At 40.9% G+C, this 72,089-nt stretch overlaps 5 protein-coding genes and 1 long non-coding RNA gene across 6 annotated transcripts; all 6 read right to left on the bottom strand.

The window, feature by feature from the left end:
* Positions 1–8,484: 8,484 nt before the first annotated feature.
* Positions 8,485–9,936, bottom strand: LOC145394084 (uncharacterized). The gene is made up of 3 exons (XM_080268051.1): positions 9,766–9,936; positions 8,781–9,561; positions 8,485–8,672 (listed from the first exon to the last, which is right to left on the bottom strand). Exons 1-3 carry the CDS (start codon positions 9,934–9,936, stop codon positions 8,488–8,490), a joined length of 1,137 nt encoding a protein of 378 aa, XP_080124177.1. The 3' UTR covers positions 8,485–8,487.
* Positions 9,937–11,194: 1,258 nt separating this feature from the next.
* On the bottom strand, positions 11,195–19,428 carry LOC145394008 (uncharacterized). Its single transcript, XM_080267979.1, has 2 exons — positions 18,292–19,428; positions 11,195–11,329 (listed from the first exon to the last, which is right to left on the bottom strand). Exons 1-2 carry the CDS (start codon positions 19,426–19,428, stop codon positions 11,195–11,197), a joined length of 1,272 nt encoding a protein of 423 aa, XP_080124105.1.
* Positions 19,429–28,620: 9,192 nt separating this feature from the next.
* On the bottom strand, positions 28,621–29,808 carry LOC145394007 (uncharacterized). Its single transcript, XM_080267977.1, has one exon. The coding sequence runs from the start codon at positions 29,806–29,808 to the stop codon at positions 28,621–28,623; it is 1,188 nt and encodes a 395-aa protein (XP_080124103.1).
* Positions 29,809–34,729: 4,921 nt separating this feature from the next.
* LOC145394083 (uncharacterized) lies at positions 34,730–70,424 on the bottom strand. Its single transcript, XR_013896316.1, has 3 exons — positions 70,211–70,424; positions 69,987–70,048; positions 34,730–35,987 (listed from the first exon to the last, which is right to left on the bottom strand). It is a non-coding gene; the product is annotated as an uncharacterized LOC145394083 (long non-coding RNA).
* Positions 37,139–38,317, bottom strand: LOC145394117 (uncharacterized). Its single transcript, XM_080268096.1, has 2 exons — positions 38,153–38,317; positions 37,139–38,104 (listed from the first exon to the last, which is right to left on the bottom strand). The coding sequence occupies exons 1-2, from the start codon at positions 38,315–38,317 to the stop codon at positions 37,139–37,141; spliced, it is 1,131 nt and encodes a 376-aa protein (XP_080124222.1).
* LOC145394116 (uncharacterized) lies at positions 48,563–49,777 on the bottom strand. The gene has a single exon (XM_080268095.1). The coding sequence runs from the start codon at positions 49,775–49,777 to the stop codon at positions 48,563–48,565; it is 1,215 nt and encodes a 404-aa protein (XP_080124221.1).
* Positions 70,425–72,089: the final 1,665 nt, after the last annotated feature.

Below are 72,089 nucleotides of genomic sequence, written 5' to 3'. Positions count from 1 at the left end.
CCGCTTATCCTGAGGCAGCAACGAATACTCAGGATACCCACACATTTAATACCCTCCTGTGGCTTCTCCCTAGCACAGTCAGGGAGCACTTCTCTATCTATGATCCCTCAGGGGACATGGATCAGGACCTGCAACTCGTCCGACGTCTCCTCGCCGCCCGTCCCATAACACCTGCAGTCACGAGGTCGTGACTTTTTCAACATGGAGGGTGGTAAAATGCCCGCCGCCGGACCCCCCACCCCACCACCGGGCCACCACCACACCACCACCCCAGGAGGACACAACGGGGGGGCTAGTGACCCAGGTCAAGAGGGTCACCCGTCCACTACTGACCTGAGCCCCTCTTCCCCGCAACTGCCCCGACACCAGGTGACCGAAGAACAACAACGACCTTGCAGGCGGGACAACCATCGTCTTCCACACACACCACAAAGCCAGCCAGGAGTCAGGACGTGTGTGCTGGGCAATCCCCAGGTCCTCTCCTCCCCACTTACTGTTATTAAACCAGCCCATACCCCACTGACCGGGCTAATGGATGGCCCGGCCTGCACTACAGGTGCAGGGAATCTTTAAACAAACAAACAAACAAACAAACCATCGTCAGGAGGGGGTGGGACTGAACACGGTTCAGTCCCAAGTAACGTCTTGGCGGCGGCTATAGTTATACCCTCAAGGGCAGGAGGCCCAAGGCTATGGCCTACAGTGAGCACCAGGGTGTCAGTGCCCTTAGCCACTTCCAGGGCAGGAGGCCCTAACGTGAGCACCAGGGCGTCAGTGCCCTCAGCCACTTCAAGGGCAGGAGGCCCCTAACGTGAGCACCAGGGCGTCAGTACCCTCAGCCACTTCAAGGGCAGGAGGCCCTAATGTGAGCACCGGGGCATCAGTGCCCTTAGCCACTTCCAAGGCAGGAGGCCCTAATGTGTGCACTGGGGTGTCAGTGTCCTTAGCCACTTCCAGGGCAGAAGGCCCTAATGTGAGCACCAGGGCGTTAGTGCCTTTAGCCACTCCAAGGGCAGGAGGCCCTAGCAGACGGCTAGAAGTGGGTCCCAGGGCAAGAAGACCTGGAGCCACGGCTGTAATAGACCCAGGGGAGAGAGTCGCCTCTGTGCTTCCCTCCCTGTATATAGGAGAGGACACGGTTTCTGTTGACATTCTACCTATCTCGTTCCCCTGTGGGAACTGTTCGTCACCACCCGGGAGTGTTGCCCCAGAGGTGTCGCCAGAGTGGTGGCAAAGTCCGAGACCGGACCTGCCTCCCACGCCTGGGAAATCTCTGTCTTTTACAGACACCAGACGGAGATGAGGCCGCAGTCCAACCCTGACGGCGCGTCCTCCAGCAGACGATCGCACCCCCAGGAGCCCCAGGCGAGACTAGCAGACTACAGGCGAGGGCGACCCTGACTCCCTCACTCCGCGGAGCCACAGACGCCAGGCCCGCCTCCTCCAGCTGTTTGGCCCCAGTCCCAAGGGCCACCTCTCAGGTCGAGGCCCCCAGACAGGAGGGCCTCCCTGCACCCCACCGACGAGGCCCCGAGGTAAGGGCCTCGCCTCAGGTTGAGGCCCCCAGCCAGAGGGGCCTTCCTGCACCTCACCGACGACCAGGACCCGGGCAGTGACTCCCCTGCGGGTAGTGTGTTGCCCATTGCAGGCAGAGTCCCCCTAAGGCCCTCTCCTCACGCCCCGACGACAAAGTGTATCAAACCCAGGAAACACGGGTAAATAAGTGACGCCCCTTATCCCGAGAATAAGCCAGGGGAAAAGAACAGTGACAGAGTGCGACTAATGTAAAACCAGTGACAATTGTTATTAATCCAAAAGAACTCCATACCCGGCAGAATAGAAAAGTACTTAGACCCCCAATCATAGAAAGTAGAGTAATTATACCTGCCCCAGAGTAAAAGAACTTTCAGTAATTGTGAACGAAGACCAGGATGCGCGGGAGAATCAAAAGCCTGTGTATAGTGCCGCCGCGACTAGGTGACTGTGTCGAGTGTCGCGATCCGCACCCTGTCTTCTTTATAGTAGTGTTTCCCTCACGGACTCTTAACCTTGTTTATTCCCCTTGTTCTCAAGTGCATATATGTTCTGGCTTTAAATGAAATACGGGTATCTCCATATATATATAACGAAAGACATTGGTATACGTGTATCATATCATGTGTTAAGTGCAACTGTATTTTGTGATATCAAAGTCTAGCTCTGTGTCCCTGTATCTTAAATATCACTCTGTGTTATATTGCAACGGTTTAGAATTAACGCAATAGATGTGTTAAGGTATACTGCCTGGTTTTTATGTCCTGTTCCTTTGTTGGTGCTTTACTTCCGGTCCGGAAAGAGGACCCCGCTCAGTCGCTAGTGTTTTTAGGACGAGGAGTCGACCTAAAAACACTCAGCATAACACATAACCTAACCTAACCTAAGGCCTGACATAGACCGAGTGCACACGTCTGCACCAGCCAATATGGCGCAACATTCGTCCGCTACTGAGCGATAGCCTAACCTAAGCCACTACATGACTACCCATACAAAATTTGCTCCCCCAACTCAAACTAGACTTGAAAGGTAAGTCTTAGTTAGAGTAGTTCAGGGACGTAATATAATGAAAATTGGTAACGTTGGTTACTTCTAAAGTTATACCTAATGGTCTCCCTTTTGTTTCATCTCGAGCATGCAAGGCCACTAAAACATCACCACTATCGCCAAATAACAGTGCAAGTTTGTAACAAATAGTGCTGTATGGAGTGATTACATTTTTGTGTGAAATACTGAAACTTGACACTTGTAAATCCTGTCTGGGACGGATGCTACCCCTTATGGAAAGAATGGTGCTCATAAGAGTGCAAAGGGGCAAGCCTAAGAGAGTAAAGTTCTTTTAGATTTTAGGCTACATGACCCTTGTCCCCCAACATTAGGCCAACATTGATTCATGATAATCAGTTTGTGATAGGTGTTCCCTTTACACCACTGCATACCAGGTTGTGACTGTACAAAATTGTCTATCTATCTATCTATTGCCAGACGCCTCAATCCCGTTTGGGGTGGCCACAAACAAATCGCCTCCAAGTCGCCCTGTCCCCCGCCATTTCACTGCCCTGCTTCCAACTCACACCCCTCTCTCTCATATGCCTCTCCACCACATCCCTCCATCTCATCCTCGGCCTCCCCCTCCCTCTTCCCCCCTCCGCCTCACTCACATACACTCTCTTCGTCAGTCTTTCACCCTCCATCCTCTCCACATGGCCAAACCACCTCAGTGTGTTCTTCATAACGCTTCCTATCACATCCACATCCACACCACAACGCTCCTTTATATCCTCATTCGTCAGCCTGTCTCTCCATGTGACTCCACAGGCTCCTCTTAAATAACTCATTTCCACTGCTCTCACTCTTGACTTGTGCCCTTCCAACAATGTCCAAGCTTCACTTCCATATGTTAGAGTTGGTATCACAATACTGTCATGTAGAAACTTTTTCACTTCCATGCTCACTTCCCTGTTTCTTATCACTGCTTTCAAAGAACCAGCAACCTTTCTTCCCTGCTGTACCCTTTCAAGCACGTCACCCTCCAAACCTCCATCCTTACTCATCACACTACCCAAGTACTTAAACGTACTCACATTTTCCAATTCCTCACCATCCAACCTCGCTGTACATTCACTGACTTCACGTCTCTCAAAGACCATCACTTTACTCTTCCCTACATTCAACTTTAGATTCCGTTTCTTACACACTCTCCCAAACTCATCCACCAAGCCTTGCAGCTCTCCTTCGTCTTCTCTCAACAACACAGTATCATCTGCAAACAACAGTACAGGGAGTTTCCAAACACTATCCTCTCTCACCAGGGCCACTCTAACATCCACTACCCTACCTTGTACCTCTTTTATTACCCCATCCATGTACAGATTGAACAACCATGGAGACATGACACATCCCTGTTTCAACCCAACTTTCAAAGAGAAAGATTCACTTAGTTCACCATCCACATGCACTGCAGCCTTCGCACCATCATACATACTCTTCACAGCATTCAACAACTTCCCATCTACTCCATATATTCTTAACACTTTCCACAATCCTTGTCTATCCACCTTGTCATATGATTTCTCCAAATCCATGAAAGCTGCATACAACTTCTTTCCCTTCTCTAGAAACTTTTCACTAAAGATCTAAGAAGGAATATCTGATCTACACAACCTCTTCCCTTCCTAAAGCCTCCCTGTTCTTCTCCAACTAATTTCTGTTCTTTCTCTAACTCTGTCAATAAGTATCCTACCATACACTTTTCCCATTATACTAAGAAGACAAATGCCCCTATGATTACCACACACTTCTTTTTCCCCTTTTCCTTTGTACAAGGGAATAATTATACCTGACTTCCAATCCTCCGTGACTCTACCTTCCTCCCAGGCCAATCTGCACATCTTCCACATCCATTCTACTACTATCTCTCCCCCATGCTTCAGCATTTCACCACACACTCCATCAATTCCTGGGGCTTTCCCTGATTTAACTTTCTTCGTTGCTTCCACAACTTCTATCCTACTGATTTCTTCCAGTTTTCTCACCTCCCTCCTTCTCTCAGCCATTCCTCAGCCACTTATACTCGCATTACTTCCATCCTCTATGTTCAACAATTCCTTAAAGTGTTCTCTCCATCTGCTCAATTTTTCTCCCTTCTCCACTAGTAATCTACCATTTTTATCTTTCACTCCCCTGCTAACTTCACTTCCACCCTGTCTTACTCTCCTCACCTCTTTCCAGAACATTTTCTTAGTCCCTCCACTTTACACTCAAATTCCTTCCAAATTCCTCATCCACTCCCTTCTTACTCTCTCTTACTAATCATTTCACCTCTCTCTTTCTTTCTACATATGACTCTCTCTTCCGCCTCTCAACTTCTTCCACGCCCCTATTTCTCATCCATTCATCGTATGCTTTCTTCTTTTGTGCCACAGCCTGTCTCACCTCTTCAGTCCACCATGCTGTTCCTTGCACCCCCTTCCGTCTTTTCTTCCTTCCACACACCACATCACATGCTGCACATATTTCTTCTGTAAATATCCTACACACACTTTCCACGTCTCCCATCTGCTCCAATTCATATTTGCCCAATCGTTCCTCCACTTCTCTCTTATACTCTGCCTTTTTCTCATCCTCTTGTAACCTTTCCACTCTCCTTGCAACTACTCCTTCCTCTCGTCTTTCCCTTCTTCTATTGTAATATCTGTATACAGTATATGCAATACATGGCCACATGCTTTATTGCAGGGGTGGGGAACCTTTCTCCTATTACAGGCCATTAGGATATTTTTAACATCATTCGTGGGCCATACAAAATTCTACCTATCTATCTATTGCCAGATGCCTCAATCCTGTTCAGGGTGGCTACAAACAAATCCCCTCCACGTCGCCCTGTCCCCCGCCACTTCAATGCCCTGCTCCCAACTCACACCCTCCTCTCTCATATACAAAATTATCAACTAAAAATCACCTGTAGTCCAGTACATTATACATATATATACTGTATATACATAGGCCTATATATACTGTATACTGTATATATATATACAGTACTCTCGCGTCCAACATGCATTAGTCCAGCACGATTCGGGTCCAGCACGGACAGCAATTAATTAGTATTATTTAATACGATTTAATTACTGCAACACGAGTGTGTTAGCATAACACGCACAGAGCTCCGAGAAGTGGGCGAAATCCGCAGTGTTCACTCTAGCACGATCACCCCCGGTCCAACACGATCATACTGGACATTCCCATGATGATGATAGCCAATGAAAACTTCTGATCAAGTAGCCTTCCCCGCCCGCTATTGTGACGTGATTGTGATGCCGCCCAATTAAAAACGCTTCTGTTGTCACGTGATGTTTTGTTTAAATTTCTCCCGCCACAGCGCCACTCAGTCGCATAATTGCATTAGAAGGTGCTTTTTTCTTGCTGCATTTTCTGCCCTAGTTACTGCATTTTACCCTGCTCACGATGCCTAGGAAGCCTTCTGAGAACCCCAAGAAGCGTCGGCACCTCCCTCAGGCCACCAAGCTAGAAAGCATCGAGAGGAAGAAGAAAGGGGAGAGGAAAGTTGACATTGCCAAGGCCTACGACATGAATGAAACCAACATGATCATAATAAATAACTAAGACAAGATCCTGGCAGCCGAAGGCTATCACACGGCACTTCATACCAGGTTTGCCGAGGATACGATGGTAAATCGGAATAGTAACATGGTAAAACTGCCGACGATACCATGGGCATTTGGAATTCATCTGGATGGATTCCTGCCGAGCATACGATGGGCAAAACAATGTGACCAAAACCCAGGCGACTCGACAGAGAATGTATCGTACTACAGCATTGAACATTTAGCCTGACACTGAATACATATTAATATTTTAGAATAAATATCAATCGTTTTGAAACCCTTCTCATCGGTGTGCGTACCAGTTTATAAACAAAGTTGCTTCTCCTTATTCTCCACCGAATCAGCGACAGCGATCACTTTCCACAGGCACGAGACGGGACTCTGGCAACAGTGTGAGAAGCATGCACTTTGCCAAGGATTACAGTGCTAGGACAGGCAGAAGCAGGACCTTCCATGGCTGTGGACGAAGATAGTGATTCTGAGTGTGATTTCGAAGGATTTATGAGGGAGGTTGAGGAGGAGCAACAGCCATTACCCGCTAGTGACGCCAGCAGCCATCCTCCGGGGACCCAGTAGGACTACCTACAGCCTTGGATACCACCTTCCATTCCCAGCAAGCCCACCAACACTATCCTAAAAGGTTAGTTATCATTCATAGCACAGTACCATTTATTATAATTACAATAGTACCAATATATGTTTAGGTATATGGTAGGTATTTAGGGTGACTTTTCCGAGGGTTGCTGACATAACTCATTTTTCCCCATAAGCTCTATTGTTAGTCCAACACGTTTTTGGTCCAACACTTGACCCATGCATAATACCGTGCTGGATGTGAGGGTACTGTATATATATATATATATATATATATATATATATATATACTGTGTGTGTGTGTGTGTTTTAATTTAATTGATCTAATGCTTTGCTCCTTCCTGGAAACCTTCCAAGAGAATGACCATGAAAGAACTGCCTCCAAGCTGTTGGTCCTCACATCTCTCTCTCACTCTCTCAAACATTTTTTCCTTCTCTCTCACCAGTATTACTGTACTGACTTTGGTCAGTAAAGAAAAAGGTAAAGTGCTTTCTATGTTACTTAATAAATAATTGAACAACTCAGACTGTATAATAATAACATAGCTACTACACTCTACGTTACTCAGATTGCCATACTACAGTACTTATTTCACACATGCATGGAATGATTCAGTATTCATCGTACCCCTCAAATCATGTTTTCCAAGTTTACTTAAATCATCATCATCATAACTTTGCTGAAAATACAAACTGATCTTGAAAGCCTAGGAAAGTCAAATCATGGCAGAAAAACAGTGTTTGATGTTAGGTAAAGTAAGAAAAATATAATACTGTATATGTATTCAGGCTGTAGGGACTGATGAGACTAATTCTAAGCCTTACAGCCCAGTGACATGTAATATGAATAAAACTATCAGACATTAACCAGAATAATATAAAAGGCATACCCAAGCCAAAGGGGTGAAAAGGATATGGAAGTCCCAGGCATTTGTAATGGAGATAAATCTTCCAGAAAGATACACCATGCCACAGCCCTAGGTAAAAGCAATGGAGGTGTGAGTGGGCATCTAGTCCCTTGCTCTCATCCTCTTGGCAACATTTTACTGTATAATATACTGGGAATATGTGTGAATTGGTCATTCTCCCTAGTACCTATGGATATTTACATTAACAGCACATATAGCAACTCACCACCCAGCACATGCACCACACTACCACTGCACAGACATTCCTTCAACATAACCTTTAAAAAAAAAAAAAAGAAAAAAGAAAAAAAAAAGTGGCTGGCTTCCTACAGTCCACTGGGTTCTCACCACAATGACCTGGGTCTGCAATAACAACAGCAACAGCAGCAACAACAATAACAGCAACCACAACAACATAAAGCTGTCCAGCTGTTAAGCGCTCTACTTACAAATTTTTTCATATGGCAGTAGCAAACCCAAGCATTTTCTGTGTCCATAGTCAGAGCAAATAAATAAAAATAAAAAATAAGCACATAAAATATCGAAATTAATATCACACCCCCAGGGTTCGATGGTTATTAAGCTGAGCAAATTCTTTGAACATGAATGGATCTATTAACCTGGTACCTCAAACAAAATTGCACCCAAAGTGATGATATGCAATTCTTAGAGTTAAAAATATCAATGATATTTCTACTCACAATCACAGTGACACATATATCACTATTTTTCATCCATGTTTCAGAATGATACATGATATGAGAGGGCTGATACTTTTTCTGCCCACTGTCATGAAAAGACTAATTTCTTTATTACTTCCCCACTTATTTATCTCCAAATTCTGCTAAGAACTTACTAAAAACACCTCTTCTCTCCAAGAAGGTCATGGCTCCATCAAGTCTGTCTCTGGAGATATTATCACCATTCAAGAAGTCATGCAGGCTGACAGCAAGAAACATGAACCCATACATCCACATATCCTCCACATTTGCTGCTAGTTGTTCCAATCCTCCCTCAGGTTCTTTAAAGCCACTCACATCTAAACTGCTACTCCCTTCTTGCTCATAATTTTTGTTGTTTCTGGTTTTTAATAATACTGGAGTATCCACAGGTCTACCTTGTATGATCTTATCACCATCACCCTTTTCAAGGACCTTACAAAAAGTTTTCCAATAATCTTCTAAGATCTCTGGAAGGTGGTTCTCAAGAACCCAAGGGTCAGTACTCATGAAGAACATAGACATAAGATCACTAACAGGGTTATCCAGGTGACAGAACTGCCAGTCAATGACACTAACTGCTTGCTGGTCATGAGAGTAGAGTAGCTGACCTGCCCATAAATCCCCATGAACAACTGTTTCCAGGAAAGGATTTCTATGGGAAGTGGAACGGATCTCTTTGGTGAGTGGTATGAGAGCCTTAAAAATATCAGCCAGGGATGTTCCTTTATACATTTCAACTAATGTGTTAAGATTTGGCAAAAAAAACTGGTCATAGAAATCATTCCTGAACTCAGCTGCCAAAGTTGCCAAGTTATTTTGCTTGCCATATTGACACAAGTAAAGATAACCAGCACCATGGATAATGGCCATTGCCCTAAGGGCAGTCTTAGTCTGATCAAGAGTACTGCCATCTCTCACTATAACACTACTGTATTTATCCTGATTCAGATCTCTAAGAACCAGAGTGATTGCATCCTCACTGTAGTCAGCAAAGTAAACCTCAGGCACTGGCAGTTCTGTATGGATGACTTTGAACTCCTTACTGCTTATGAATTTATAAAACTCCACTTCTCTCTCAGCCAGTCCTCCTTTGGCCATGAAACTCTGTAAATCAGAATCATGAGGAAGAAACTTGAACACCAGTTGGCAGCTTTCATCTTTCCTGTCTATCTCCTCCTCTTGACTCCAACATCTACTTCCTTTCATAGTTGCCTTACATCCTTTCATCTTGCCTTCTTCAGTATACCTGGCTCCTTCTTGAAGACTCTTGTTGCTTTGACACTCCACAGTTTTCTCTCTTTTTTCCTCCTTACTTCCCTCATTTTCTAATCCCTTCTGTATATCTGAGCCACTATCTTCCCTCATTAAACCTTCTATTACTTCATACTGGATTTCCACAAAAGCTACCTCACTAAGGAAACCCTCACGACCCTCCGGGAGTCGTACAGACCAGAATTTCACCCCTACTGCACAACCAATCTTTCTTGCTAGCATCTCTTCCAACCAGCGCTGACTGATTTCCTTGTCACTCTTCAGCGGTGGTAGCTCCATAACCTTTGGAGTGTTAAGTTTTCTCTGATGAACCTATATGGATTGAGAATTATCAGTTACCTCTCTAGTACACAAACATAAGACTATAGTTGTGGCGCGCGACTCTGAGGTTGTTATTATCGTGCCCTGGCAAACCTACCATTCAAAAGTGCGTCTGATTTCGTGTATAATATAAGACGCATGTGACTCGTGTATAATATGTTCGTGTATAATAATATTCGTGTATAAGCAACGTTGGGTCTGGTTAGTACTTGGATGGGTGACTGCCTGGGAACACCAGATGCTGTTGGCATAACGTTCTCCCTAACGTTCTCCCTACGTGTCAAGTGGGGTTGGTGGAGGATTAGTGCCCCTCCCTGTAAAACAATTAACTCTAAGCCCTTGGCCACCCCGTTTGGGATACATGGCGTCTGGCAATGAATGAATGAGAAAAGAATATATTCGTACATAATAATTTGATTTGTGTATAATAAGATACAAAATTGGACGCACTTTTGAATGGGAGGTTGCCAGGGTACGATAATAACAACCCCAGAGTCGTGCGCCGTGACTATAGTCAAACCTATATCATCTTTGAAGTTCAGAAATTATGTTTAGATCATAGCTAAATACAGTAATAATTTAACTACAACTAAAAATAAAGCTACAAAATTAATATTCTCCCTCTCTCTTAATTAACACTACTTCCAAAATTCTGACATTACATTCAATTATGGAAAAGTTTTCTTGCATTACTCATATTTAGCTCATGGCAATCTCCTGGAATGTTTTTGTTTTTTAAAACAGGGTAACACATAGCTTTAAATTAATAAGCCTCCTCAGCAACCTTACTACATTTCCACACTTGGAAGTATGGACTGAAAGCTCTGAAAGCTTTGAAAAATTTGGACATGACAACACAAAAACTGGGCTGTATGTACAGTGAAATCTCCTAAATCACAGCTTTATGAGGCTCAGCACAACAGCTTTATGAGGCTCAGCACATGCCACAGTATGAGAATTCCGTAAGTTAGAAATAGCTACTGGGTAATCTTATAGGGAAAATTACTTATGGGTCCGTCATCTTGGAAAAGTTGCCTCCCTTACCCCTAAACCTACATCTCACTGGTCACCGGCAAACACTAACACCTTGGAAAAGAAATTAGTAAAGCATACTTAATGGAAACGAATAACACTGTAAGATTCTTATTTGTATCTGTCTGATGGCATTGCCTGAATGGACAGGGGAGGGGATAGGGGTTCTGAGGCTTGAGGCAGACTACTGCCCTTCCCTCAGCATGAAGCGTGCGTGCTGCTGCCTCTGTGCCGCTTCCTTCTCATCTACCTCCCTCAGGAACCCCTCAAAGTTCAGTGTGAAAACAACGGAGGCGGTGTCGTCATCACCCTCATTTGCCTCCATGTCGTTGTAAGAGTTGTCGATTCATTGAGATAAACTCTTTACCAAATGAGCGCAGTCTTTCCATATTTTCTATTGCAGTGAGTCTTTCACAGGTTACTTGTTATTCCTGGATTACCATAGTTACTGGGCATTTTTATAAATTTACCTCTGAAAGCTATAAATGAGAAATTAGAATGAATGATACACTGACGTGTCCAGTCTGAGCAGTGGTTGGTACACATACACAATGCAGCCAGTTGGAGATATCAGTGGTGGGCAACCTGCTTGCTTCCTTAAATACCTCAAAATGGGTATACCTGTATTTTGTTTTTTTCCACTCACTTCTTGCAGTCACAGTTCAACAGTTCACTGTGTTGCATATGTACTAAAATTACTTAACTTGAGACCATGAGTTTGTTATAATACAGGTGGAATCGCCGAGCCTATCCGGTAGAGAATGACCTCGTTGAGTCTATAATTGTAGGCAACTTTGGCTTTCTTCTAACTGCCTTCAATCCTCTTTATTACATCTAACTCTTGGGTGTAAGTTAATGTTGGCTTCTTCTTCCCCTTCCTCAAAGAAGTTGTAGGCTAAGGAGGGCTACGATCGACCATGGCAACAACGAGCAGGCAGAGGAAACACGGGGAAAGGAAAAAAAAAAAAAAAATCCTCGCATTAACCACACTGGAACCACATACTAACAATGGGGAGGAGACAAAGCACTGAGCCTGGCGCCAGGGCGCCAAGCTTGTATCTTTCAAGCTTGGCATGAGAGGGAAGCGCTGTGATTGGTTTATAAATCAATCAATCAATCAATCATTTCCTGTGGCACCCTCGGGGATGCATAGGGCCTCGATGAACTCACACCACCACATCCTATCTTGTGCTAACTCCTCAAGATCTCCCCAACACTCATCTCCAGCTTCCCCTCTCATTGTCCTCACCCACGTCTCTTTTGGCCTTCCTCTACCTCTCCTACCAGGTGCCACCCACCCTGGTGTACCTCGTACTATTCCCTGTCTCCTATACACATGTCCTAGCCACTTCCATCGTGAGAATCTAACATATTCATCGATCGGCTGCACTCCCGTTATTTCTCTAATTCTACTATTTGGTATCCTTTCCCACCACTTAACTCCTAATATTCTTCTAAGTGCTTTATTTTCAAACACCAAGAATTTATTTTCCATAGTCACTGTGCTGTACCAAGACTCGTGTCCATAAATTAAGATACTCCTAACCATTACCTTATAAAGTTTGATTTTTGTATGCACAGAGAAATTGTTATTATTCCAAATATTTTTAAGCATTCCCATTGCCTGATTAGCCTTCTTTAACCTTTCCTCGAATTCAAAGTTCAAAGAACCATCCTTGGCTAAATAAGTACCTAAATATTTAAACCTATCAACTTGCTTTACAACCATACCTCCAATTACACATTCCTGCGCATTTTCCATATTCATATTGATTATTTCAGTTTTTCCACAATTAATAACCAAACCCACCTTGCGACCTTCACTCACCAAACAGTCCAACACTCTCTGCATCTCTTCTGGCCCATCACAAATCAAAACTATATCATCTGCATAATCTAAATCCAAAAGTTTCCTGTTCTCTCCCCAAAGTATACCTGCACCGGTTTCTGTTCCAACACGTTTCATAATGTAATCAATGACCAATATAAATAGTAAAGGCGATAGAACACCACCTTGAATTACTCCGGACTTGACTTGAATATGATTGGTTTAGTAACTGCCATGCTTGACTACGATTGGTTTACACCCGGCTAGACACACAGGCTTGAGGTAATGGTGGCATTTATAAACGAGGCATTGGAGAAGCTTCATTTTTAAGGTTGCATTCCCAAATTTTGCGTAATTTCTGCAAGTTACTGATACTGCAAACTGTTGCATGACACTGCTGCATATTATGAATCCGCTATTTATGATCGCGCGATTTAGGAGGTTCCACTGTAATAATGTTACGGTGCACACTGAAAATTCGATCATATAAAAATATTAGGCTGCCTGGGAGTTACGGCAAATGAGCCATGTTATACACACATATATATACTGTATATACTGCATATATATATATATATATATATATATATATATATATATATACTGTATATACATATCTGTTGGTGGATGGAGGCACCCATCATTCACTCACTCAATGTAGGGATGCCTTATGGTCTCTACACTGAGTGACAAGCCAAATGGTTTCCTGTACCCAGGAAACCATTTACTACACTGGGTGGTAACCAGGGGCGTACCTAGAGATTTGGGGGCCTGGGGGGCTAGGTTCTTTGCGGGGCCCCCCTCCTGGAGTGGGGCCCCACAAAGAACCTAGCCCCCCTCATTCTCAAAACTTATATAATATCTCAGCCGGGATTGTCAGGATGATAAATATATGTATTTTTAAATATTAATAAAAAAAGCTTATAAATTTTTAAGGCTTTTGGGGGCCCGGGGGACAGTTTCAAACAGGCCCCTCCCCCCCTGCCCCCCTCAGGTACACCACTGGTGATAACCATATAACTGAGGTTTTTGGCTAAGTTAAGTGTCCCCCAGATTCCCCCATCCAAAATCACTAAATCATGGCGGTTGTTTCAAAGAGCCTCGGAGGGCCCAGGGCCCCAACCAAATGGGCAGATTCATATGGCCATGTGGAATGTGAGAGATGTGATTGAGGAGAGCAAGAGGGTGGAAGATGTGAATGTGTTCAAGAATGTGAGATATGCTGTGATGGCATTGTGTGAAACAAAGATGAAAGGGGGTGGAGGAGCGGGAGGATGTGAAATGTGTAAGCTCGGGCACGAATGGGCGAGGAAGATGCAAGGAAGGAGTTGCTTTGTTGATGAATGAGGTGTGGCAGAGTGGAATGAGAGATTACAAATGTGTCAGCTCGAGGCGTATGTATGTCAAGGTCAAGTTTGAAATTGAAAGTAGCAGTGATTGTAGCATATGCACCGTGTGAGGACAGGAGTGAGAGAGAAAAAGCTAGATGAAGCAGTGGGAGAAATGCCCAGGAGCTATAAAGTGATCATAATGGGTGATATGAATGGAAGAGTAAGCACTGGTCTGGAGGATAACTTAATGAGTTGTAATGGAGTACCAGGAGAAAATGATAATGGGAAGCAACTGAAGGATATGTGTCAGGAAAGGAGGTTGTGCATTTGTAACTTGTACTTCAAATACAAAGATGCACATAAATATACATGGTACAGAGGGTACGGGGATCATGTTGAAAGGAGCCTGATTGATTACGTGCTCATAGAGAGGTCGATGCTGGGAAAGGTTGCTGACACGAGGGCCGTGAGAGGACGATGTGGAAGTCTGTCAGATCATATGATTGTGGTATGCAAGATCAAGCTGGGAGGAGTGAGGTGGACCAAGAGAGAGAGGAGCAGTCAAGGAGAAAGACTGAAAGTCAAGAAGCTGAGGATCAAAGAAATGGCAGATGAATACAGGACCAAAGTAGGGGAGGAGTTAGAATCAGTGAATTGGAATGAAATGGAACTGGACAGCCTGTGGAATGCAAATAAGGACTGCTTAGTTAGAAATGCTAAAACGGTATGTGGGACTGCTTAGTTAGAAATGCTAAAACAGTGTGTGGGACTGCTTAGTTAGAAATGCTAAAACGGTGTGTGGTGTAGCAAGAGTAACAACAAAGAAGAAAGGTACGGTATGGTGGGATGATGAAGTTAAGAATGCAGTGGAGGAAAAGAGACGTGGCTAGAGTGGTTACAGGACAGGGGTTCACTTGAAATAAGAACTGAATATATTGAGAGCAAGATGCATGTAAAGAGACTTGTGAAGAGGAAAAGGAAGGAGGTAAATGATGATCTAGGAAGAAAAATGAAGGCAAACTACTCTGAAAATAAGAAGTTATTCTGGAAAGAGGTGCAGAAATGTAGAAGTGAAAGAGGAAAGAAATGTGATGATATGAAGGATGTAAGTGGTAGATTATTAACCCATGGGGATGAAGAAAGGACCAGATGGAAAGAATATTTTGAAAGCCTAATGAATGGGAATAGTGAGAGCAGAGCCGCTGTACACGATTGATTTTGGGGGTGTGCAGAGAAGGAATGCAGTGCCAGGAGACGTGACAGACACTCACACAGGTGAAGAGCGCTGTGATGCGGCTGAAATATGGGAAAGCAACTGGGGTGTATGCAGAGATGATTAAGTGTAGTGGAGAGAGCAGAATGAAGTGCTTGTTGGAGATATGTAATAAAGCATGGATGAATGAAACTGTGCCAGCAGAATGGAAAAAAGCTGTGATTGTACCCCTGCACAAAAATAAAGGTGAGCAAAGTGAGTGCATGAATTATCGTGGCATAAATTTAATGAATGTGGTAGGGAAGGTATATGGAAGAATTATTACAGAGAAATTAAGAGAGATATCAGAAGTCCTAGTGACTGATGAACAGGGTGGCTTTAGGAGTGGCAGAGGATGTGTAGATCAAATATTTGCAGTGGGACAGATTGCAGAGAAGGCTTGTGAGAGGGACCATAGAGTAATTATGGCATTCATGGATCTGGAGAAAGCATACGACAAAGTGGACAGAAACAGATTGTGGAAAGTTTTGCGCATGTACGATGTAGATGGTAAGCTGCTAGGTGACGTGAAGAGTTTTTATGATAGTAGTGAAGCATGTATAAGAATTAATGGGCATCCAAGTGAATGCTTCACAATCAGTGTGGGCGTGCATCAAGGTTGTGAGATGTCCCCATGGTTGTTAAATATATATATATATATATATATATATATATATATATATATATATATATATATAATAATATATATATATATATATATATATATATATATATATGGATGGGGTGATGAGAGAAGTAAAAATACAAGTAATGGAGAGGGGGACGGTGTTGGTAATGAATGGTGATGGATGGAATATCTCAAATTTGTTGTATGCTGATGATGCAGTACTGCTTGCAAATACCGGAGAAGAACTTGGTAGACTTGTGCAGAGTTTTGCTGATGTCTGTGAGTGTCGTGCCTTGACATTAAATGTAGAACAGAGTAAAGTGATGGTTACTGAGAGAGAAGGTGACTCCCAGTGTGATGGTACAGTGAATGGATAGAGACTGGAATTGGTGAGAGTTCAAATACCTGGGTACAGCAACAGAAATGAGAGGAAAATGTACAAAAGAAGTGGAAACTAGAGCGACTCAGGGAAGGAAAGTTGCTGGTGCAATGAAGGCCTTGATAAGAAACAAAGGCTTGAGTGTTGCAGCTCCATGAGGCTTACATGAAGGAGTGTTAGTGCCAACTTTAACATATGGATGTGAGACTATGATGTGGCATGAAAATGAAAAGTCAAGGATGACAGCAGTGGAGATGGGACTGCTGAGGAATGTATGTGGAGTAAAGAGAGTGGATAAGATACAAAATAATGTGATTCATGAAAGGTGTGGAGTGAGGACGTCTGTGGACACCAGAATCGAAGTAAGTGTACTGAGATGGTATGGTCATGTGGAGAGAACAGATAACAACAGTGGTGAAAAAGGTATATCTGAGCAAATTTGAAGGAGGGAGGAGATGAGGTTGGGCAAGGAGGTGGAGAGTTATGGTGGATGAGTGTGTGAGGAAGAGAGGTTTGGAAGTCTGTGAGGCTAGGGGACTGACTAGAGCTGGCTGGATTAATATTGTGAGGAGAAGTGCATGATCAGGGATCTGGCATTCCTTTTTAACGTGACAGCGTCCGGATTGACTGTATCGGATATGTTTATGTGAAGCTACAGAGCATGGTGAATGTTTTGGTGAATCTGAAAGAGCCATGATTCCGGGGGCTTGAATGGTGAGTGAATGGATGCGTGTCCCATTGGACTGGGCAAATTTGGGCTGTCTGGACATTGTTACTCCTCACCCTGCCCTAGGGTGGCAAAGGAAGTCTGGATGATGATGATGATGGTGATATTTTCATCATCAAATCCTGTGTTGCCCCAAGAGGAGCGCAGAAGCCTGTGACTAGGCAAGTTGGTCCTGACATTTAAGATGAGAGTGACCAGCCCCACACATCCCTGAGTGGCATTACATGAGGAATAAATCCCAACCACCCCTTGGATATAAACCTACACAGGCTCAATCTGGTTGAAGCACCTTAATTACCCGGTACCCACTAAACCACCAGGCATCATAGTTTGGCTATATTGTTACCACCCAGCATAGTAACTGGGTTCCTGGTGTACAGGAAACCATTTGGCTTGTCACTCAGTGTAGAGTTACCCGTAGACAGAAGGAAGAGGAAAGAATTATGGAAGGAGACAGAAGAGGAAGGAAGGAAGAAAGGAAAGGGCAGTCACCCAAGAGCAGCACTACATTCAATGAGTGTATAGTGAGCACCCCCACTTACCACTATATATTATATATATATATATATATATATATATATATGGTATATACTGTATATATATATATATGTATATACAGATGAAAAAACTTTAATCTCACACATCAGATAAATATATATATATATATGTATATACAGATGAAAAAACTTTAATCTCACACATCAAATAATATCAGCCTGGAGATCTCCATCTCAAACCTTTCATAATGGTCAATACTGTATAATAATGGAATACCCTAAATACTGGAACATCAAGATGGGATAAAACAATGAAAACATAAAAGACTTGGCTGTAATTGTTGAGTTTTTAAAATGACTTGTTTCTAATCATGAGTAAGTTTAACTTTCCATTTTTGTTTTTGTCAAACATCGATTTCAATCACTTCACAATCAAATACTGTACATACCTTTATAATGCCTTTGAAATCCATTTACAAAGTATAATTTTGGAGAAGTCAATCAGAATAATGGATTGCCAAAATATTGTGGGTCTATCATATGGGGGTCTTACTTAAGATGATACTGTACATATAATACAACACATAACTGTACAATGAAACTTAGAGCTCCATTACTGCAGATCAAATGATGACTTACCAAAGGTACAGAATTGGTGAAAACTCCTCTTTTGTTTAAGAACGAGATGACAGACTGAGCTCTTGCCACGCTCATCTTATTGTAATCAAGCAAGTCTGGCACTGCAGCTGCAAAGAACATGAATCCAAAGAGCCACAAGTGGTCTACTGTCTCCAGCAGGTCTTCGAATGTGAAGCTTGGCTCTAATGTCACTTCATTTTTCAGCAGAGCCTGCTCAAAGCTACTCCAGTAGCATTCCAAGACTTCTGTTAGATTATCTTCATACACAGAAGAATTACAGCTAAGGAATAAAAGAATCTGGATATCACACACAGGGTTACCAAAGTGTGCAAACTGCCAATCAATAATTCGGACATCACTGCCATCATTAGAGAACAATACATTGCCTGTCCATAAGTCCCCATGGATTAGAGTTTTCATGAAGGGGTAAGTCAAGTCAACATAAACCAGGTTCTGGATCTGTGAAAAGTATGTTTTCAGAGTGCCAGCCATAGGAGTGTCTGCATACATTTTAACTAACCTTTTGAGTCCCATTTCCACCTCCTTTTGTAAAAAATGTGCATCCCAGGGTATATCCAGCTGATGTGTTCCATGCTTACTGATGGCTGTGAACCCTGCTGCATGTACCGTTGCAACTGCAGACAATGTGGCTTTTGCCTGCTTTAATGAAATGCCTTCAGGAGGTACAAGTGACTTAAAATCTTTAAGGGTTAAATCTTCTAAGACTACAGTAAATCTGTCATTATCAATTCCAGCCCAGTACACACATGGAATTAGATTTGGTGACCCACTTTTTTGACAAAAAGTTTTAAATTCTTCAGATGCAGCATACTTGTAGAATTCAACTTCCCTCATCCCAAGATTTCCATTTCTAACAAAGTTTGCAGCTCCTTCATTTTCTGGCAAGAGTTTGACACACAGCGAACTGTTTACAACGTCTGCATTTGCCTGTGTGCAATAAGATGCCCTGACAATGGACATATCTGATGCATATCCAGCTCCCTTCTCTAAGGGCTTTGCTGTCCACGATACAAGTTTAAGGCTGGGATCTAGCCCATTTCTCATAACCTGCTGCAACCAGTCATGTGTTATATCCTTTTGGGAATTCAGAGGGACCAAGACTGGTTCTGCCTCCATCTTTTTGTTATAACTTCTGTCCTTTCTTGATGTTTCTTCAATTTACTTAATTTCTTCTTCTCCTAAGTGCCTCTTCTGAGCTGTCTCTTCAGGCTGATACTGTAAGTTTTCAACTTTTCTACAACACACAATCTCTTCCAAGCACTTACTCCAGCCTGCAAATACAAATAGTTCTCACTGAGACTCTGCATTCATATATACCCATATCTTATCCTTTGGCAAACTTATATTGTATACAGGATTGTTATCAAATTTAAAACAAAAAATTAAATTATTTATGACAAGAGATACAACACTTTTAAAGCCAAGTAATCTTTCTAAATTGCAAAATACTTTATTGTGACTAAATACAATATACCTCAAATTCTTCTAGTCAAGTAGACTATGAATGAGTTGAAAATGAAGGTAGGAAGATGAAGTGAAAGCAGGCGTAAATGATAAGCATGTAATAAGTCCTTCAGAGGAAAATATATAATGAATCCTGGACAAATAAAATTCTATTACTAAAGATGAAAAATGTAGCAACTGTATCTTTGCCCTCCACAACACAAAGAGTACTGAAAGCAAGTCAAAACATTAGTGTGGAATTAGTTCAGTGTTGTAGATACATATGAATTGTGACAGAAAATATTCCAGACATCAAAACATCTGGTGGTACTTTATTTTTTTGTCGTGGTAGTAGATGCCTGAGTCAAGCTTGTTTTCAGAAAGACAATGGTACTGTACTGGGATGGGCCATCTTTAAATGGTAGCACAAACAAAACCAGGTGGCTCCACTGTCTGGTTATACAAACTCTCTTCAAATGGGTATATTAAGATGCCCATCAACTACACATTTGATGCAGTGCTGCTTACTTCTTCCTTCACCTTTATAATTCTTTATCTTTATCTTCCTATTTTCTTCCATCCCTCTTGTCATCATATATTACTAATCTTTCCACTTCAGGTGACTCTAAACCAAGTAACAAGCCTTGTGGTATCAAGTAATCCACAAAACTATTTATATTGTCTTTCTTTCCTTCATTCTTTCCTCTTCCTTCTGCCTAAGGGTGACTTTCCCTCTTCTGTCTTTCTTTCCTTCATTCTTTCCTCTTCCTTCTGCCTAAGGGTGACTTTCCCTCTTCTGTCTTTCTTTCCTTCATTCTTTCCTCTTCCTTCTGCCTAAGGGTGACTTTACACTCCCTCTTCTGTCTTTCTTTCCTTCATTCTTTCCCCTTCCTTCTGCCTGTGTGTGACTACAATGAGTGACAAGCCAAATGGTTTCCTGTAGGCTACACCAGGAAACCATTTACCAGGGTTGGAAAAAATCACAGATTTTATTAAAAAATTAAATAAATTTTTAAAATTTAAATCAGACTTATTTATTTAATCAGTTTTTTTTTTAATCTGTGATTTTTTTCTTCCAAACTTGTTTGTGCCTTTGGGAATTCTGTCAAAAGAGTATCATACTGGGTCCTTTTTCCTCCCACTTGCTGCAAAGCATCCATTAGGCATGATTCAAATAAACAGACTTACAAAATTGAAAATAATAATGTTAATGGGAAGAGGGAGTAAGGCAGTGCACCACAGGCTAGCACTCCTTGGTATGGGGAAGGTTACTCACACTGTCAAATACTGAAGAAAGTTGTCAACCTGTCTCTTATATATTGTCTAATTGGAATCATAATCATTAGATTGAATCATGTTACAGTGTATTAAAAAAAAGAGTTTAGTTCATATGTTAACACTGAGTATAATCACATTTTTATTGTTAACTAGCCGAAAAGGTCTGCCCTCCAGGAGGACTTTTTCGGCTAGCTCCTGCGCAGGGCTGATTGGGCCTTCAGCCAATATACCTAATGTAACTTTTCAACATACAATTAATCCTAATAAATTATATACCAAAACACTCCCTGGATCATGCTGATTCAGAATATGTACCATATGTGGGGGTAGACTCTAAGGGAGCCAAGTTTATAGGTAACAAACATACAGACACTCGCCTTTATTATTATAGATATCAATGAGCCTTCTTTCCTCTGTTTTTCAATATTTGCCTTGTAACAAAAAGCAATCACTGGTGACTGACTTGATCAAGATCAGTACAGGAAGAGTACAGGCCAAGCAGACTTGATGCATCTGTACAATACACATCCATTACATTCTGTGTCTTCTTCATTTTTACTGTATTTTTATTTTTAAAAAATTCAATTTGACATATCATGATTTTTTCACTCTGATTTAAATCAGTTTAAATCACATGATTTATATCATAACAACCATGCCACATACTACACTGGGTGATAACCATATAACCAAATTTTGGCGTCTGGTGGTATAGTGGGTAATTACGGCACTCCAATCGGATTGAGCCGGTGAAAGTTTATATCCAAGGGGTGGTTGGGGTTTATTGCTCAAGTAATGCCACTCAGGGATGAGTGAGGCTGGTCACTCTCATCTTAAATGTCAGGACCAACTTGCCTAGCCCTAGGCTCCTCGTGGGGCAACGCAGGACTGGATGATGATGATGATGGTGATGCAGGGTGGTAACAATATACCCAAATAATGGAGTGATATGGAGCCTACTATGGTGCCCCCGCTAACTGAATGCAGAGACAAAAACGCAGTGTCCATTCAGGAACCAAACTTCCTCACTCTTCCCTGTGTCTTGCTAGGGTGAGGTGCAGTCTACCACAAGGGAGCATTGGTTAAATGCACAAGATGGCCCTGGAGGGGATGTTGCTTGCCTGCCATTCAAGGGTTTGCTCACCCAGACAGACTGGGGCTGCTTAACATCAACAGCAATGACAACAACAATAAAAATCCCTCAGTTCCCTCCCTATCCTTCAAGAGGAGGATGACAGACTGCAAAAGACAAGCAATTTCTGCATGCAGTCCACCAGATTCATTGTTCATAAGAGCTTGGCATCACAATAACATTCCATGTGCAGTATGTGATAAGGTCTACTGTACATAGGTGAAACAGGACATGATTATGAAGAGAGAATAAAAGAACACAAGTATGTGATGAGCCAGTACAACACCAACAATGCATGTATTGCTCACAGATTTAATACAGGTCATGTAATGAAATGGGAAAATGCAAAAATTTTGTAAATGGAAGCAAACTTAAAAAGATGCAGTGTCTTGAGGCAGCTGTAATAGCATGTTCCTGTATCAAAGAACAAAATAGTGGATCTTATCACCTATCAAATTCTGTGGCCAAATATACTGTTAATATGAAATCTTCCTCGCACCACTCCCCCTAAACTCAAAACATCACCCTCCCTTCCAGCCCCCTCCCCATCCATCTCCATCCCCTCTCTTCACCCAGCTTCTTACCCACCTATATAACACTTGTGCTTGCACACACACACACACAATGTGCTGCGATCAGCAATCCCTTTCCCCTCTGACCTTGATTTCCTTACCTGAACTATTCCTTTCCTCACCCAAAGGACTTCCCACTTCACCCGTCCTTTGTTTGTTTTCTTTTCTTGTCATCTGTGTGTTGTAATTTGTAATCCTTTTTCCCCTGTGACCTTACGTCCCTTACCCTACCTGCCCCCCTACCACTCCTCCTACCAGTGCCTCTAGCCCCCCTCACATCCCCACTGTCTTCTGCTATATATGTAGGAAATATGGTGTATATTCAGCAATTGTATTCTGAGGACGCCATGAGGCGAAACGTCAATACACTCTTAAGTGCTATGTTAGTGTTGCTTTCTCTTACACTGAAAATGATGAGGGGGGGGGGAATCAGGGCACTTACTAATCCTGAAGTATATGTAATGACTAGGTGAATATATATGAGTGGTGATGATGGAACTTGGAAAGGAGTTAATAGAAACTTATTTAAAAAAAAAAAAAAAAAAATCAGGGCACTTACTAATCCTGAAATATATGTAATGACTAGGTAGTATATATGTGTGGTGTTGATGGAACACTGCTTAACACTATGAAGACTTTTTGTGAGGGTAACACAACATATATAAAGAAAATGAAGTTCTGAAGAAGTGTCTATACAGTATATTAAGTCCTTCGGTCCAGTGACATGTTTTAAACATTTTTTTCTTTGCTACCTTCAGGTAATTTTACTTAGCTTAAGGGAGAAATAAAGTTGGAAAGGAGTTAACAGAGACTTGTTTTTAATCCTAATACTAGTAATGGTTTTTTAAAATTAATAAAATCATATGGATGTGGAGGGAGTAAACTAAAATAACTAAATACAGTGAACACAGCCAGTGCTGGAATTTACAGGGTTAGTCTAGGGGAGGTTCATGGGTTAGGTAGGTGCAAACTGATAATTTTTTATCCAAGATACTCTTCTTGTCCGCTAACAGATTAACAGTACAGGAAGCTCATTTCAAGCTTAACATAGGATACACCTTTTCAGCCAGGAAACAGAGCATTTTATTCTACAACCTGTCATATTCCATCATTCCACTGTTCTACATTTGGCTTCTCTAGTACTGTCTCTGATAATCTGTGCATATTAATGTATACAACTGGATGTGCATATAGGAAAGTTTGGTACTACATACTGAAACAATACAAATCAAAGGTGAGTGACAGGTGACTTATTTAATAACATTGTTTCACAATCCATACTTATCATTATTGTATTTTAACAGCCTATAAACCCATCAAGCATCTAAACAAAGGGACATTTGGGTGAATTTTATTGGGCACTTGTTGCACAGCCGCGCTTCATGGGAACAGGCTGCATAGCCTTGCCTCCACCCTGTTTAGAATATGCTCAGTATACCAGTTACTTAAATGCCATGAAACTGTGCTACAAAAGTGTGCTGCACAAAGGCTAGATACCTGTAGAGCAGTAGCCTACAACTTGTACATTCTAACCATCCAAGCCCAAAACTGGTCTGTCTACCAATCTACTGCTAGACGCCATAATCCCGTAAGGGGTGGCCATTTGACTTTGAGTTATTTGTTTTATGGGAAGGGGCACTAACCCTCCACCAACCCACTTGTTGAGACGTAGGGAGCACGTATGGTTTGGTTATATGGTTATCACCCAGCGTTGTAAATGGTTTCTTGGATTACAGGAAACCATTTGGCTTGTCACTCAATGTAAAGCCACCTGTAAAGGAAAGAAAAGCAATATGAAGTGACAGGAAAGATGGGAGAAATAGGAAGAGTGGAGGGCAGGCACAGAAAAAGAATGATAATGGCTAAGGAAGAAGTAGGCAGCACTACATCAAGTGAGTGGATGATGGCCACCACCACCTACTGGTAAAAATATGTATTTAAACAAAAATTGGCAGCCACCTGTATATGAAATACTAAGAAGAACCATGAATACTGTGCAAATCTGTTATCATGATACTATTAAGTTCTTATTCTGACGAGAATTATATATATCATAAAGTTTTGGTGCCTTTATATAAAAATCACATACAAAAAATTATCAGTAACATATTTTCATCACATTAATGTATATATTATAAAATTATATGTAACAGAAAGATGATGATGGTGACCCAGCTATACTGTACAGCAACCTTCATCATCCATTTATATTTATAAATCATAATTTTGTATTAAAAAGTTATACACTAAAGTTGGTGATGGTGATAAAGCTATACAGCAGCCTTCCTTGTCATATTCATATCAATGCAAGTGAAGTGTCGGTAGTGAAAACCTCTCCTAGGATCCTCTATCTAATGAAGAGAAGGATAACACTCAACAAACAGACTTAATGATCTACTGTATGCACATCAACCTCTCCTAAAACAAGGAATATAAATACAGACAAATGAGCATCTTCTGTGTAAAAGAATGTCTGCATAAAAAAAGGAAAAGCAATTGCTTTCATTTTCTTAAAAGTAAAACATTAAATGCAAAAGTAGGGAAGGTCCATGGGTATGAATGGGCCAGATACTACACTGATTATTAATGGATGTAAAAGGTAGATGGGTTACATGAAACAGAATGATTGGGAATAGGGGCACATACTGTAAATATATATACCTGTACATTTGTGTGTGTGTGTGTGTGTGTGTGTGTGCATATATATTACAGTACCACGTAATTCTATCTATCCATTGCCAGATGCCTTAATCCCTTATATGGGATGGCCACAAACAAATCACCTCCACATCAACGTGTCCCCTGCCATTTCACTGCCCTGCTCCCAATTCACACCCCTCTCTCTCATATACCTCTCCACTCCATCCCTCCATCTCATCCTTGGCCTTCCCCTCCCTCTCTCCCCCTCCACCTCACTCACATACACTCTCCTCATCAGTCTCTCACTCTCCATCCTCTCCACATGGCCAAACCACCTCAATGTGTTTCTCCTAACGCTTCCAATCACATCCACGTCCACACCACAACGCTCCTTCACATCCTCATTTGTCAGTCTATCTCTCCATGTGACCCCACAGGCTCCTCCCAAATAACTCATTTCCACTGCTCTCACTCTTGACATGGGTCCCTCAAACAACGTCCAAGCTTCACTTCCATATGTTAGAGTTGGTATCACAATACTGTCATGTACTGCAATAATTAAAAGGCATAATTATGAACAACTTGTAAACTTAAGTATTTATTTGGTCAATGTTAGCATATGTGGTTCAGTTTTTGCAATATGCCCTATACAGTATACAACTGATTGTCTCCTATGGCAGCTACTGCTTATGATTAAGACTTAAACATAGATTTTGCGAACTTAAAAAAATATTTCTGCAGTAAATATTTCTGCAGTACATGTATTATAATCAGTAAAGTACTACAAAGATACTGCACATGCACTTTTGATAATATTAGTGCAACAGTTAAACACTACAGTATAAGAGAAGGCTCTTATCATCACAGCTACTACGCTGCATATTAAAATACAGTGTAACTCACAAAGGACCGCTGTGCATCATTTCTCCATATCTTAGTCTCTTATAAAATTAAGTGCATTATATATAACCATGCTTTTTCTGTACCATAAACCCTTTGATCAAAAAGCTCTGAAAATGGGTGGCATACTCATTTTAACTGAATATTAGATGCATACTTTAGTTATCCCCTCCAAAGTACATTGTACTCCCCTCTTACATCTATAAATGTTTCACCCCTCTTTCTACTGATGGACGCATCGCTAGAATCCTTCCATTTTAACGATGCCCTGGATGCTCATGTCAGACTGGATATTTCTAGTCACGTCAAAACAACGTTCTTTCCTTACAAGCATCAGTTCAGGGAAAAACAAGAGGCCACATTGTGCTAAGTCAGGTGAACGGGACGGATATGGTACTAATGAAATTTTTTCTTGATCATAATTTGCTGGTTAAAGCAATGCATGGCTGGGATGTCCTCAGGCAATAGTCACCTGCCTTTTCACTTTTCATGTCACTTGTCTCTCAATGCCTCATGCAAATGTTTCAAAAGTTCCTGGTAAAATGACGCACTAACAGTATCTCTGTATGTCAGGGGAGAGATTTTTCATACAAGATTCCTTACATGTGAAAAAAATGTAAGCTTCACTTATGAATTAGACTGACAAGCATTTAGGGGGGTTTTGGTTACAGTGTATCTCCCTCTGGGAGTTCTATCTTTTGGTCTCTAAGTTATATCCGTAAACTCAACTTTGATACCTTGTTATGACCTTGGATATGAATGCTGGATCTGATGCACATCAATAAATAAGGATGGAGCCAGAAATAATTTGATGTTCATTTTGGTCATCTGTAAGGATGGTGACACAAACTTAGCTGTGAAAAACTTACAGTTGAAGTATCACACAGCCTCAGCTTTGTCAATGTTTTGTTGCAAAGGCATGTGGTATCATGTTTTCAGGTGTTATATAACAACTTGAAGTGTGGCTGATATAGGATGACCAGCAATGCCAATTATCAACAACTATTACCAACTGGAGAGATTAGAACTTTTTTTTTTTTTTTTTTTCACACCCTGGATATGCTGCCTACTTCTGGATAATGTACCAGGATTGATAATCTGTAATTGTACATAACAATGGTCTGATTTCAAAAACTGAATAATACCATGCTTCTCCAAGAAAGACAACTGCCTTGCCACTACTCAGACTCATTACTGAATGTTAAATGACACTGTGAGTAGGTAAAACAAAAATATACACCCATAGGCACACATCATCCTCATTCTTAGGTATGTCTTGGAGAGAGAGATTTAAATCTGATCCAGCTCCATCTTCTGTTAGTACATTTTCATGCAACTTCCAGTAACACTACTGCACCTCACTCATGTGATTACTGTACACAGTAGGATCTGCACTCAAGAAGAAGTGTCAGGATTCACACACTAAGTTTCCACTGAGTGAATTGCCAGTCTGTACTGGAGATCAATCTGCTATCTGCCAAGAACATGAAGCTGCCTAGCCACAAGTACCCATGGACCAATTTCTTCAGGCAGGAGTCTTCCTTGCCCACATGCTGGAACTCTGGCAGGTATTATTCAACAATTTTTAATACTGTACTTCTGCTACTGATTTCTTTACTATGGAATTTGCACATCCATCTCATCCCATACTTGTTCATCTTGGATATGGCTGTCCCACATTCTCTGTCATTTGATGATAGCTGGAAATAGTGTTGTATATCTACTGAGATAAAAATTTTTGCAGGTGAGTATCACAATATTCTTCAATTGTCTCACATGTGAATATTCTTCTGTGATTTTAACCTGATAACTGCTCTATACAGCCTGGGCTGTTCTGAGTGCAACTGCTCAATACAGCCCTGGCTGTGCAGATGAAGTTCGAATATAATGCCATGGTGACCATGGCCGACCCATGCAAAGCATATTTGAGCCTTCAAAACCGAAACTGAAACCGAAATAGAAAAAGACGAAAACCATACATTCCAACAGGGAATCAGGCACTTTGATGTTCATCCATGGCTTTACCAAGGTAAATATTGAGCTAATATTTTGTTACTATATACTTTGGCATGTGTTCTCTCAATTCCTAAGACAAAATTTGGCCTCTGGGAAATTTCATTTTTACCCCTATGTCTGCGCACCAAGGACCTAAAAAAAAAACGCCATGCGCAGTTAACGGGTTAAAATGTAAGGTACTGTACCTATATTATTTAATGACATCAGGAATAACAAAATGATTATTACATGCTAACACATATGTAATATTAAAGCCAAAACTGATCTTGCATATGCATTATGATCTGAGTATAACCCATTTACTCCTGTCTCACTTATGATTTCCCTTTATTTATTAGATAAAAATCTTGCAAAATGGCCCTTCTCTTCCATGAATGCTATTATTTTTTTCACACGGGTTTCAGATATCTTGTTGTTGTTTAGGAAGTCGTCCAATGATGCTGTGATGAACATGTAACCATAAATCCATAGATCATCTACATTCTTGCTGAGCTGTTCCAAGGATATGCTGACTGGAATATTATTTTTCTTCAATGCTTCATCAAAACTCTGCCAATAACACTCCAGTAGGCTGGGTAGGTGTTCCTGGTATGCACTAGTTTCAGCACTTGCAAACAGCAGTGTTATGATGTCACAAACAGGATTCCCAATCATTGCAAACTGCCAGTCAATGATGGATGCAGAAGTGTTATCTTTGGAGAACATGACATTTCCAGTCCACAGGTCTCCATGGATAAGGGTATCCAGTAAATGGTACTTGCCAGCCACACCCACCAGGTCAAGTGCATGAGGCAACAGGGCACTTAAGGTTGCTGCTGTGGGAGTTCCTGTGAACATCTTTATCTCAATGTCAATTCCAGCCTTAATATAATCTACCACAGAACTATGGTTAAATGGAATGTCAAGTGCATGCTGACCATGCTGCTTAACGTATGCAATACCGGCAACATGAATAATAGCGATTGATCTCAGTGTGCACATAATTTGCTCAAGACTGTTTCCCTCAACTGGAGTCATCATACAAAAGCCATCAGAAGTGAGGTCATGAAGGACAATGGTAAATGCATCATCCTTCAGATCAGCCCAGTACACCTCAGGTACTGGGTGAGGCAGGCCACTTCTAAAGCAGGAGGTCCTAAATTCCTCCAGGCCAGCATATTTGTAGAATTCCACCTCACGTCTTCCAAGTTCACCAATTTTCATCATTTCCAACACCATGGGCTCCTTTGGGAATAATTTCACAACCAGGGGCACACACTCACCATTCTCAGTAGCTGTATTTGTGTCTTCACTCCTTCCTCCTGTTTTATATTTAGTATTTCCTGCATAATCATCAGGCATGAATGACACTTTAACAAAACCAATCTCACTCAGAAACCCATCCTTCTTTTCAGGGATCTTGACTGACCAAGATGTAACTGTCACTCTGTAACCACGTTTATAGCTCAGCATCTCCTCCAGCCACTGCTTGCTAAGATCCTCAATGGAAGAGAGTGGAACTAACACCTCAGCCATTCTAGCTTAGTGTATGAATTTCTGTCTAGCACTCAACTGCTTGGGAAGTCTTTACTGACACCTGAGTATACCTGAAAGGAAAGGATAATCTCACTTTCTGTGATATACTACCAGTATTTCCACTCTGGTTTATCTAACCTTAGGATATTCTTTAGCCTCTCAAGAAACGGGATACAACACGACATGTTCTGTATCCATCCTCTCACTTTTAACATTCCTCTCTGAGAATGTGTATTTAAATATCAATATTTCGTCCATGACTTATGTTTTGAAAAGCAATGTTAAACATGGGATGAAAGTAAATATGATGTACCAGCAAAGGGAAATTTATTCAACAAATATCTTATATTTTCTTAATGTATGATGTATCTTTGGATACCAAATACCTGTTTTTTAATTTTGCAGATCTTCAAGATGGCCATGGAAGAAAAAAAACATGACAAGGTAGGCGAGTGCAATGAAGATTGTGGTAAAGTGACAAAATTTAGTGAAAACAGAACAAGCTACTTAATGGAAAATATACAACACATCCCACTTAAGCTGATATACACTTGCGGGACGTAAAAGGGTAGTAACGGTATCTCTGTAAAGAACAATAAGTAACCAAAAAGAGTACAAATGTTCATAATGAATATGACCACTGAGTGTTGTAGGCTAAAAGTATGACTGAGAAGATTCAACAAATATTAACAAGCCCAGTACAGTAATACAGTAGTAAACAAGGTGGTTTCTACATTAACAGTAGATGCTTAAATCTGCTATTTGCAGTGAAACAGATTAAGAAATTGCCTTTAACCCCTAAAGTCCCATGATAATCTATAAATGTGTTTGGGCCTTGGTACATACAGTCCTATCATCATCGATTGTACACAAGCTACCAATATCTGGCAAGGTATCCCCACCTCTCTGATGACATATATGGAGCCTAGCCAATGGAATGGACACTATCTGGTGGTGTCTGGCCTGATTTGTTCCCTTAGATTAGATGCAATGACGGAGGGTCCTCCCCCCCCCCACCATTTCTCCACCTCTCTCTAGTCCAATGGGCTCGAAACTTAATGTCTCCTCCCACCTAAATCATCCCTCATACCCCCTCTAGACTGTATTAGCTTTGTGTGGCAGGCATATTCCCTCCTTTTTCCCCCCCTTCCTGATGCCCTCCCCTACACTCCGTCCACCTCCCTATTCCTCCTTATGTCGTCCCATTCCCACTCATAGTGAGGGGTGGCTTTTTTTTTTTTTTCCAGCAGTTGACAGTGCGGTAACCACTAGACATACGAGAGCAAAATATACATTTTGTGGTATGTAAAATCAAACATTTCAAATCTATGAGACCAAAATTTATTTTGGTGCAATTTTTTTTTCTCTCTCTGCACACAAGGGGTAACAATTTTTATTTCTGACATTTTTTGAAGGCCAATAGTGCAGTAACCATTAGACAAATGAGAGTGAAATATACATTTCCTGGTGTGTAAAATCAAGCTCTTGAAATCTGTTACACCAAAATTTATCTTGGTGAAAGCCAAAAAATCGGACCCTAAATGCGGCTCTTGAGCCAGACAAGGTGGGAGAATGCGATCTTTAGAGGTATTAAAAAAAAAGAAAAAAAGAAAAAAAAAAGCATAAGCTAATCTTAAAGTTATTATGGAAATGTAGGCAGGGAGGGCTTTTGAAAGACACTATAAATGAATGTCCTGACATGTATTTTACGAAACAATTAATATCTTTAACGATGGCAACAAGGCACATGTAAAGAGGATGGAGATTTGAGCCAGTGGCTCCATATCGATATATGAAAGAAAAAAAATGTGTGTGATGTCACCAACGTAACTAAATGTCAACTGGGAATGAATTATGAGACAGTTAATAAGCAACAGAAAATGGAGTGATATTGGTAATGTTTGGCAAAATGGACATCTATGATGCTTATTCATGCAGATGATGCCATGCTCCTTGCTAAATGTGCAACACTTATTTGTAGATTAGTACAGGTTAACAGATCTGAAAACATCTGTAAGCAGTAATGTCCAAGTGTGAATTTACATATGAGTAAAGTGATGAGTGCAGAAAGATAATATCTCATTATGCACTGTACCAAGTGGGTGAATGAGGGACTTAAAGTACAGCATGATATTAAGAACTTCTGGTACAATGACAAATAATAGAAGTGAAAAAATATACTATATATATATATATATATATATATATATATATATATATATATATATATATATATATATATATCCACTCACTTGATGTAGTGCTGCTCTCGGGTGTCTGCCCTTTCCTGTACACCAGGAAACCATTTACTATGCTGGGTGGTAACCATATAACCAAATTTTGGCACCTGGTGGTTTAGTGGGTAATTATTGTGCTCCAGTTGGATTGAGCCAGTGAAAGTTTATATCCAAGAGGTGGTTGGGGTTGGTTGCTCATGTAATGCCACTCAGGGATGAGTGAGGCTGATCACTCTCATCTTAATTGTCGGGACCAACTGCCTAGCCCCGGGCTCCTACTCTCCTCATGGGGCAATGTAGGACTGGATGATGGATGGATATATATACAGTATATATATATATATATATAACCTTCCTGTGATATGGGTGAAATTGGGAGGATCCAGAGATCTATCTTCTGGGATGGGGACCACAAAGCAGTTTACAGGTACAATTATGGGGTCAAGATGGGTGGGGATGGGAGACGATTCAGCTAGGGGATGGAGGGGAGGGGGGCAACATAAAATTAAAGGGGAAACAGTAATAATCAATCCCATTTTACCCCTTCTGAGATGAAGGAGCCCAAGACTTGGCTACCATCACCCAGTATATTTATGGGTATATGACCAGTCTTTTTCCTTTTGTGGCATTACATGACTGAAAAGCCTCCAGTTACCTCCTGAGCATCAATCTAGGGAAAGCAGTCACTCAAATTGGTGTGTTCTAACCACTAGAATACAAGATACTCTAAGGTTCTCTGGAAAATTTTTGAAATACAAGCAATTTTAATGACATTTTGAGGTCATCCACAATAGGTTTGAAGATTTATCATAAGGTTAATTAATCTGAATTACAATAAACTTCAGAAGCATTTTGAGGCCACCTCCATGGCAATCTTATAGTTTTTACACATTTACAGTACATTTGTTCAGCACTGTTGTTTCTCGACCCCAGTCAGGCCTAGCACTGCAGATCTGTCGATTGAAGATAAGCACTGCTCCTATGGGGTCATTCAAAAGGTTCACCACACAACTAATGTTGTGCCTGTGTCTTAGTGTGGTATGTGTTGTGCAGTGCTCCGTAATTTTTAGTGTACAGTACACTCATTTAACCGCTAACCCAGTCTCTGGAACTCTCATTACTCCAGCATCAATCCGGCTGGGAAAAAATAATTGAAAAGTTGATAAAATGATGGAAAAGAATCAACATGCATGTGATTCACACTATCCATACCTAGTTTCTACCTTTAACCGTGCCACCAGCAGAGACACCCCTCCCTTCTCAGTCACTCATGCAACTGCCATTGTTTACCTACTGTATATTGTTATGCCTGGTTACTTCCATATTAACATGGCAACAGCCAAATCTCCAACAGAAGCTGGAAATGTATGATGGGGAAAATCCAAGAACACAAACTAATAAAGACTTTGGCAAGAGGCTGCTGATGCTCTATGATATCTAAGCACAATATACTGTACACAGAATGAAATTTTCCATTATGAGAGAAACTATCAAAAGTCACCACATCCCTAGAGTGTCAAAAATGAAAGCCTTAGATGCTGCAGTGCATTAATCGTTCATTCTTCAAATAAAAGGACAACTATGTCTCGTCCCCTCCTTGTAACATGCTTCCCAAGTGATTCACTCCATGCTCTCAACTGATATACTGTAGCTTATCTGATAGGATATTACCAATCAAATTCTCAGTCATGCTCCTCATTCTGAATGAGGGAAGGTTGAACACACAGTTACCAGTAAAGTGCACTTTGTGAGCTAGTGACGAGTGAGCGAACGCCACATTTTCACAATTTCCCTCTGATTTATAAAGACCTGGTTACTGATGAGACGATTAAAGCCAGTAACGAGGTGTGTTCCCTTGATGATTTCACCATCAAAACAGAAAAAATGTTAATGTAAAATTATAGCCAGAATCTCTGATGTTTGATTGCTAGAACTGATGCCAAAAAATGCAGTTTTATGACAGAAAACCTTAAAATCTGGTTTTGTAATAAAGGCATTCACCAATTAGAGCCAAACACTCCCTTGGAAAACTCAAGATTCCAAAGGGTTCCTATGCCTTTAAGGGTGAGCTTTTATTGGTAACAAAATTTACTGAAGGAATGTATCACATGGAGAAAGAATTTCAACTCTACTTCACATAGGAGTAAAGTTCCTATCTTCTGCTTAGCAAGACAGTTGGGCCAGGTCAAGTTGGGCTGTTCATTTCCAAACTTAACTAAGAGTAAACATTGTTTGCTCGCTCATAAAGATCCCCACTTTATATTCAGTATCATATTCCATACACCATCCTTGACCCTATCTACTTTCTTCCATACTACCCTTCCCTACCATTCTTTCCCTCCACACACCCCTGTCTCCCCTCTCCCCCAACCCTCTCATTACCTGCTCCCCTATCTCCCTCCCTCCCCATGGTTACTTGATAATGCCGAGGGAAGGGAACAGTGATTACTGTCCTGTATTATTACTGACAGGATTGTATCTGTAATCTATTATGGCTAATGCCAACCAATTTATTCAGTTAAGAAATTCCTTCCAAGGTGATATGGCTAATGATGGAATTCATGATGGCCTGCACACTTTCTCCATATTTTAGACTACTGTACTATAAGGTACAATGCATTACTTATCATTTTTTTATTACTGAATATTGTATTTCAGGATAATACATTGCTCTGTGCTAATAATCAACTACATGAGTAATCTGGTTTCACATCTAGCAATTACTGCAAAGTACAGTTACTTCTTACATTCTAAGAATTTATCAAACACTCCACGTTCCTCTAAGAAGGAGATAACAGCCTTGCCTCTTCTTTGACTCATTATGTTAAAAGATGTCAGGTGAGAGTAGGCAGCACAGAAAAACATAAACCCATAAAGCCACATATCATCCACATTCATAGCCAAGCTTTGGAGAGAGACATTTAAGTTTGATCCAACTCCATTTTGTGTAAGTCCATTTTCAAATGCCATCCAGTAACACTCCAGCACCTCACTTAGATGAATGCTGTACACTGAGGGATCTGCACTCAAGACAAGAAGTGTCAGGATATCACACACTGGGTTTCCAATGTGAGTGAACTGCCAGTCTATAATAGAAGCCAATTTGCCATCTGCTGAGAATATGATGTTGCCTACCCACAAGTCACCATGAATCAATGTCCTCAGGCAAGAATCTTTCTTACCTACAAGTAGAAGCAATGGTATTTGTTGTCTAAGAGTTTTTAATACATCTGCCATTGGTTTGTTATCAAATAATGGAATCAGCATGTCTATCCCATTCTGTACTTGTTTACCTTGGAAATTATTATCCCAAGGAATATCACAAGGACATTTTCCATACTTTTCAATCCTGGCAAATCCAGCAGCATGAATGGTAGCTATTGATCTCAGAACAATTTTAACCTCATCCAGCTTTATTCCCTCAGGAGATAAAACCATTTTATATCCATCAGTTAGTAAGTCAGGTAGTACAACAGTTAAAGCATCCCCTTCCATTCCTGCCCAATAAACCTGAGGAGCTGGTTTTGGTATCCCACTCTTTTGGCAGAAGTTCTTAAATTCTTCTGTAGCTGCATATTTGTAAAACTGGACCTCCCTCTCTCCAAATCTCTCAGCTTGCATTGATCTCATTTTTTCTTTGTTTTCTGGGTACATTTTCACTACCAATGACCTCTTCCACTCCTCTCTTTCTTTTTCCATTGTTTGCATTATGTATGAAACTTTTACAAAGCATATTTCACTTGCAATGCCAACTTTCTTTTCTGGTTTCTTCACCTCCCAAGATTTGAGGCTGACATCAGTATTTAGTCCATAGCATAAAACCTCTTCTAGCCACTGTTGATTTAAATCCCCCACTGTTCTAAGTGGTAGAATATGTCTGTCATTCATTTTTACATGAACTACTTCAATATTCTTCAGAGAGAAGGTACCACACTGTATAACCTGAAAAACAAACCTTGATGTAAATTAAACTATAAAAAAAATGGCTTTATTCTTCATTTACATATACTGTATAATACTATACCTAAAGTTCATCAGCTGCTAACAGAAACATTATTAAAAAAAAAAAATAATAATAATAAGTTTCTAATGTCTAAAATGGCAGATTAATGCATTAGGTTTAGGACCTATGAATGAGAATGTTATTCTCTTTTAGAATTAGCTAATGGCAACCTAAGGGTATATAGGATTGCAAGATAGAACTTCTCCTATAGAACAATTTTCTTTCATGATCATGCAATAATGGTTCTTATTCTTACTACAACCCTTGTAGGGTATATAATGTCAAGATTATTTTTTAATAGGCTTATTAACCATTTTTTATTAGAAAATCGAACAATTGGAGTGATTTGAACTGTTCATCCTGCTTTGATTTTGAACTTTATTGCTTTGCCTTTGTTAATAATGACACTCGAATTACACACAATGCCCCAGCCATATGTACGATTATTACTCTGTCAATGTCCTCACAAACAAAAGTGGTCTGACACTAGACTACTCAATTATCACATAAAGGTCCTCAAATACAAAAGTGGTTTGGTGCTCAAGTATTGTTTGTCCTCACAAACAAAAGTGGTCTGGCACTAAACTATTACTGCATAAAGATCCTAACGTACAAAAGTGGTCTTGCACTAACAACTCATCCTTTTGCACAGCAATGAAAAACTGTCAATCATAAAACCTGTAAGCCTGAAAATGGAATGATTTTCAGACAAGATGCTACGAGCCAAAATGGTTAAGGGAAAAGGCAACAAAACCATACACTGTACTGTATAAGCGGCATCAACTCATCACCTTAATACAAAATACCATGTAAAAAAGAATACTGTACTAAAATAAAAATGTTCATTCACTTATGTCTAGATGAAGTTCCATATCCTATCCCTTAGTATGATACTGTACATGGATACAGCTCACCAAGTCGAATTTAAGTTCTTTATTATAATTAGTTCCTCCAGCTGTCCTATTTCTGGCATTCATTTTTCTATTATTAAGAAAGTATCTGCTGATGCTTACCTACAGACCTTCAGACCAAAGTATGCTATTTATAGCATCTGCCAGTAACTCCAATGTATTCCAAGTTACATCTGTATCTATTTACCAGATAAAAACTTTGCAAAATAGCCCTTCCTTTCCATGAATATTACCATTTCTTTCACACGGGCCTCACTGATCTTATTATTTATCATGTCATTCAATGAAAGCGTTGTGAACATGTAGCCATAGATCAACATCTCATCTACATTCTTGCTAAGCTGTTCCAAGGATATGCTGACTGGAACCTTATTTTTTTTAACTGCTTCATCAAAACTCTGCCAGTAACAATCCAGAAGTCTGGGAAGGTGTTGCTGGTATGCAGTGGATTCAGCACTCAAAAATAATAGTGTTACGATGTCACAAACAGGATTCCCAATCCTTGAAAACTGCCAGTCAATGATGGATGCATAAGTGCTACCCTTAGAGAACATGACATTTCCAGTCCACAGGTCTCCATGTATAAGGGTATCCAGTAAGGGGTACCTGGCAGCCACACCTGCCAGGTCTCTCACATGAAGCAACAGGGTACTCAGTGTTGCTGCTGTGTAGGTTCCTTCAAACATCTTTATCTGAATGTCAAGTCCACTTTTAATAAAATCTATAAATACAGAAATATAGTCAAATGGAATATCAGCTGCGTGTCGCCCATGCTGACTAATGTGAGCAATACCAGCCACGTGAATCACAGCAATAAATCTCAGGACACACATAATTTGCTCAATACTGTTTCCTTCAATTGGGGTCACCATACTAAAACCATCAGCAGTAAGATCAGGTAGGATGATTGTAATGGCATCATCCCTCAGTCCAGCCCAGTACACCTCTGGCACTGGGTGAGGAATACCACTTTTCAGGCAGAAGATCCTAAACTCCTCTGAACTAGCGTACTTGTAGAATTCCACCTCACGTCTTCCCGCATCATTTTCCTTCACCAGTTCCATCATGCTGGGCTCCTTTGGCATTAATTTCACAACCAAGGACAGGCACTCTTCTTTCTCTGTTGTTGTAATTGTATGTTTATTCTTTCCTCCAGATGCACATTCAGTACTTTTCACATAGTCACTAGGTACAAAGGACACTTTAACAAATCCAATCTCACTCATAAACCCAGCCTTATCTTCCGGGACCTTGACTGACCATGTTGTGATCATCACTCTGCAACCTTGTTTACAGCTCAACATTTCTTCCAGCCACTGCTTGTTAAGATCCTCAATGGAGGAAAGTGGAACTAACATCTTGGCCATTCTAGTTATAGTCTCAATTTTTATCACATACTGTACTCAATCTCATCGAAGATCTTAAATGAATGCTGGGTATACCTGAAAAGAAAGCAAAATCTATCAGTCTATCTATGTAGCTGCTGTCAGATAACTTAATCCCATAACAGGTGTCCGTTTGTCCTCTGAGTTAGTTGTTTTACAGGGAGGGGCACCACTTTTGTCTTAAATCATACAACTATGTAGCAAGTGGCTGAGTCTCAATATGACTTGTTCTGTCTCCATATTCACATTTTTTCTTATATCTCCTCCTAAAATTCGTTACACAGCTTGCAGTATTTCTCTTCTTCTTTTATGTGCTTTTTTGAAACTGTCTCCTTAGTTTTAAATTTTCATACCATTTTTCAACTTTTTCTCTTGTATTAGATACATTTCCTCTTTTTTGAGTACAGGTACTTACACACATTAAAGGGAAAAAAAAAAAAAAAAAGAGGGTCTGCATCTTATCATCTGATGACAACAACTTATGCTTTGGGATGCCATAATATTCAAGGACTGAAATTATGTACACTGTACAAATTAATAATCTTACCTAAAAACTTTCACATTTATTCATTCTTACTGTATAATATATATATATTTTTTTTTATGCGAGGAAGAAGGAACCAAAGGCCATGAGCCCGCAATTATTGTTCCTTCCAAGAGAAAGACAATATACAAGAGAGAGCCAAATTCAAGATCCGATCATTTCGAGATGCCTGGACACACTGCATTTGAAAGACTGGAGATCATATGAAGCAGGAAATACAGACAGAGGGAGACAGTTCCAGAGTTGACCTGTTGCATAAATGAAAGACTGAGAGTAACGGTTAACTCTTGCATTAGAGAGTTGGACAGAAAAGGGATGAGAGTTTGCTGCTAGACGGGTGCTACGCGCCCGTCGTAGAGGAGGAGGAATGCATGCAGACAGTTCAGAGGAGCAGTGACCATTGAAGTAGTAATAGAAAAGAGATAAAGATGCAACAGTGCGACGAAGAGACAGAGGTTGAAGGAAGTCAGTAAGAGGAGGAGAGTTAATGAGACGAAAAGCCTTTGACTCCACCCTATTGAGAAGAGCTGTATGTGGGGAGCCTCCCCACACATGAGAGTTGTACTCCACACAGGGGCAGATAAAACCCCTGTATAGAGTCAACAATTGTTCAGGGATAAAGAAGGAACGGAGTCGGCTTAGCACACCTAATCTCTTGGAAGTAGATTTTACAAGAGATGTAATATGATCTTTCCAAGATAAGTCCCGAGTAAATGAAACCCCAAGCATGTTCAAGGATGATGCAGGATTAAGCTGAATATTATTAAACATTAGTGGGTATACCTGAGTCTTTGAAGCATTAAAAACAACCAGATATTTCTCACCCAGTCAGATATACGAGCCAAGTCAGACACCAGGTGTGCCATAACCTCGTCCCTTGTTTGTTGAAGTAACTGCAGAGATGGACGTTGCAGGAACCGAATGGATAGGTGAAGGGTGGAGTCATCAGCATATGAGTGGATAGGGTTAGATGTACAGCTTAGAAGGTCATTGATGAATAAAAGGAAGAGAGTTGGTGACAGGACAGAGCCCTGAGGGACACCACTGCTGATAGATCTAGGAAAGGAACGATGGCCATCTACAACAGTGGCTATAGAACAACCAGAAAGGAAGCTAGAGATGAAGGTACAGATAGATGGATAGAAACCGCAAGAAGGCAGTTTGGAAATTAAAGATTTATGCTAGACATGATCAAAAGCCTTTGAGATGTCAAGTGCAATGGCAAAGCTTTCACCGAAGTCCCGAAAGGAGGACGACCAGGAGTCTGAAAGGTAGGTGAGAAGATCGCCAGTGGAGCAACCCTGATGGAACCCATACTGACGATCACAAAGAAGGTTGTGATAGGAAAGGTGCTTTAAAATTTTTCTATTAAGAATTGACTCGAAAGCTTTTGAGATACAGGATGTTAAAGCAATTGGACGATAGTTAGAAGGTTGGGAATGGTCACCCTTCTTTGGGACTGGCTGAATGAGAGCAAACTTCCAGCAAAGAAGGAAAGGCATGAGTTGATAGACAAAGGCGAAAGAGTTTGCCTAGGCAAAGTGTAAGCACAGAAGCACAGTTCTTGAGAACAACAGGAGGGACTCCATCAGGCCCATATGCCTTATTAGTATTGAGGCCAGTAATGGCAGAAAATACATCAGCTGAAGAAATTTTAATGTCAGCCATGAGGAAGTCAGAGGGGGGAAGTGATGGAGGAACAGCACCAGAATCGTCTAAGGTGGAATTGGAGGAGAAAGTCTGTGCGAAGAGATCTGCTTTATCAGTAGAAGAAATAGCTACAGAGCCATCAGAGTAGAAAAGAGGAGGGAAGGATGATGAGGTAAAGTTGTTAGAAAGGTTTTTGGCAAGGTGCCAGAAGGAGCGGGAAGAATTCGAGTTGGAGAGTTGAGAACATTTAGTACGGATGAAATTATTTTTAGCAGAGCAAAGAACAGACTTAGCACGATTCCAGGCAGAAACATATAAAAGATGTGATTCAGGGGTGGGTTGGCTCTGGTACCTTTTGTAGGCCCTCTCCTTGTTGCGGACAGCATTAGAGCAAGCGTGATTAAACCAAGGCTTTCTTGCATAAGACAGAGGATATGAGAAAGGAATGTATGCTTCCATGCCCGAGAGAATAACCTCCGTAATGCGCAAGGCACACCCAGATGGCTCCCGGCCATGGAAGCAATAATCATTCCACGGAAAATCAAAGAAGTACTGCCTGAGGGCCTCCCAATCCGCAGCTCCAAAATGCCACAGACGTCGTTTCTTTGGAGGGTCCACAGGCCGTACCGGAGCGATTGTACAGTGATCTCTTGGTTATCGCATATAATTGGTACCAGACATGGCATGTAATAGCAGAATTGCGTGATAAGGATGGAGGGAAGGAAGGATGGGGGGAAGGAAGGAAGGATGGAAGGAAGGACAGAAGGACAGACAGAGGGTATCATGAAGAACTAGCACCAAGCCATAATATGGCTTTAAGACACTAAGGTAGAAGAGAGTAGGGGAAGTAATTAAATGTATGACATGCAGAGGAGTAAGCAAAGTGAGAGTATTGGAAATTAAAACCAAGATGGAGTTACAATATCTTGGAAATCAGTAAGCAGTGGACGCCAACACAGTGACGAAAGGAAGGCAAATGCTGAGAGACAAGCAATCATGAAAAAGATGACGGATCGTCATCGGGCTGTGAAAGTATGAACAGAGTGGCTGCTGGTCATGGCTCATTAAATGACCATGAGTGGGGTATGACCCAAACGAAGATGAGCAACGATAGTCTCCCATCAATGACTGGGTTGGGCTGATGTGTTCCAGGGAAGAAATGAGGGTTTAATATCATAAAGTTTGTTTTTAACCTGCAGGTCCCATATGGATTGTCAGCGTTCATGGATGAGACTGGTCAGAAGTGGAAAACAATCAAGAGAAGCAATGGGGTGCATAGAGGACCTACAGGAGAGTAGCAGAACATGCCAGTGAGTCAGCATGTTCATTACCAAAACTTCCTATATGGCTAGGGACCCAGCAGAAGAGAAATGACTTTTTCCAAACAGGCATAAAGAACAGCAACTCCTGAATTTGGGTGATCAGAGGATTACAGGAAGACAGAGTGTGTACAGACAGAGAGTCCACTGAGAGAATCAGAGAGGAAAAGAAAGTTGGAGGAAGAGAATCTAGCAACAGACTTCAAAGCAAAATGAATAGCACACAGCTTTGCAATGAGAATCCTCGCAACAGATGGAGGAGTGTCTTTGGAAGGAGGACTCAAGGAACACAACAGCAAACCAAACACCATGGCAAAATTTGGAGCCATCAATAGAATTATGCATGGCAGAAAAGTCTATCTATCTATCTATATACCTAGGCTGCTTCCCCCAAGGAAAGGGAGGTAGCCGAGACAGGACGACTCACTCTCCATTTACTCATCCATTCAAACACATTTATTCGCATCTTAGCCCCAAAGGGCTAAGATGCGAATAAATGTGCACTCAGGATATAATGTTCAAGAAAAAGGGAGTGAAGAGTACCTGGGGGAAGAAGAGACTTAGAAGAGGGGAGAAAAGAAAGGCAGACCATAGCAGAAGGCAGGAACCAAGGCAGAAGGGACACTGGACTTCAAGGAAGAGCAGGAGGAAACGTGAAATCAATAAACAGAAGAAGGATGGGGATTCAAAGGGGGAACGGAAGAAGGAGATGGGAGATCGAGTGACAAGAGCAGGTGGAGGCAGAAAAACTGTCTTGGCAGCCAAAATCAAGCTACGTAAGAATAAGGACTGAGTGAAGACAAAGAAGTGTGACACAGTTAGCACCCCATGAAAAATTAGACTGAATTTGCAGCAAGTAAAGATGGTGAAGAGTAGAAGACTTACAGGAAGAAACATGTGCATTCCAATTTAATCAGGAGTCAATGATGAGGCCAAGAAAAGTGGAAGAGGAGCAACAGGGAAGAGAAGTGTTATACAGGTAAAGAAATGGCTGCAGTATGGTTCATGAACAGGTCAACATTACTGCACAGGACTTAAAAGGTAAAAAAATGAAAACCATGAGTAGTAGCCCACACTGAGGGGACATCAATGGTGGACTGGAGTAGGAAATGGAGAGGAAGCAGGTCTGAATCTGCAGAATAAATAGCAAAATCAACAACACTGAGAGGCTGAAACTGAAGGGGGTAGAGAAGAGACAGTCATTTCTAGCTATAAGAAACAGAATTGTACTAAGGATGCAGCCTTGGGGGACATTTTCATGTTGGGGAAAGGCACAGGAAAGGTGGACTCCACAACACCACATGAAATGTTTGGAGGAAAAGAAAATTTTAAAGAAAAACACCTATGTAACCAAGCAGTCCAGGGGAACAAAGACAACAAAGAATATGATACATCCATGCAGTATCAGAGGACTTTACTATTTAAAAAAAAAAAAAAAAAAAAAAAAAAAAAAAAGGCACTGACTGACTGAAGTGAAAAAGCAGAGCAGATAAAATATTTCAGTCTATGGAGAGGATCTACAGTGCTACATGCTAACAATTGGATTCGAGGTGCCAGAATTTGATAATTAACCCGCCTCGTCCCAGAGACGTGAATTCACGTCCTCACATGATGTGCACTCATTTCCCGGAGACGTAAATTAACACGAATCAATTGCAAGGTCCCTAATTTGCACAATTTTCAATTTTCGTGAGTGATTTTTGGTATGTATACACGTGACACCTTCCTCTACAAGATGCCTGGCAGGGACAATGCCTTACCCAGCATGACCTCCTCCCCCCCCCCCTGCATGACCTTTTCTCAGCAATTCACCTGTTATCAGTGACCTGGCCAGTAAAGCCATGTCATGCCACGGTACGAAATTCAGGACCAGAGTGATTCTCCAATCGATGACAATGTGGAGGACAAACATTACAGGAGGAAACAGTCAGAAATGATGATCAGGTAATGTGGCAAAAAAAGGTCAGGAATGGTGATGAGTAAGTGAGTGAAACAATGCTTATAATGCCTATATTACCGTTTGAAAACCAATATACTCTCGTACTACACGTAAATTCGTACCAAATAAATAAATAAATACCGTATATGAGTGGTGTAGAATAGATATCCTCCCATAGAACTCGTTTTCTTTGCAGCCAGCCTGATAGAAAACCCTGTAAGGTAAGGAGGTACTCCTACCTGGATCGAGTATTTTAAACCTCAGGTGAGCGATTTCTCTATGAATTTTCAATGTTTCTCACCAAAAGCGGATGTTTGAGAAAAAAAAAAAAAAAAGGTCCAAAATTGTCGGGACTAGGGCATACCACTGCCCAGAAAACGTCGGAATGGGGCGGGTTAATTTTCCATTCAAGAAATTTCCATAAACAACTAGGCAGGGCTATGGGATGGTAAATCTTGACGACGATAACCAGATTTACCAGCTTTAAGAAATACAAGGATGTTTGCTATATGACAAACAGGAAGAAAGAAACTTTGGTCCAAAATTTATTATAGAGAGCCAAGGGAAACAACATGGCTTGCAGGGAAAGATGTTTTAACACAGTATAATGAACACTATCAAGTCCTTTGCTTGTATTTTTACAGGATTTAAGTGAAGACAACAATGCACAAATAGAGAAACAAGTGTTAATGACTCCCTCGGCTGACAACATAAAAGAGACTGGTAAGGAGTCAGAGTTACATTTAAGGCAATGGAATTCCAGAGAGAGATGAGAGCCAAGGCTAATAAGATGAAAATAATTACCCAAAGCATCCACAACTACGGAAGAATCAGCCACAGACTGGCTATTGATATTAAAAACAAGAGCTCAGGGTGGGATATGTTTGCCTGATATCCTATGAAGTCGAGACCAAACCACCACAACAGGTGTATTTTCAGAAAAAGATGAACCACAGTGCTCCCAACTTGAACGTTTGGCATGATATATGGTACAACAGAAGGCAGCAGAAGCTCAGCGAAATATGACGAGACTACGACTTTGATCAGGTGTTGACTGTTCACAACAAAAGTCTTCCAGGCACCATGTTTCACAGAAAGAGTTCTCAAACAAGAAGTGCTCCATCGAGAAACACATTTGGCAGTACACGATCACATATCATGAAGAATGGCAGTGACAGCTGCAATTAAAACCAGGACAAGGAACAACAACAACATACCATGTGGAGTGGAAAAAGAGGAAAGAGGAAAGTAGCTCTCAGTCAGCAGCATGGAACTGCCAACCGTTATTGCACATTTTTTTGGCTAAAATACATTGTGATCGTGCACCTGAGCTGGTTTGTGCTGACAATGATTGTGCAGTACCTTGTGATGACTTTGAGAATGTCAATAATGAGGCTCTACAAAGCAGTTAATACCAAGTGGTGTAGACCACATCTCTCCAACCCACAGCCTCAGAACCCCTTACCTCAAGACCATCTCAGGTCTCTATGGTATGTTTCTTCCTAACTGTAACTTTCCATCACTTTCTAATAACCTAACCATGGCTATGTGTGTTTCTGATACAGGTACTTACCATAACAGTACATATGTATTCAGATGGTATGAAATGTTGCAATAGGGACATTCTGGATTTACAAGTGGGATGTCCAGTACCAGTTAGGATAAATCTCATAGGTTCTGTACTTTCATTATTGTGCAATTCCATTATCACACACTAGGTTTTGTACCAATTATGCGCAATGACTAAGGGATCATTGTACAAGATTGTACTGAGATAACTACTTGGTATACAACAGAATGGATGCCTTATGGCCCAGTAGGTTATGGAACACCAATTTAATGTAGTACATAATTTATACAAAGGAAAAGGGGAGAGAGAAGTATGTGGTAACCATAGGGGTATTTGCCTTCTTAGTGTGACTGGTAAAATATATGGTAGAATACTCACTGATATGGTTAGGCATATGACAGAGGAGCTAGTTGGAGAAGAACAAGGGGGATTTAGGAAGGGAAAAGGGTGTGTAGATCAGATATTTGTTCTAAGATGTTTAGTGGAGAAGTATCTACAGAAGGGAAAAAAAGTGTATGCTGCCTTCATGGACTTGGAGAAAGCTTATGACAGAATAGATAGCCAAAGTATGTGGAAGGTATTAAGAATATATGGAGTGGAGAGGAAATTGTTGTGTGCTGTGAAGCGTATGTACGAAGGAGCTAGGGCTACAGTGCGAGTGGATGGTGAGCTGAGTGAGTTCTTTGATCTCAATGTAGGACTGAAACAGGGTTGTGTGATGTCTCCAAGGCTGTTTAATATATACATAGATGGGGTTGTAAAGAAGGTGCAAGGTAGGGCAGTGGATGTGGGGGTGGCTCTAATGATATGAGGGTGAGATTTGGAAGATTCCGGTGTTGATGTCTGCTGATGATACAGTATTGTTGAGTGAAGATGAATGGGAGTTGCAAGGTTTGGTGAATGAATTTGGGACAGTGTGTAGGAGGAGGAAGCTGAAAGTTAATGTAAACAAAAGTAAAGTTATGGTGTTTGAGAGGAATGAAGTCACAGAATGTACAGTGAGGTTGGATGGTGAGGATATGGAGAATGTGAGTGCATTCAAGTACTTGGGTAGTGTGATGAGTAAGGATGGAACTTTGGGGGATGAAGTGCATGAAAGGGTACAGCAGGGAAGGAAGGTTGTTGGTTCACTGAAAGCAGTGATGAGAAATAGGGAGGTGAGTATGGAAGTTAAGAAGTCAATGCATGATAGTATTGTAATCCCTACCCTGGTGTATGGAAGCGAGGCATGGACCTTGCAAGAGGGGAACAAGTCAAGAGTGAGAGCAGTGGAAATGAGTTACTTGAGAGGAGCATGTGGAGTGACATGGAGGGACAGGTTGACGAATGAAGAAGTGAAGGAATGTTGTGGGGTGGATATGGATGTGGTTGAGAAGATTAGGAGAAATACACTGAGGTGGTTTGGGCATGTGGAGAGAATGGAGAATGAACGACTGACTAAGAGGGTGTATGTAGGTAAGGTGGAGGGAGGGAGAGGGATGGGTAGACCGAGGATGAGGTGGAGGGATGGAATTGAGAGGTATATGAGGGAGGGGGGAGTGAGTTGGGGGGAGGGTAGTCAAATGGTGGGTGACAGAGCGACTTGGAGGCATTTTGTCTGCGGCCACCCTTTGTGGGATTAGGGCGTCGGGCTATAAACAGATAGACAGATAGATAGACATAAAGCTTTACATCAGAGGGGTGGCTGGGATTTACTTCCCTCATAATATCACTCTGGGATGAGTGACTGATTACTCACATCTTAAATATCAAATCTGGCAGCATTGTTCTAGACCCCAACACTCCTGATGAGGCAATGAATGACTGAATGACAAGAGAGTTGTCAGTTGGATACAATTTTTAAATTCTGCATTTTGTCAATAACACCATGATTAAAAAAAAAAAAAAAAAAAAAAAAAAAAAAAAAAAAAGGCAGAGAGTATAGTAATAAATCTCAAAAGTGATGAAATTCAGTGGAAAAATTGGAACACCCTGTTTCATGGAAAATCCATCCATCATGCAATCCTGTGTTGCCCCATGAGGAGCGTAGGGGCCTGGGGCGAGGCAGTTGGTCCCGACATTTAAGATGAGAGTGACCAGCCTCACTCATCCCTGAGTGGCATTACATGAGCAATCAACCCCAACCACCCCTTGGATATAAACCTTCACTGGCTCAATCCGATTGGAGAGCAATAATTACCCACTAAATCACCAGGCGCCAAAATTTGGTTATATGGTTATCACCCAGCGTAGTAAATGGTTTCCTGGTGTACAGGAAACCATTTGGTTTGTCACTCAGTGTAGAGTCACCCACAGGCTGAAGGAAGAGGAAAGAATAAAGGAAAGAAAGACAGAAGAGGGAGTGTAAAGGCACCTGTAGGCAGAAGGACAAGGAAAGAATGAAGGAAAGAAAGACAAAAGAGAATGGAAGGAAAGAAGGATGGAGAGGAAAAGGCAGACACCCAAGAGCAGCACTACATCGAGTGATGGAAAATATGAAACAAATTCAATTTATGAAAGTTGTTCAAACTGAATGAATAAGAGGTAAGTGTATGATACTAAAAGTGAATTAGTTACCAAAGTGAAAACAAACATATGTTAGAAAAAAGTTCACTGAGTGTTGTAGAGGAACCTCAAACAAAAGTGATCTTGCACTGACAAACTTATGGCTTTGCACAGAAACACAAAACTGACATTCACATAGCATTGAATTCACTGAATCAAAAAGGATATGGTACTAAAAGAGTATGGTAATGCATGGGTTAACTGCAGAAGACTATTTGTTAAGATATCAGCTTTTGATAATAAGAGACAAGATACCAAAGAGGTATTCACTCACTTGCTGACGGACAAAATGCCATAGGATAAAATAAGACTACAGCTACTGACTCATACTCAAGAAGATCATTAGTACTGTACTAGTTCTACCAGCTGTCTTGATTCTCACTAGCTCTTTTTTAAATCAGCAATTAGGAAGTGTAATTACAACATATACATGCAAGTCAGGAATACCATAAAAGAGAGAGAGAAAACAGCATGCCTAACTGAACGCAGCATCCAAAAGACTAATTATGTCCGCTCGTCAGGCTTTTCTTCAGACTTGGCTTCGACTTCCCTTGAGCCAAGGGGGCAAAAAATAATAATTATCGTGACAATACATAAGTTCTTTCATTGATCCTAAGAACAGATTATATAAATATCTGCCAGTTGCTCCATTCTACCTGCTGTAAAGAGTTTGCATCTGCTTACCATGTAAAAATTTTGCAAAATGACCCTTCTCTTCCATGAACATTATAATTTCTTTTACACGGACCTCAGATATCTTCTTGTTTTTTATGAGATCATACAGTGATGCAGTGGTGAACATGTAGCCATATATCCACAGGTCATCTACATTCTTCCTCAACTGCTGCAATGATATGCTGAGTGGAATATTATTTTTCTTTAATGCTGCATTAAAATTCTGCCAATAGTACTCCAGTAGGCTGGGCAGATGTTTCTGGTAGGCAACTGGTCCACCACTCACAAGTAACAGTGTTGTAATGTCACACACAGGATTCCCAATCACTGCAAACTGCCAGTCAATGATAGATGCATATGTGTTATCTTTAGAGAACATGACATTTCCAGTCCACAAGTCTCCATGGATGAGGGTGTCCAGTAAAGGGTACCTTACATCCACACCCACCAGGTCCTTTATATGATGCAACAGGGCACTTAGTGTTGCAACTGTGGAGGTTCCTGCAAACATTTTTATCTGGATGTCAATTCCAGTCTTGGTGAAATCTATTAACACACTTGGGTCCCATGGAATGTCAAAGGTGTGTCGACCATGCTGATTAATGTGGGCAACACCAGCAGCATGAATTATGGCTGCAGATCTCAAAGTGCACCTAATTTGCTCAAGACTGTTTCCCTCAATTGGGGTCACCATACTAAAGCCAACAGAACGGAGGTCATGAAGGACAATGGTTAATGTGTCATCCCTCAGACCTACCCAGTACACCTCAGGTACTGGGTGAGGCAGACCACTTCTCAGGCAGAAGTCCCTAAACTCTTCTGTGCCAGCATACTTGTAGAATTCCACCTCACGTCTTCCCAGATCTCCACTTTTCATCAATTCCACCATCCGTGAGTCCTTTGGCATTAATTTCACAACCAAATGCACACACTCTTCATTTCCAGCTGCCGTATTTATCTGTTTATTTCCTCCTGCTTCACATTCAGAACTTCCTGTATATTTACTGGATATGAATGACATTTTGGTATTAACAAAACCAATCTCACTCAGATACCCATCCTTCTTTTCAGGGATCTTGACTGACCATGTTATGATTGTCACTCTGCAACCTCGTTTATAGCTTAACATCTCCTCCAGCCACTGCTTGCTAAGATCTTCAATGGTGGAAAGTGGAACTACCATCTCAGCCATTCTTGTCTTTATATTTTCCATACCAAATCACTAAAAAAGTTTTTTTTTCTGATGGATGGGTAGAGTACAGAGTAGCTACAGTATCTGAAAAGAAAGCTTGGTCTCATCTTCTACAATATACCATTTCAACCCCAAATTCCTCTAACTTATACCGGTAGTACTGAACACATCAAGCTGAAATTGGACACAATTATTTTATCAGATTGTTCCTTCAAACTCTTCATATCTTGTTGCTGTTGTGGCCCCAGGCCCATTTGGACATGAACTTGGTGGAGTGCAGGCTGAAGTTGCCCTACAACTACATCTATCACTCCAAATTCATGGGATAAAGGATGGAGAGTTAAGCCCATTTAATGGACTGAAGAGCACAGTGTAATTATACGAGTACAGTACCGTACCTAGTAGTAATATCTCTTATATGCAAAGACGACATACAATAAGCATATTATCCTCACCTATGGACAAAAGAGAGGTAGATTCAGAAACAAGGAAAGAGAAAGCAAGAAAATGGGAGAACTACACACAGCCAGTCCAATGAAATGGGTCATGTAATCATTCACACATCATTCAATGACCCTATAATTCTGGAACTACCTAACGAGGCAAACTATCTACACTTACAGTTTGCTGTTGTTCTACATGCACCAAATGTACTTTACATACGCCTACCAAATAATCAGTCTGTCAAGTATCAAGCTTAAAAAAACTGTACATCCAAGCAACTTGCTCCCCTGTCAATTTCCTAACCTTATCAACTTCCATAGACTACTGTGCTTTCTTATATACTCATTTACCATATCCATGTTCCATCTTTTTCATTCAGTGTCACTTCCCATCTTCAAGCTCATTCACATATATTTTTTACACCACTCTATCCAGTGCTGGAGAGGGGGGGGGCTTCCCTGTTCAGGTATAAAAAACTCCTCAACTCACTCATGAAAGGGAGATGATGTACTGCAAGAGGGGGGAAAACTTCAGCCTATAGTCCAGCAGGTCCATGTTCAGATGAGTCTGCAACTACAACTGCTACCACCCTCTCTACATCATCAGGATTCCTTATTTAAAATTCTTCACAAATCACATTATTTCTTACCTAATCAATGTTACATACTGTGCAACAGCCACTTTCCTTTCCTGTCACTCTACTTTTTCCTTCCTCTGCGATATACTGTACTGTATATACCTCCTTTTTTTCTATCTATCGTGATCCCTAGTTTCTTTACCCCCCTGGCTCAAAAAAGTTGAAGCCAGAGCTTAAGTGCCAGGCAGCCGGAGATGGTTAGTCTGGCAATCTGATAATGGTAAGATGACGGATTGGTCTACACACGTCAAGCCCAACATTGTCACTGACGCCTACCAAATAAGCAGTCATGGAATTTTACTGAAAAATTAGCCATGAAAAGCAACTGATGGCATTCATATCATTTAATGCACTCTTTTGATACTTTTCAGTTTCCCTGAATCATATGAATGAGGTTCCTGTCTGAACTATCTTTTTCAAAGTGTTCACAGTTCTCTCGAAACATCAAGCTAATTTCAAATTAGTGACTAGTCAGGAACAATGAGATGGACCTGAAAGCAGCATGATGCATGTGTGTACAAAATAGATATCTGCACAATGAAAAACCATGATATTATGAGATTTAGTTGCTTCACTGTTACAATAATCACAGACTCTGAAGTGGCATCAAGAATACAGTACTGTACTTCGAACACTCCGAAAAAGATAGTTTGAACAGGAACTGTCTTCGCATGATGCATAGGAAACCGAGAAGCACTCAAAGAGAGCATTAGGTGATATGAATGTTTTCCTTTTCCTATTACATTTCAAGGCAAATTTTCCTATTCCATGACTGTGCTTATGTGGTGGGCTTCATTGACAATACTGGGCTTAAAGTGCATGAGCCAGTTTGCCATCGTGAACTATTTTCACACTGATAAGACTAATTATGTCCGCTCGTCAGGCTTTTCTTCAGACTTGGCTTCGACTTCCCTTGAGCTAGGGGTGGAAAAAATAATAATTATCGTGACAGTACATAAGTTCTTTCATCTAATCAAATCTCTCTCCATTTACCAAAACATCATACTGAGAGTAACCTCCCTCATAAACCATTGGTTTCTTCTTACTTAAAAATAGCTAATTTTAGAACATGATGCTCAAAGACACTCACAAAACTCTGCAACTAGTATGCAAAGTCCCTGTTCACTATTAGCAAGCAATACAGCATAATCTTCATACAATTTTGTGATATTTCATCCTTCCATTACCAACTCGACCCCTATCTCTACAACTTGAGTTTTATTCTTTCTCATGAAACCATTCACTGGTATACAGACAATGAATAGCTACTGTGGCCATGGGAGCACCACACATCCTTCTTGCACTCCACCATTATTATTACACCACTAACTCAGACACCCACCTACTATTACAATGCTTCACTACCATCATAATATCTCTTTGCAGCATTCAACAGCTTTCTATCCACATCATACCATATTGTACAGCATGTATGGTTAAACATTCCATACTCCTTGTCTATTCATACTACCACAAACTTTTCTCGGTAAGGTAAATAGTTATTTACAGTCCTTCTTATTTGTTTTCTCCGGTATCTCTCCTAATGCAAATATCTGAACCACACATCCCCTACCATTCCTATAACCACATTATATACTGAGATGGAATAATTTCACTGCATCAAATGTTCAAGCCTAGTAATGCATCTGAAAAATTCATCTGGGGAATTATCTGGCAGAGTGAAACATTACTGTAAAATCTACCTGGTATCTATCTACAGTATATATGCAGGCTGCATCCCCCAAGAAAAGAGAGGTAGCCGAGACAGGACGACACACTCCTAATTTACTCATCCACTCAAATACATTCATTCGCATCTTGGCCCCAAGGGGAGAAGGGACAGATCCTCACCGCACGAGGGTCAACTGCACAGTGTAATCAGTGACATCCACAGCAGGGCCCGACAGCAAAGCTGGTTCACCCCTGCCAAATCATAACGGACCCATCCCCTTACCCGCATCTGACCTGATCAGCTGATCAGATCAAATGTAAGAGAATATCCCCTCAGGGCTGCGTCATCATTTATTCATTCACAATTTCTCTCCAACCATTTCTATCATGTATAAACCATTTCTATTGCTGTAAAAAAAAATAATAACAATAATTTGCTATATACAAACTACTAAATCATTAGTAACACGACAGAAGTTACCAATCATGCGCAGAGTGAAAATGTAGACAAGGTTTGGCATGACAACTGCCTATGTTGAATACAGTGGGCCATCAGTGCACTCATTAATTTTTAATGCAGTTTTTATTGGTGCATGTGAAATAGTAACCCTCCCTTCAGAAAAGCAGTCAGGAATAGTAATCATGTGGGGCTGTGAGACATCACATTTCCAGCTGTGTGTGGCATCACTTCTCTTGAATGTAACTGACTTCAATGTCCAAAACACACACACACACACACACACACACACACACACACACACACACTGTATCTCTCCATTGTGTGTTTTTTACATTTTAGTCTGTTACACCATTTGTGTTGAGAAGGTATTCTGGGTTATCTTGGCAGTAAATCATAAAGAAATTAGAGAAAAATGGTCAGGTACTTCGGCTGAGCAGCCAGTCTGGCTTTCACTAATTTTCTTGTACAGTAGCTACATGATTTGGCTACATGGTTTTGGTTTAGCTATGCAGCTGCTACTCAGGCTGACCACATAAAAATGGAGAGCCCACTATATTTCAACTGAAAAATGTACAAACAACATGTAATTACAGGCAAACCATACGGTAGCATTCTATGGTACTGATAGCACGTCTACAACATAGGCTACACACCAGACTGATGATATGAATATTAGCAGCATAAGGTATTCATCCATCACCCAATTCTTTACTGCCCAATCAAGAGCATAGGAACCGAGGGCCATGCAACTCAGTCCCAACATTTAAGGTGAGGATGACCATCATGAGGGACATTTTGTTAGTAATAAACTTCAATTACTCCTCAGACGTAAATCCTTGCAGACCACATTTAGGCTGCCTTAATCCAAGAGATCACTGACTGTCATTTGGTTTTCTGGTTACCATCCTGCACAGCGAATGGTTTCCTGGGTTACAGTAAACTATGGTATTGAGTTTGTCACTCAGGGTTGAGTCACCTGAAGGCAGCACTACACTGAGTGAGTGGATGATAGGCACCCCTGTCAGTATTATACTTTTACTATACTCTAATTGTTCAGTATTATATTTTTATTTTACTCCAATGGTGATAAGGTACCAATTCTTAAAAAATAATAACTTTTATGATTTTTTGGGGGGTATAACCAATTAATTCCATGGAAGATGTTGCATGCTAATGACTTGGTGTTGACTGAAGAGAATGAAAGGGAAGTGGAAAGAAAATGTAGGAAGTGGTGAAACACAATGGGGAACAAAGGTTTAAGAGTATTGGTAAATATGAATAAAACAAAAGTGATGATATCTAGGGCTGGTGGTGGTACTGTCAAAGCAGAGGGAGTGTGGCCATTTGAAGTTTGCCACATGGGTGTGGTAAGCATTTCTCCATCCTGTGCAGTGTTTGTGATGAGTGTATAAAGACATACAGTGGTATTGGTGGTAGGCTACAAAATAATGCTGATTTCATGTGTGCAGCACATTAGGGAGAGCATGCTGAGATTGTCAGGCACGAAAGGATTCACCTTGCTGGTGGGTCTCTCGAGTGTGTGGAATTTTGCTATTTGGGGGATATGTTATGTGATGGAGGTGAAGGAGTGGCTGGAGGAAGTTCAGAGAGTTGTTATCTCTCCTATCATTGACAGGGTTCTCCTTTCATGCTAGAAGGATTTTCGTATGTGGCATGTGTTATGAGTGTAACGTTGTATCGTAATGAGACCCGGGCAGTAAAGGAAAAGGATATTCATAGGTTCAAACATACAGTAATGACAGTGATGAGATGGATGTGTAGTGCATCCTCGAATGCAAGTCCTCTGGGGGACTAGGACTGCGACTGAAGAGTTGAGAGGAAAGATGGGACTAAAATGTACAGTATTGGTGATGTAATGAGGAGAGGTTGACTGAGATGGTCTGGGCATGCTCCAGGGAAGGAGGATGACAACTGGGTGCTGAAGGTGCTAAGTGTGAACGTCATGGGTAAGGCTGCAAGAGGCAGACCAAAGCGACCTGGGAAAAGGTCACAGAGTGTGACCTCAGGGATAAGACTGAATGGGGAGGCTGCCAGAGACTGAGATGCATAGAAAGTCGCCATTAGGTGACCAAGGCTGATGCACAGAAGTGTGTTGGAGCCTTTATAAATGATACAAACCAATACAATATGATTGCTATAATGCCCAATTTCTCATCATACAGTATGATCATCTTCCTTGCTTATATGACTGCCACAATGCCAAATTTTTTATAAAATCAATCATTATACAGTTTTGAAAAATGTACCTGTCAAAAAAATGGGACTGCTGTGTTTACATGGAGCGGGAGTGGAGGAATGGGGCAGAAAAAAAAAAATCCACTGCCACATCTTAGTTGTGACTGTACCTTACGATTACCTAAATGGAAAAGTTACGGTATCATACCCTGAAAAAAGCTGCTAAAAGCAACTGCTGTACGAATGGGAACCAGAAAGTCTCATGCACTGTAAGATATTCACCTGAGTTCTTTTCCTGAAAATTATGCAATGATTACTGACCACCTGAGCCAAGGAAAAACATGGAGATTACAGATGTGGTATGATGCACATTATCATATGCTTGATCTGCGAAATGTGTAAAAACTATTTACAGAAAGAGAGGGATCTCTTAACCCCTTAACCGCGAGGCGTCACTTTCGTGACGCTTGGGAGCAAGGGATCATACCGCGGGGCGTCACTTTTGATATTCTGTGTTATTTTGAATTTGTCCGGGCTTTCAAGTGGTGGCTTGTATCATCTATCAGTACTGCCAATGTCCAACAATTGTCAGCACTCCTAATCTCATCTGTACTCCCATCCATTGTTGACAATTTAGCCATTTCTCCCCGTTCTTGACTCCCCTCCCTACCTCCCCTCCATTACCCTATCCTCTCACCTGTCCAGCCGTGCTACGCTAAGTAAATAATCTTCCCTGGAATTTTTCACTGATTTCATCCATTGAAATAAGCCCTATGCCCTATTCTTATACCAAATAATATATACAAGAAAGAAATAAGGTAAGTATGAGTGCCATACACCTAGAATTGGCTAATTATCACCTGACAACACCTCACATGCACTCGTTCACTAATTTTCGCTGTTTATTTCCCCTTGAAATATGCCGTATAATCTATTTTCGTAATAAAAATATATATAAGAAAGGAAGGGAGAAGCCTAAGTGATATTTACATTCACCTGGAACTACCTAATTATTGCAGGCCACCACACTGTATTCTACGCCAAGTAAATCTTCCCTGGAATTTTCCACTGATTTCATCCATTGAAATAAGCCCTATGCCCTATTCTTATACCAAATAATATATACCAAAAAGAATAAGGTAAGTGATAGTGCCATACACCTGGAATTGGCTAATTATCACCTGACAAGACCTCACGTGCACTCGTTCGCTGTTTATTTCCCCTTGAAATATGCTGTATAATCTATTTTCGTAATAAATATACATATAAGGAGGGAAGGGAGAAGCCTAAGTGATATTTACATTCACCTGGAACTACCTAATTTATTATGTATTGTCTTGGTTTCCTGCCAATCATTTCATTGCTATATATTAGCAGGTCTCACAAGGCTAAAGTTGGTAGTATTGCACTCACCCTAGCCAGGCGGCAGGAGGCCACCACTATCAGTTCAAGGTCGTCTTTCAAAGTGAGGGTATGTCTGATTCGCTCCTGCTAACATCCGCCCCTTTTTAGCCCCATGCAAAAGGGTCCTGTGACCTTTACCCCCTACTAAACCTCGTGTGGAAAGAGGGAAAGGGCTGACAGTTGATAAAGAGTGACTATGATCTTTTTATTGAGTAAAACAGTGTAAGTGGAATTGTAAATAATGTGTAAATAATGTGTAAACAGCAAGTGAAAGCAATGAATGTAAATATACATGAACAGTGGAAAATAGTTTCATAAGTTACTTCAAGTGACAGTGCATAACAGTATAAATAAAATAGAAATGTAAATAATGTAAATAAAATGAGAAAGTAAACAGAAATGTAAATGAGTAGTATTATAAGAATACGAGTATATACCCTCGGAGTAATGAAAGTGAAAGTTTCACTCTAGCATGTATGAATACTATGAGTTATGAGAGTGAAGGTGAAAGTGACATTCACTCTCATTGCTAGTATACAGGACGAGAAAGTGAATGCAACGTATTTTACTGAAAGAAATTGAATGCCTACAGTGACAATAAACTACTATTACTGAAGGAAACTTATGGATAAAGACTGTAGATAAACCAGTATATAAGTGTTATATAGTAATATAAACTATGAGTGTTTTTATGAATAATAAATGACAGAACACCAGCGGTGAACTAGCGCAAGTGGGAAGGTCATACGCCCTCACAATTTTCATTCCTTACACAGTGTTTTTTTTTTGGAGTATGGATTCCAAACTATTTGAGAATCATAGAATAGTGTTTCTAGTGATAATATCAGACTGTGGTAATCATATTACGGGTTGGGAAGTGTAAAGTGGAGACTTTGTTACCCAACTTCAGAGGTCTCCACAAGTCCTACAGTACTTGACAAAAGCTCAACAAACACCCCAGGAGAAAGCTGAAGGTATGTAACATAAGCATATATGATTTTAATATTCTAGGACTAATAACTGATTTTTGGCAAATATTTTTAGAGAGTCTATCGGAGCGCGAATATGCCCACGGGAGCTGCAAGAAAAAGCAAAACAAGCCCGCAGTTAAAGGGTTAATGTCTTCATCATTATGGACCTGGCAAAGGCACATGGTAGAGTTATCCAAGAGGCTTTATGATACTCTACAATTATTGGGGGAGTGTACTGTATATGTATTTTATCAGGCACAGTGAAGACTTTTAATCAAATAAGTAGATCTTTCGTGCAAGTACCGACAGGACCAGAGAAGAGTGAAAGTCTAAGGAGGGTGGAGCTATGTCATGGATGAGTGATACATCTTCATGAATGTTTCGTCTGCTTTCATGGATGGACCAGCAATGGGAGGTAGAAGTAAGAGATATCAGGGTACTGGAGAGAGGAGCAAGCTGAAAGGAGGCAGGGTGAGGGGTGGGACCTGGAAGTAAGTCAGATATGTGCAGATGAGCTAGAGAGAGCAGGAATATGAGAATAAAAGTAAGAAAAACCATAGCTACTGGCAACGAAATACAGGCAGACCCTGAGATACGATAACCCTAGATATTACATCCCAGCAGCGTGATGGGGTAGATATACCACCCTAACCCACTAAACGATGGCCAACCCCTGGTATAACTTTTTTTTTTTTTTTTAACCAATTTTGATGATATTTTAGACTTAAATTTTGTGTTTAGGCTGATTTATAAACTGTTTTTAGACTTAGATTAATGTGTTTTAGTCATGTGTGGGGTGAACATTTCATTTTGGGATATAGTTTACTAAATTTGATTTTTTTCCCAACTTATTTTTGATGATTTTCAGATTTTATTTTTGGGTTTAGGTGAGTTCTAAACTGCTTTTAGGTTTAGTTTAGCTTGTTTTAAAGCTATTGGGGGTTTAGGTTAGCTAGAAACTTGTTTTTGGATTCACTTGGGCGGGTTTAGGATTTGGCTGGGGAGGAACCCCAAGGCTCAAAAATGCATCCCTATATTTTATGTTAAATCTACCCCGATATATGATACCCCACCTGGCGATGGATTTTTACTTAACCAATTGCATCGTTAAACCGGGGTATGCCTGTACAGGTTACTGGGGAAAAGACAGAGAACAATGATATGACAGTGAGGATGGTGTGGAGAAACTAGAATGTGTTTGGAGATGGATACAGAACCAGATGGGATTCTGGGATCTGATGTACCATTATATACTGTACACTATAGCATGGAAGAAAAGGCAAAAGTAGTCTACGGTAAATCCTCATTACAGTATATACTACATTAATGCTTTTTATTTTTCTATGTAAGGGCATCTTTTGGAGTGGCCAGATTAGTTAGTCACTTCCAGAGGATTTTCACACACAAAGTGCTTCACTTTTGTAGTCTATAGCAACACTGTATATTACTGTCATACTAGACCCACATCTGTCTTTGTGTTCGGTACCTTTCAATATATCCACAGCAAGGTAGTAATCCCTCCACTATCCGATGTAATAGAGCCAAAGGCATGTCTGGAAAGTGGTCCTGTCCGGAAAGTGGGCCCCTGTCTGCTGGGCTGGTACTTGTGGACCCTAACCCAGCCTAACTTTGAAAACCACCTAAATAACTCCCTACCAGACACTTATTTAAACCTATTTAAGACCCTATTCACACCAATAATGGACATAAAGCATGAAATAAATGAAAAGGAACCAGAGAATGAGGAATTAGAAGTGAGTATGGAAAATACTTAGGCCTAGCAGCATGTCTGTGGCCGCCTCCTCTAACTCTCTAAGGTTCTGGTTGTTGTGAAAATGCTCTTTAAGCACATACAGTAATCCAGTGTTGTGCTACACTTAATTCTTTGCACTGTGAGTTACAATTGTTTAACACTGCACATTCGTCTTAACTGAACCACACCAGTTTCAACTACCATTCCAACCGTCACTTTGCACTCCACACTCACTCCACAGTTAATCCTTTGCACTCTAAATTCTAATTTCATAACACTGCACAACACTGTAAATTCCCATGTGGTCTAGTGGCGTGGTACTGCGGTTTATTCATTGTTTATTCACAAAAAACGAGGATGTGCAGCATCGATTACGATGGACGTCTTCCCTGAACGAAGTTTAGGCAGTAACTGGGAACAGGGTTGCCAGATCTGAACTCTGCCACATTACCAAACTCCTCAATTTTCATTACCAAATTCTTAAAGGAAGCATTTATTCTTCACTAATTATATATACAAGTGTAAATAAATGTAATCACTCTCCTTATAATTAACAGCATGTTGATTATTTTCACTCTATGTAGGCTAGCAGATTAATCAGAGAGCAGACAATCCACCATCTCCATCCTGTGTATCATCATATATGTGAAATATCCGTTTGGTAATGCATTATTCTGATTCATTACCAAACGAATTTTTCATTACCAAATTGGCCCACATTTAGTAATGAAAAATACCAAATGGCAACCCTGACAGGGGAGGGGGGAGGAAGGAAGGGGTGAAGGGTCCGTGGTGTAACAGCTGTTCAGTGCCGCGTGGCAGTTTCAAATTACGGGTGGGAAAAAAATTCGGATTTTGCGGGGATTTTTTTCATTTTTGGCCATTTTTGGGTTCCGGAGGTCCAGGCCCACAATGTCCGGTAAGTGGGGTGTCCGGAAAGTGGGCGTCCAGAAAGTACAGGGATTACTGTGTGTGTGTGTGTACTGTATATATATATATATATATATATATATATATATATATATATATATAGGGTGTTCCAGAAATATGTGCCGAAAATCTGGGGATGTATTCCTGACACATAATTGAATGTAAATTACTAAATGACCATATTGGCAATTCTCAATAGTTTTCGAGTTACAGCACCTCAGAGGTCTGCCAGGAATGTGTTTAAATCCAGGGATTGTACAAAATGTCTGAGACAGATGTGAAATTACTTAACGACCATAAAGTAATACGGCACACAGCAAAGTTGACAAATTTGTCAGGAAAGTGCCGAAAGCTGTAGAATGTACAGTATGTGATAGCCTGTACATAAGTTAGTAATAAGAATCGTAATGATACGTTCGTGTGTGCAGTATCAGATAGTGTTACCACCCTTTACGTGGTAACATGCCATAAACGACAAAGGTGTTATTGGGTGGTTGAGTGGGGATGGTGTATGAGGAAGGAAGGGTGGGGGTGGCGAACCAGGAAGGTGATGTCGAGGAGTAGTGGAAGGACGGGTGTTCACTCACCCAGCAACACCCGTCTACCAGAGATCGAGAGCTGAACGTGTGGATCAATCAGTTTTAGAGAACCACGCGCAAGCAGACATGGAGCAATACTGCAATGGTGACTATGCAGATATGCACCTGACACTGGGTGAAGCTAGGGGTAATGCTGCGGCAGCAGTATGGCTGTATAGGGAACGTTATCCGAACCGCAGAGTGCCACACTGGCAAACATTTCTCGCAGTTGATCGTCGTATACGTGAGACTGGTACCGTTCGTCAACGTGCAATTCCGGGTGACAGAGGACGACCATGGGATATTCACATGGACAAGAGGACCGGATACTACAAATGATTGAGGATGATCCTCAAATAAGTACTCGACAGACTGCTCATGCTCTGCAGCTGCCAGTGGTGACAGTGTGGCGGACTCTACATCAACATCATCTACATCCATACCACCATCAGAAAGTACAAGTTTTAACTGATGTGGACTATTTTCCAAGGATGCAGTTTTGCCAGTGACTGTTAAGGAGGCATGCTGAAAACTGACAATTTCCAGCACTTGTGCTGTTTACTGATGAGGCAACATTCGGGGGAGATGGCACCATTAATTTACATAACCAGCATACTTGGTCTGGTGACAACCCACATGTAATGGCTCGACGAGGTCATCAGGTACGATTTACAATCAATGTATGGGCAGGCATCATTGGTGACTATCTGATTGGTCCATACCTTCTACCCCAGCGGCTGAATGGTGCAACATACAGACGTTTTCTTGAGGACACACTACCACTGGTGCTGGAGGATGTGCCCATTGGAATACGGAGAAGGATGTGGTTTCAGCATGATGGTGCTCCGGCCCATTATTGGCATATTACAAGGGATTACTTAAATTATGTGTTTCCTGGACGATGGATTGGGCGAGGCGGCCCAGTGTCATGGCCACCTCGGTCTCCTGACATCACTCCCCTGGACTTCTACCTGTGGGGACACATTAAAAGCGAAGTGTACGCTACAGACGTTCCAAACCGTGAGGAATTGTGGCGCCGTGTGGAGGACAGCGCGGCACGTGTACGAAACAATCCTGGGGTCTTCGAACGTGTGCGTCAGTCACTTCTGCGACGGGCTGCAGCGTGCATCGAGCAAGGAAGGCGGAATTTTGAACATTTACTGTAAATGTTATTGTCATACTGGAAATACTGTTTTATTTTGTTAATACATCACGTTGTCCTTGATAAATGTTTCATTTACGAGCAATTCCCGGAGTCAAAAACATTCAAGCAGACCTGTTAAGTGCTGTAACTCGAAAACTATTGAGATTTGCTAATATGGTCATTTAGTAATTTACATTCAATTATGTGTCAGGAATACATCCCTTGATTTTCGGCACACATTTCTGGAACACCCTGTATACAGTACCCTCGCGTCCAACACGGTAATATTGTCATGCATGGGTCCCGTGCTGGACCAAAAACGTGTTGGACAAACAACAGAGCTTATAGGGAAAAATGAATTATGTCAGCAACCCTAGGAAAAGTCACCCTATATACCTACCATATACCTATACATATATTGGTACTACTGTAATTATAATAAATGGTACTGTGCTATGAATGATAACTAACCTTTTAGGATAGTGTTGGTGGGCTTGCTGGGAATGGAAGGTGGTATCCAAGGCTGTAGGCAGTCCTACTGGGTCCCCGGAGGATGGCTGCTAGCATCACTAGCGGGTAATGGCTGCTGCTCCTCCTCAACCTCCCTCATAAATCCTTCGAAATCACACTCAGAATTACTATCTTCGTCCACAGCCATGGAAGGTCCTGCTTCTGCCTGTCCTAGCACTCTGCAAGCCTTCACTGCTGCCAGGATCTTGTCTTGGTTTTTTATTATGGTCCTCACGTTGGCTTCATTCATGTCGTAGGCCTTGGCAATGTCCACTTTCCTCTCCCCTTTCTTCTTCTTCTCGATGCTTTCTAGCTTGGTGGCCTAAGGGAGGTGCCGCCGCTTCTTGGGGTTCTCATAAGGCTTCCTAGGCATCGTGAGCAGGGTAAAATGCAGTAACAAGGGCAGAAAATCCAGCAAGAAAAAAGCACTTTCCAATGCAAATTATGTGACTGAGTGGCATTGTGGCGAGAGAAATTTAAACAAAACATCAAGTGAGAGCTGAAGCGTTTTTTATTGGGCGACATCACGATCACCTCACGATAGTGGGCGGGGGAGGCTACTTGATCGGAAGTTTTTATTGGCTGTCAGCACAGCCAGCATCACGGGAACGTCCAGTAGGACCGTGTTGGACCAGGGGTGATCGTGCTAGAAGCGAACTCTGCGGATTTCGCCCACTTCTCAGAGCTCCATTCGTGTTATGCTAATGCACCCGTGTTATAGTAATTAAACCGAATTAAATCTTACTAATTATTGCTCTCCGTGCTGGACACGAATCGTGCTGGATTAACGCATGTTGGACGCGAGGGTACTGTATATATGTATATTGTATGTATAGAGAGAGAGAGAGAGATACAGCATACATAAATATATATATATATATATATATATATATATAAGCAACGTTGGGTCTGGTTAGTACTTGGATGGGTGACCACCTGGGAACACCAGATGCTGTTGGCATCCCTACGTGTCAAGTGGGGTTGGTGGAGGATTAGTGCCCCTCCCTGTAAAACAATTAACTCTAAGCCCTTGTCCACCCCGTCTGGGATACATGGCGTCTGGCAATGAATGAATGAATGAATGAATGAATGAATATATATATATATATATATATATATATATATATATATATATATATATAGCTGTATATATATATATATACTGTGTATATATATATATTTATTTACATGAATATAAATTTATATACTGTTTATATATATTTATATATATATATCCCTACGTGTCAAGTGGGGTTGGTGGAGGATTAGTGCCCCTCCCTGTAAAACAGTTAACTCTAAGCCCTTGATCACCCCGTTTGGGATACATGGCGTCTGGCAATGAATGAATGAATATATATATATATAAACAGATACTGAAAAGATTATGACAAGGTTTATGCCTCATCACTGTGCAACTTACTTCCAATACCGGTACCCAAATGGATCACAGACACCTAATACATAAAGGGCAGGTTAGGGTACACTTGCATTGGCAATTATATTCAACACAAGGTCACTGTGTTGCCATTACGGATTTTAGTATTATCTTGGACCTTCACCCAACCAACAACACTAAAATTTTATTGGTTTACAACCGAGTATTTGCAGTTCCATTTATATATGTATATATATATATATATATATATATATATATGTACAGTAACTTCTCAAATAAGGCGAGGGTTAGGTTCCTGGAGAGGTCGCATTAGTTAAAAACGTGTTTTTTAAACATAATTTTCCCATAAGAAACAATGGTAACATTGGGGGTTACATTCCTGGACTCTGGGAAAGTCAACCCATTTGGGGAGTTATGCTACTCTAAACTTAAAAGCAACAATATTAATCTGAAGGAAAATCCACGTAAAAAACAAAAACAGTATATCTGGGGAGAAATAAACAACATTTGAGCCCTAGTTGGGCTGAAGCGTTGTTTACTTCTCCCCAAATACATACTGTTTTCATTTTTTACGTGGATTCTCTTTCAATTCTGCTTCATTCATGGCATTGTGAAAGTTCCTCAACATTATTAACGCATTAGTAGGTCATAAAAACACTACAGTAAAAGCAACATTTTCATTACAGTATGTAGTCACAAACAATAACAACACACAGCCTCACTTCATCTATGCATCACTCGTCATCTGCTGCTGTCCCTCCTTACCCCGCTACTCCACCTCCCACCGCTCCCCACCCTAAATTTGTTGTCTCTCCTCGCTCTGCTGTTCTTCCTCTTCCTCTTCCACTGACTCCTGTGCTACTGGTGATGAAGATAATTCCCTTAAGTTTTCTGCCTTCTTCATAAAGAACTGCTCTATCTTGGTCTGAGTGGTTTTCTTCTTTCTGTTCTGCAGCATCAAGTTGTAACAATTTAGATCTACCATCACTTTCCTGGCCAAATTTTGTCCGAAAATGAGCCAAAATGCTCAGAATGGGGCCAAACTTCATTTTCGAATACTATAGTTCGAATAAAACCAGTTTAAGCAACAGACAAATAAAAAATTGTATTTATGCATAAACTGCCACACACGGTCTATCAGCTCGGGACTGTCCAAGGCGCGCACGGCTAATTTGAAACCCTCACGTACATGTAAAGTCGCATTAAATCGAGAAACCCTTGTTAGTTAAATATATCTCCTTAAATATTTGCTTGTGTTAAAACGAAAACGCATTTTTTTAAACTCGTGTTAGTTGAGAGGTAACTGTATATAGTATACAGTGACCCCTGTACTTTCCAGACGCCCACTTACTGGACTCCCCACTTACTGGACATTGTGGGCCTGGACCTTCAAAACCCAAAAATGGACAAAATAAGAAAAAGATCCCCCCAAAATCCGAATTTTTTCCCACCTGTACTTTGAAATTGCCGCGTGGCGCCAAACAGCTGTTTGCACCATGGCCCCTTCACCCCTTCCTTCCTCCCCCTTCCCCCTCCCCAGTCACAGTTGGCATTTGGTATTTTTCATTACCAAATGTGGGCCAATTTGGTACTGAAAAGTTTGTTTTTTAGTGAATCAACATGATCCATTTCACATGTATAAAGATACAGAGAATGAAGATGGTGGACTGTCTGCTTTCTTTGATTAAGCTGCTGCCATACATAGTGCAAAAATAAACATGCTGCTGATTATAAGGAGAGTGATTATTTCCACTGTAAATATAATTAGTGAAGAATAAATGCTTCCTTTAAGAATTTGATAATGAAAAGTTAAATTTGATAATGAAAATTGAGGAGTTTGGTAATATGGCCAAGCTCTGATCTGGCAACCCTGTCCCCAGTTACTGCCTAACCTTCGTTCAGGGAAGATGTCCATCGTAATGGATGCTGCACGTGCTCGTTTTTTTACGAATAAACATTGAATAAACTGCAATACCTCGCCACCATACCACATGGGAATTTACAGTGTTGTGCAATGTTAAGAAATTAGAATTTAGAGTGCAAAGGATTAAGTGTGGAGTGAGTGTGGAGTGCAAAGTGGCGGTTGAAATTGGCGTGGTTCAATTAAGAAGAATGTGCAGTAATAAACAGTTATAACTCACAGTGCAAAGAATTAAGTGCTGCACAACACTGGATTACTGTACGTGCTTCAAGAGCATTTTCACAACTAACAGAGCCTTAGAGAGTTCGAGGAGGCGGCCACAGACATGCTGTAAGTACAGTACCCTGTACACTGCTAGGCCTAAATATTTTCCATAATTCTAATTCCTCATTCTCTGGTTTCTTTTCATTTATTTCAAGCTTTATGTCCACTATTGGTGTGAATAGGGTTTTTAACCTCTTAATCACCCGGATCTTTTCATTTATTTCATGCTTTATGTCCATTATTGGTGTGAATAGGGTTTTTAACCTCTTAACCCCGGGTGACGACATATGTCGTCATTACGTAAAAAGTCCCTCACCCTGGGTGACAACATATGTCGTCCAAACAAATTTCAAAATACCCGGGCATTGGAGTGGCGGGATCACGTTGTCACATGATGTTGCCACCTTCACTGTTTCCATATACTACCACCCACGCAGCCATGCTTGCCACAGTCAGTTACCCTTTGACCACAGATAAGTGAACATGTCGCGCTGTCGCTCTCCCAGCCCGTCACTCGCCACCGCGCCACTTTCGACTGACGAACCTGGCCTCTCAACTTCGACCCCTTATAAAAAGGAGCCAAAGAAGGGGAAAATGGCTGCTCTCTCTGAAAAAGTACTTTCATTTGACACCTACCGGTAGTTTTTTTATTTTAGGTTAAGTGGTTTTTTTTTGGTGAATTTTTAAAAAGTAGGTAAATTTTGGCGATTATGCCCGGGTGAGCGGGTAGGCGGTCGAAAATATGTCCGGGGTTTAAGGGTTACCGGTAACAGGTTTAAATAAGTGCTATGCATGTCCGATAGGGAGTTATTTAGGTGGCTTTCAAAGTTAGGCTGGGTTAGGGTCATAAGTACCAGTCCAGCAGTCAGAGGCCCACTTTCCGGACAGGACCACTTTCTGGACATGCTTTTGGTTCTATTATATCGGATAGTGGAGGGATTACTGTATATATATAACTGACTCTATCGATATGTTTATATGAAGCTACAAAACGTGGTGAATGTTTTTGGCGTATCAGATACAGCCAGGATTCCGGGCGCTTGAATGATGAGTGAATGGAAGCATGTGCCACTGCAGTGGAAAAATTTGGGCTGTCTGGACACTGCTACTCCTCTTCCTGTCCTAGGGTGGGAAAGGAGGTCCAGATAATAATGATGATGATATATATGTACTTGTTCATACTGTATATTCAGTGAATGGTGGGGGGGAGATTCTCCAGTTCCAAAATTTGTACATTATTTCAATTATACTGAATTTGGATAGGTCTGGCTGGGTTACATAGGTTTTTAGGTTAGCTTAGGTTAGGTCAGGTTATGTAAGGTTCAATTATGCTTGGTTAAGTATTTACAGAAGCACAATTTCCCTGAATTGTACAAGTAGTGAGCACATTAATTTCAGTATCCATTTCTTGGGTGTAAATCCAAAAATGCCAACGGCCATACCACGTTGAGTACACCGCTTCCCGTCCGATCAGCGAAGTTAAGCAACGTTGGGTCTGGTTAGTACTTGGAGTCAAGTGGGGTTGGTGGAGGATTGGTGCCCCTCCCTGTAAAAACAATTGACTCTAGGCCCTTGGCCACCCCGTTTGGGATACATGGCATCTGGCAATGAATGAATGATATGAAATCCAAAAATTTACCCATGCTTCCCTGTACTGTATTTTCCCAGGGTATTCAAAACTGTTAATAGGCATTTCTACAACTTTTTATGCCTACTATTATGATAATCAAGATACCAGTATGTTTTAATTTCAAAAATGGAATTTTGCATTAAATGAATAAGACATCTAGATAATGACCAATACAGTGTACAGGGTAACTGCATTTCTAGAAATTACCCATATTCAACAACTATGCAATAAGACAAACAGGGATCAATATTTACTTTATGGGCTGCTCTTTTTCTGTGATATTCCTCCTTCCAAATAACTTGTTTTTTTCCCAGTGGGGCAATTTGACACCGTAGATTGTTAGAAATGTGTTTTTCGATGACTAACTTGATAAGAGCAGAGGGAAAATAAAGACCAGAAGTATGAGAGAGGGCAGTATTTGGATGCGTCCTGTTCTGTTGTTTGCATATGATAATGTATTGTTAAGTGACAATGAAGGGGGGTTGCAAGGCTTGGTGAATAAGTCTGTGAGTGTATGCAAGATATGGAATCTAAAGATGAATGGAGGGAGTAATAAAGTTGTGGTTTTCAAGAGAAAGGAAGTCCCTGAATGCACTATGAGGCTGGATACAAAGGATCTGGAAAATGTGAGTGCATTTAAGTACTGTACTTGGGTAGTGTGATGACCAAGGATGTAAGTTTGGAGAATGAAGTGCTTGAAATGGTACAGCAGGGAAGAAAGGTTGATGGTTCACTGAAAGCAGTGGTAAGAAAGAGGATGTGAGCATGGGGGGGAAAAAAAAAAAAAAAAAAAAAAAAAAAGTCATTTCATGATAGTATTGTGATCCCCACTCTAACATATGTAAGTGAAGTTTGGACCTTGTTGGAAGGACACAAGTCAAGAGTGTGAGCTGTGAAACTGAGTTTCTCAGAGGGGCATATGGAATCACAGTACATACACAGACTGACAAATAAGGACGTAAAAGAGCGCTGTGGTGTGGATATGGATGTGATAGAAAGTGTTAGGAGAAATACACTGAGATGGTTTGGAAATGTGGAGAGGATGGAGTGTGAGACTAACTAAAAGTGTATGTGAATGAGATGGAGGGGGAAGAAGAAGAGGAAGGCTGGGGATGAGATGGAGGGATGGAGAAGAGAGGTACCTATACAAGAGAAGGGGGTGTAAGTTGAGAGGAAGGCAATGAAATGGAGGGAGACAGGGCAACATGGAGGCGATTTGTTTGTGGCCACCCTTTACGGGACAAAAGTGTCTGGCTATAGATAGTTCGGCTTCTTAGGAATCTGGTGTTATGATCTTTAGGGACTATACCATACGTTAATGGTGCTAAAATTCCGGTATAACTTTAGAAGTAACCAACGTTACCAATTTTCATTATATTACGTCCCTGAACTATTCTAACTAAGACTTACCTTTTAAGCCTAGTTTGAGTTGGGGGAGCAAATTCTGTAGGGGTAGTCATATAGTAACTTAGGTTAGGCTATCGCTCAGCAGTGGATGAATGTCGCGCCATATTGACTGGTGCAGGCGTGTGCATTCGGTCTTATGTCAGGCTGAACTATTCTAACTAAGACTTACCTTTTAAGCCTAGTTTGAGTTGGGGGAGCAAATTCTGTAGGGGTAGTCATATAGTAACTTAGGTTAGGCTATCGCTCAGCAGTGGATGAATGTCGCGCTATATTGACTGGTGCAGGCGTGTGCATTCGGTCTTATGTCAGGCCCTAGGTTAGGTTGTTAGTTTGGGTTCGTTTAATGCAAAATAATGTGTTTTTAATTAATTTTTGATCTTGATTTTGGGGGATAACCCCTCTTTTGGAAATCTTACTCAAAATTCCAAAAAGGGGATTTTCCCCCCAAAATGAAGATCAAAACTAATTAAAACACAGTATTTTGCATTGGAAAACACAAAAATAATAAAAGAAAACGTTGTTACTTCTAAAAATTTACTAAAATTCCTAAAATGTGTATTGTCCACTTGTGAAATAATACCACATTATCTAGCAAAGGGACCTGTTTTAGTTGCACTTACGGATGCAGGAATACTGGGGAAGCATTCTTTCCCATCCCACTCCCAAGGGGGATGGTGAAAGAAGAGAAAACTGTTAAAATATAGGAGCCCATAAGGTAAATAATGACCCATATCATTAAGTCAGTGCAGCTAAAACTGCCATCATGCTTAAGTGGATAACAGTAAACATGCTGGAAATAGGCCTATAACTTTACAGGCTGGTCTGGCAAAAACATCTAAGATGTTGCACTTTTTTACTATATGGCAAGATGCAATTCCCAAACAGTGACTTACCCTGTGCACATGAAGTTCAGACAATAACACCTCAAGGTCAGGCACCACCGGTTACTGGATCTCTGAAATAAACCTTATCATGAGGATTACATTTTGACTGTCATGCTTGGCTAGCAGAAATTAAGTGCTTGAAAAGTGTCAGTCATCAGTGCTGTGTCAGTCATCAGTGCTACATTATTATAATTCTCATGACAAGGAAATAATGTAAAATATCTCATGACAACCTTAATTTGTGACGCTATGAGAGGTTACCACTTCAGTTCTTGCTTGCCACAGAAATTGCTTGCAGTCTAGTTACTCCACTCTCTTTCGTTTCTTTATATTTTAGATTACAACCTTTATGAGGTATAGCAATACTGCGAACAGATTTTACTATAAGTGTTTGTGCTTGAAAATGTATGGAAAACAATAAAAACAATAAATTGACATGTAAGCCCCCCCCCCCAGCACTAGCTGCCTACTGGTACAATGATATGGCTAACTTTTCTGCCTCTGAGGACAACGGGACAGCCGATACCAATGCAGCGATTTTTATGGGCGGAGGTTGCTCGCTGGCTAATGTGTAGCGCTTTAGTTACGTGAGCTGAGCTTTACCTGTGTTCAGTACTCACAATGGGGATTAATATTAAACTCAGTCTGAGAGAGAGAGAGGAGTGTATTAACAAAATGTATTAACACTGTATCCAACATATTCACAACTGGTTCACAAGGGGAGAATTACATAGTATTTGAGCTGGAGCAAATATATTTACCCCCATGTCATAAGCTTTATCAATATCTGCAAGGAAACTTGGTGGGTATTTAGCAAAGCCACAACAGGAAGTCAAGTAGTTTGAAGTATTTTCTGTTTATACCTAACCATTTGCTGACACTTTTCCTCTATGACACTTCCGTGCCCCCACCCCCCCTGGTCATTGATCCCTGCCCCCCCCTCCCGGTCGGTAATATTCTTTGGGATCATTTGCGACAGAAGTGTTATAGAATAATATTGTTAGCAGATGATGGGATATAAACAGAATACACTTCAAAATACTTGAATTCCCGTTTTGACTTGCTAAATATTATCCGAGATTTCCCCTACATTTGGACCAGCGATAGCTTGTATTATTAGGTGAAACTCATAGAGTCACAGGCAAATGAGTAGAAAACTTTAGTAACATGACAAAATCATATGTTTTGGAGTACTTTTTTTTTTTTTGTTCCAGGAAGAAAGTATGATGCAATAAGTGAAGTTCAACACAGTTCGTTGTAGGCCTATACAGGTATGTCTATGTACACGAATGTACCTAATTAAAATATGTAGGTATACAGAGTGCCTATACAACAAGAGGAAGTGGTGGGTCTTGTTACACACCATTTTCAGCAAAGCACTTATACACAGTCAGTGGTTAGTTTTAAATTTGTGAAAAAAAAAAAAAAAAAATAGCGGGCCTTGCTACATACCCCTCATCAAAAGGAGATATCCTTTATAGCGATAAACATTTCAGTTAGTCAAAGAAATTATTGATTGTACATTGTGCTACGTCCCACCTAGCATTATTATACTGTCTTTCAGATCGAAATAAATCTTATCAATGAGTGATGAGTTGCTTCCACGATGTGACGCTGTCTTATGTGTCCAAGTAAGATTCTGAAAATGAGGTCGTAGCGGGCGAAATGTAAGGTTGAATTTAGAGTGGTACCCTTTATTTTTCCTCACTAAGCACAAATATCTTTGGTTTACTGATAGGAAAGATAGTAGTTTGCTTTAGCCGCTGTAAAATTGCAACCCGTGTCAAAGGATGACATGGTCTCCTCTAGTCATGTACATGAGTGTAGGAGGCCCTTTGGTTGAAGGGGTATTTTTTTTCATACATTCACTCGCCCCTTCTTTGCTGGGGGGGGAGGGGGGGAAGTGGAGGATTAAAATGAAAGATTTCCATGCATTTAGATTTTATATGATTGTCATTTTTATCAAATATGTCATTTTTAAGGTTTAATTTGGATGGTTGTGTCATGGGGAGGGGGATGTTGACCCACCCAGTTAAGTACCAGCTTTTGGTTCATTTTTTGAGGAGGAGGGGTTTGAAGGATTCCATGTTTTTGATTGATTATTTTACAGTC

This window comes from Coenobita brevimanus, chromosome 26 (genome assembly GCF_032717465.1).
Source record: "Coenobita brevimanus isolate Jiangsu-jjx chromosome 26, ASM3271746v2, whole genome shotgun sequence".
Taxonomy (NCBI): Eukaryota; Metazoa; Arthropoda; class Malacostraca; order Decapoda; family Coenobitidae; genus Coenobita; species Coenobita brevimanus.
Note: the sequence above shows the minus strand (reverse complement) of the source record. Positions and strands in the feature narration are given on the sequence as shown.

Excerpts from the sequence above, each read along its gene's own strand:
- LOC145394007 (XM_080267977.1), bottom strand. The coding sequence starts at position 29,808 with ATGGCTGAGGTGTTAGTTCCACTCTCTTCCATTGAGGATCTTAGCAAG.
- LOC145394117 (XM_080268096.1), bottom strand. The coding sequence starts at position 38,317 with ATGTTAGTTCCACTTTCCTCCATTGAGGATCTTAACAAGCAGTGGCTG. Across the intron at positions 38,105-38,152 it reads GATTTGTTAAAGTGTCCTTT|AATAAACATACAATTACAAC; the intron begins GTACCTAGTGAC and ends TCTGGAGGAAAG.
- LOC145394116 (XM_080268095.1), bottom strand. The coding sequence starts at position 49,777 with ATGGCTGAGATGGTAGTTCCACTTTCCACCATTGAAGATCTTAGCAAG.
- LOC145394084 (XM_080268051.1), bottom strand. The coding sequence starts at position 9,936 with ATGGAGCTACCACCGCTGAAGAGTGACAAGGAAATCAGTCAGCGCTGG. Across the intron at positions 9,562-9,765 it reads TTGTGGAAATCCAGTATGAA|GAGGAGATAGACAGGAAAGA; the intron begins GTAATAGAAGGT and ends TGGAGTCAAGAG. Across the intron at positions 8,673-8,780 it reads TGGTGATAAGATCATACAAG|GATTGGAACAACTAGCAGCA; the intron begins GTAGACCTGTGG and ends AACCTGAGGGAG.
- LOC145394008 (XM_080267979.1), bottom strand. The coding sequence starts at position 19,428 with ATGGAGGCAGAACCAGTCTTGGTCCCTCTGAATTCCCAAAAGGATATA. Across the intron at positions 11,330-18,291 it reads TCACCAATTCTGTACCTTTG|GCAAATGAGGGTGATGACGA; the intron begins GTAAGTCATCAT and ends AACGACATGGAG.